The 51,412-nt window shown below is 42.4% G+C and overlaps 1 protein-coding gene across 1 annotated transcript; it reads left to right on the forward strand.

Moving 5' to 3' along the window:
- The first annotated feature begins 24,332 nt into the window (after positions 1-24,332).
- LOC115793528 (zinc finger protein 224-like) lies at positions 24,333-39,498 on the forward strand. The gene is made up of 4 exons (XM_030748568.1): positions 24,333-24,423; positions 28,784-28,870; positions 30,360-30,956; positions 37,521-39,498. The coding sequence occupies exons 2-4, from the start codon at positions 28,853-28,855 to the stop codon at positions 38,214-38,216; spliced, it is 1,311 nt and encodes a 436-aa protein (XP_030604428.1). The 5' UTR covers positions 24,333-24,423; positions 28,784-28,852; the 3' UTR covers positions 38,217-39,498.
- The last annotated feature ends 11,914 nt before the right edge of the window (positions 39,499-51,412 follow it).

Below are 51,412 nucleotides of genomic sequence, written 5' to 3' on the forward strand. Positions count from 1 at the left end.
GGGTCGAGGGACCTGGCAGTGTGTCAAAATCACTTCGCCAATTTGAGATGACGTAGCATCGGGACACTGCTGTGCTGAGGTTTCATTTCAACATGAACTGGAAGTGCGGACTTCAAACTACGTAGAGTTATGTTCGACAATATACACCATGCTTTTTCCTGTATATTGTCCTCACCATGTCCATTTTTTTTTTTTTTTGGTTTTTCAGGAATAAATGGCAAAAATGGGAGTTTTGCTAAGAGGAAGTGCTTGCTTATAAAATAAAATTAAAAATTCCCTTTCCTCAATGCAGGACAGGAAGGCAGAGTGATACTTGTTCTTCACTTTATTGAAACAAACTTAAACTCAGAAAGGCTCGTCAGAAGCCAGCTATACAGGGAAACTTGAAACTAGAAATTTGAAACTCGAAATACCAAAACACACAGCAGGGACATTAACTTAGACTATATAATGATGAGGACCCAACTAAGAACTAAGCAACACTGAGACCTAACACACACACACACACACACACACACACACAAGGAAATCAGGGCAAGTGGAAACAACGGAAAAGTTCAAACTTGGTGTGATCAGATGAGAAAGAGAAACTGGGAGGATCCAGACACTAATGTGGCACATTTATTGTTCCTGAATCTGCTCCATAGTTTAGCTCTGTGCTCACATCTTTGGAAGCAGCTGGATTTGACTGATAAGTTGGGCTTTAACATGATAAACTTACATGACTTAACACAATGTAGAGCTGCAACACAGGAGCTATTATTGCTGCAAATGGACCTCTGTACACACTTGGAGATATTGGAGCTATGAAGCATTTCTATTCTTTTACATTTAGGATTCATTTTGTGTCACTCAACAAAAACAAGAGGTTTCTAATTCACAGCGAGCTTCTGAGATGTAGCGTACATGCAGTTCTACTGTGTGCTTATTGATGCTAGCAGATGATATGGGAGGATCAGGACAGGAGAGACTGCTAAAAACCTCTGAGCTGTCTCGCTGCAGAGAAAGTGGAGTCAGCTGGCAGGACTGAATGATGCTCTGTGTCTGTGCTGAAGTACAGACAGGCTTTAAGCAGCCATGAGCCACCGATCAGCATGACAGATTAGTAAGTACGCAGAAAGTGGACGTGCTAAAGAGCTGTGAGAGAAAAAAGAATGAGCTCACAAAGTGGACGTGTTAGGCAGAGTTTGCCATCAGTTTCGGATCAGTTCAATTCAGTTTGTGCTGAAGGTTCAAAAAGTGACTGTTTGAAACTGGGGACAATATCCTGATCAGATCCAGTCAGATCCAGAGGTGGTAAAAGTACTGACATTCTGTACTTAAGTAGAAGTAGAAGTACCTGTTCAACATCTTTACTTAAGTAAAAGTAAAAAAGTACAGGCTCTGAAATGTACTCAAAGTAAGAAAGTAAAAGTAGCTCTTTGGAGGATGTTTCTACCTGCTATTTTGTGTAAAGCTAACTGAACCTCATTATATATTATTGTAATAATATAAAATAATACATGAGAATAGAAATGTTATTCAAATCTAAACTTTAATCCTAATGAATGCTCTCAGCTTGAATCTGTTCTGTAGGACACAAACTGTCAAAGTGAATTTAAACACATCTGTTCTCTGTGTCCTCCATAGTAGAGGGTGGCTGTGCCTCCACCTAAACACCAACATGAGGATACTCAGGGGTTACAGTGGGATTCAGAAGGTGGAGGAACCCTAAGCTCAGCTGTAGTGGCTCTGCATGGGGAGAAGAATCACAGCTTTCTATTGTAGCTGCAGTAAATGATGTTGGTGTGCAGGCTGTGATCAGCTGACCTGCTGCCGCTGCTCTGAGGTTTACTGCTCTGTGTGGATGAAGTGAACTCACAAAGATGTAACCCAGTATTTCACAGCTCTCTGAGCTGATCTCCATCCCCTACACTGACAGCATACAGGCTGTAAAAATGTTGGATTCAGTGAATGAATCTCAGCATCAGCAGCTTTGATTCAAACTCATCTCTGCTGCACTGATGTAACCTGTAACTCTGACCATGAACACAGCCTCTGTGCACCAACACAGAGCTTTACTGTAAATACAGTACAGCAAACTGACCTGTTTATTACACACTAAACTGCAGTATTTTCATACAATCTTTGAATAACACAAAGTCAGCATACTTCAGTTTGTTTTCCAGTCCTTACCTTTAACTCTAACCTCTCTTCTTCTTCTCCTTCCTCTCCTGTCCTCTTTCTCCATCTCTGAGTGAACTTCTCTCTCTTTGCTCTCCCTGAAATACAGCAGCTCTTCTTTTAGCTAGCAGACACACTGTGTGACAAACTGCACACACTTTGTGTGTTTGCTGATATTTGTTGAGCATTTAGAAACGTTGCATTTACCTGCCACACGTTACTCCCTTTATGCTCGTTCCTCTTCAGTAGTGCTAGCTAAGCTGTTTATGTCCTGCGAGCACAACTTATGGACTCGGTCCGGCCCGCTGTAACCCCTGATTTTAACGCTAGAAATGATACATTAATTATATGGCTTTGAGTATTTAATCCCTTTGCACGCAATAAGCCCGGTGATGGAGGATACGCCAGTTCGATTGTCTCTTACATGTTATCATTCCTCCATTTAGGCTCAGATCGTTTGATGTTTGACGGAAATTCAAACTTTTCTCAGACGTGTTAAACCTAAAGTAATGAGTCTGTTTGAAAATGTAAGAAGAAGAAGAAGAAGAAGAAGAAAGAAGTAGAAGTACAGATACTTGTGTAAAAATGTAGGGAATAAAACTAAAAAGTAGTCAGAAAAATAAATACTCATGTAAAGTACATATACCTGAAAAATGAACTGAAGTACAGTAACGAAGTATTTGTACTTAGTTACTCTAGTCAGATCCACGCAGACAATACACACTACTGCTCAAAGGTTTGGGCTCGGCTAGAAAAGACCCTGATTTGATTAGAAAACTGTTTGCTGTCACAGCTGCACTGGTTTGTGTTTCCTGGCCTCGTAGGGCGAGCTGTCTCTGCTCCCCAGTTGGAGGAGGTTCCCGCTCGTCAGTCTGCTCACCTGGATCTCATCAGCCTCATCAAGCACACTATAAAGGAGCAGCTTCTGCAGCTAGTCTAACAGATTGTCAGCCTCCCTGGAGCTGATTTGGTCACCTTAGTGTTGGTTCTCCGCACGTTTCCGCCTCTAAACTTTTCTTTGTTGTCTCCAGAACTCAGTGGTTTTAGTGACGGGCAAATGAAGCTTTTGTGAAGCACTTTGAGCCAGTTGCTTGGAAAATGGGTTAATTACTGGAAGCTTCAGTTACAGCGCCCTCGCTTGGACAAGTGCAAGGCCTTTAATTACACACACATGCACACACACCTCAATGATTATTTTTACTTTAGTAGAAACACCTTTTTTCTGAAGCATCTTTGCATCGTTTGAGGTGCACACATTATGAGTGAGTATCATATCAGGTTGTATTTCCACACAAAGATGGATGAATGTGTGTGTTGTGGTATTAAGGAGAGAGTGCTGGAAAACTTGGCATAAACTGGGTGTGTTTGTGTAACTCCACTCTTCCTCTGGAAGCTGCTGCTGCCTTCTTGGAAGAGAAACTGGAAGCGTTATGCTGTGACTCCATTGTTGTTGTTTCTTGATATTGATGCTGTGGATATAATGAAGAAATTCTCCACTGACAAAGTCTTCTTTAAATAACAGATTTATTTACAAGAAAGAACAGAGTCATACCAGGCACTCCTAGTCTGTGCTTGGGAGAGACTGCCAATAGTCACCTCTTTGTCTCTCTGGAAGAGAAGCATTTCCTATCTTATATACCACAGAGTGCTACCCCCAACATCTGTTTCCATTACCCCATGCTCCATGGATAGAACCAGTTTCAGCCAGTTTTCAGCAACTCTGAGTCTTGGAATACTTTTTCCTATTTGGTCACAGGAGTCAAGAGGACTTTAAAGTAAAGGGCCAAGGCTAAAAAGTCCTCATGCTATAATACATATCTCTTACAATGACAGATAAAGGCCTATATGGAGTTTCAAACACAGGTATATCAGGTACTACATTTCCCCTCCCAGCTCCTGCCTGCTGTTCACCCTCCCACATAAACTCCCAGTCCAGAGTTACTGAGTGACTCCCAGTTTGTTTATCTCCAAACTTCCAGGTGAAATCTGTAAATAGTTCTTCTCTTGTGTCCTCACTGGTTCTGCTCTTGGCTCCGTTAGTGACTGGTGGCCCATCAGCCTTCTCATCTGTGTGATTCAGCTCTTTCAAATGTGTGTTGTAGAGCAAAGATCCAGAGCTGCTGTGGCTGCATTAAATGATCCCACTGATGACGTCAATGTCCTCAGTGAAGTCAGTGTGCTGAAAATAACATTTAGTGCTGTTTGCACTGAGCTGCTGTTCTGCTTTATGAGCTGCAAATGACAGACAGGCGACTGGAACTAGTTTTTTCAGTCATCCATCCATCCATCCATCCATCCATCCATTTTCTTCCGCTTATCCGGGGCCGGGTCGCGGGGGCAGAAGCCTAAGCAGAGAAGCCCAAGCTTCCCTCTCCCCAGCCACCTCCTCCAGCTCATCCGGAGGGACCCCAAGGCGTTCCCAGGCCAGCCGAGATACATAATCTCTCCAGCGTGTCCTGGGTCTACCACGGGGCCTCTTCCCGGTGGGACATGCCCGGAACACCTCACCCAGGAGGCGGCCAGGAGGCATCCTAATCAGATGCCCGAGCCACCTCAACTGGCTCCTTTCGATGTGGAGGAGCAGCGGCTCTACTCTGAGCCCCTCCCGGATGGCCGCACTCCTTACCTTATCTCTAAGGGAGAGGCCAGCCACCCTTCGAAGGAAACTCATTTCTGCTGCTTGTATTCGCGATCTTATTCTTTCGGTCACTACCCAAAGCTCGTGACCATAGGTGAGGGTAGGAACGTAGATCGACCGGTAAATCGAGAGCTTCGCTTTTACGCTAAGCTCCCTCTTCACCACGACGGACCGGTGCAGCGTCCGCATCACTGCAGAAGCAGCCCCAATCCGCCTGTCGATCTCCCGTTCCCTTCGCCCATCACTCGTGAACAAGACCCCGAGATACTTAAACTCCTCCACTTGAGGCAAGAACTCGTTCCTGAGCCGGAGATGGCACTCCACCCTTTTCCGGCTGAGGACCATGGCCTCAGACTTAGAGGTGCTGATTCTCATGCCAGCCGCTTCACACTCGGCTGCGAACCGTTCCACTGCGAGCTGGAGGCCCCCCCCTGATGAAGCCAACAGAACCGCATCATCTGCAAAAAGCAGAGATGAGACTCTGAGGCCACCAAGGAAGAAGCCTTCCGCCACCTGGCTACGCCTAGAAATTCTGTCCATAAAAATTATGAACAGAATCGGTGACAAAGGGCAGCCCTGACGGAGTCCAACACCCACAGGAAACAAATCCGACTTATTACCGGCTATACGGACCAAGCTCTCACTGTGGTTGTACAAGGACTGAATGGCCCGCAACAATGGGCCAGACACCCCATACTCCCGCAGAACCTCCCAAAGAACACCCCGAGGAACACGGTCGAATGCCTTCTCCAAGTCCACAAAGCACATGTAGACTGGTTGGGCAAACTCCCACGCACACTCGAATATCCTTGAGAGGATAAAGAGCTGGTCCAGCGTTCCACGACCAGGACGAAAACCGCATTGTTCCTCCTGAATCCGAGGTTCGACTAACGGACGCACCCTCCTTTCCAGCACCCTGGCATAGACCTTACCGGGGAGGCTGAGGAGTGTGATCCCCCGAAAGTTGGAGCACACCCTCCGGTCTCCCTTCTTAAAGATGGGGACCACCACCCCGGTCTGCCAATCCAATGGCACTGCCCCAGATCTCCACGCGATGTTGCAGAGGCGTGTCAACCAAGACAGCCCTACAACATCCAGAGCCTTCAGGAACTCAGGGCGAATCTCGTCCACCCCAGGGGCTCTGCCTCCAAGGAGTTGTTTAACTACCTCAGTGACCTCACCCCCAGTGATGGTCAAGTCATCCCCGTCATCCCCAGACTCTGCTTCCACTACAGAAGGCGTGTCAGTGGGATTCAGAAGGTCCTCGAAGTATTCCTTCCACCGTCCGACTATAGCCTCAGTTGAAGTCAGCAGCACCCCCCCGCACTATAAACAGTGTGAGTGAAGCACTGCTTTCCCCTCCTGAGTCGCCTGACGGTTTGCCAGAATCGCTTCGATGCCGTCCGAAAGTCTTTTTCCATAGCCTCACCGAACTCCTCCCACACCCGAGTTTTTGCTTTGGCCACTACCCGAGCTGCATTCCGCTTGGCCTGTCGATACCTGTCAGCTGCCTCCGGAGTCCCACAGGCTAACCAAGCCCGATAGGACTCTTTCTTCAGCTTGATGGCTCCCTTCACCTCCGGTGACCACCATCTGGTTCGGGGGTTACCACCACGACAGGCACCAACCACCTTGCAGCCACAGCTCTGAGCAGCAGCCTCAACAATGGAGGTGCGGAACATGGTCCATTCGGACTCAATGTCCTCAGCCTCCCTCGGAATGCTGTCGAAGTTCTGCCGGAGGTGGGAGTTGAAGATCTCCCGGACTGGGGCTTCTGCCAGGCGTTCCCAGCGCACCCTCACAATACGTTTAGGTGTGCCAGGTCTGTCCAGCATCTTCCCCTGCCACCTGATCCAACTCACCACCAGGTGGTGATCAGTTGACAGCTCAGCTCCTCTCTTCACCCGAGTGTCCAGAACATACGGCCGCAGATCTGATGATACGATTACAAAATCGATCATCGACCTGCGACCTAGGGTGTCCTGGTGCCATATGCACTTATGGACATCCTTGTGTTCGAACACGGTGTTTGTTATGGACAAACTGTGGTTTGCACAGAAGTCCAATAACAAAACACCATTCGGGTTCAGATCGGGCAGGCCGTTCCTCCCAATCACGCCCCTCCAGGTCTCACTGTCATTGCCCACGTGAGCGTTGAAGTCTCCCAGCAAGACTATGGAGTCACCAGATGGAGCACTCTCCAGCACCCCACCCAGCAACTCCAAAAAGGGTGGGTACGCTGAACTGTCATTCGGCGCATAAGCGCAAACAACAGTCAGGACCCGTTCCCCAGCCCGAAGGCGCAGGGAAACTACCCTCTCGTCCACCGGTGAAAACTCCGACGTACAGGCAGCAAGCCGGGGGGATACAAGAATACCCACCCCAGCTCGCCGCCTCTCACCGAGGGCAACTCCAGACTGGAACAGAGTCCAGCCCTTCTCCAGGAGACTGGTTCCAGAGCCCAGGCCATGCGTTGAGGTGAGCCCAACTATGTCTAGCTGGTATCTCTCAACCTCACGCACTAGCTCAGGCTCCTTCCCCACCAGAGAGGTGACATTCCATGTCCCAACAGCCAGTTTCGATAGCCGGGGATCGGTCCGCCAGGGCCTCCGCCCTCGGCCACCGCCCGACACACACTGCACCCGACCCCTACGACACCTCCTGCGGGTGGTGGGCCTGCAGGAGGTCGGGCCCATGTAACCTCTTCGGGCTGCGCCCGGCCAAGCACCACGGGCTAATGCCTGGCCACCAGACGCTCTCCCTCGAGCTCCCTCCCCAGGCCTGGCTCCAGGGTGGGGCCCCGGTAACCCTATCCCGGGCAGGGTAAACTGTTCCCTTGTTTTTTCACTCATAAGGGTCTTCTGAACCGCTCTTTGTCTGGACCCTCACCCAGGACCAGTTTGCCATGGGAGACCCTTTTTTGCTTTTTTCAGTCAAAGCAACATAAACAATCTGTCACAATGCTTCACATATCATGTCCCAGTTTGTAGTGTCTGTGGAAAAGAACTTGTTTGATTGGATAAGCTGCTAGTGTCACCAAACCAGGTCTGAGCAGGACGCCGGACATATAACAGGATAATATTTACTTCCAGTCACTGCTACCTGACATTCTGCACCTTTGCACATTCCTGATGTGTTTCTGGACACTAAAGTTGGATCTAACAGTTTCTTTTTTTCTTTCCTGAACTGATGTTACCCAGAGTCCCTGTTCCTTCCTATCGGTTATGCCACGTTTCCATTAGTACCTGCTCAGTGTGGGTTGACTTGATTCAGCACAACTTGACACGGTTTATTTTTGGTTCCATTAAAACCTAGGACCACCTTAATGTGGGTGGAGTTGATATTGCAATGCGGGCAGAAGTTTTGTGCTGTAATATGTTTGCGACTCAAAGTGTGTTAGCTTTCGCCTACACTTAGGGCTGGGCGATATATCGATTTTTAAAAAATATCGATATAAGACGAGATGATATTGTTTATATCGATATAGTCTAGTTCGCGTTGCAATCTTTCTTGTAACTCCACCAGTTCACCTTCTCTTCTCCCAGTTTGTCTCTGCACAGCTTCACACTGCGCCGCCTCTCTCCGCTTCACCCATTAATCATGCAGGAAGTGACCACATGGCAGTGTTCCCAACAATTTAGTGGCTTTTCAGACCCTGCTGGTGACTTTTTCCCCGAAGCGACTAGCGACAAAAAAAGCGACTTTTGCCGGTGAGGTCGGAGAGTTTTGGAAACGTGAAATCCTCTGCTGTCGCCGTGTTTTGTGTACATACAGACTTTATACTGCATCCGTTCATATGCTTTGGCGTATTGGCGCATTGCCCGGACCCCCAGGAGTCCCTGGCTGCAGGTAAGAGAGTGCTGCCATACGCAGCAGAAGTTGGTTTGTACCGTAAGTCACGTGACCTTAATAGCAGAAGTGGGTCTTTGTTGGAGGTTGTGTATGTCAAAAAACAAATACCTAAAAGCATAATAGCAGACATCCACATCTTGCAAAGCAAATAAAAGGACTGCTTCATGTGCAGTGATAGAGTGTAGACATGTTGTAATCCTTTTTGCGATCTTTTTTAATTTTTTGATTTATAGTAGTAATCAATGTGTATTAGAGAGGAACAAAAAAAAAAGGAAGTTTTGATATACTTGTATCTGGTTTTCTATGAAGTATCTATGTGCATAACCCATTGTTTTAAAGCATGCAAAACTGTTTAGAAGCAGGATAGGGACAGAAATGAGGGGGAGACATAAGTGAGCTGCTACTGCACCTTCTGTGTGTGTGAAGCCAACCGCAAAGTGCACAGGAAGTCAGAGGTAGCAAGAGGCAGAAAGTTGCTGAGTAGGAAAAAGAGAAGAGACTCATACTGTGCCAATGTATTGCTTTATTCTTTTGTTTTATTGTTTTATTTTTCTCTTATTTTTTATCATTGTAATCACTATTTGATCTATATGTAATGTGGGAAAAATATATATATATAATTCTTTTATCTACATCTTATGTACATATATCCCATGTAAACCTTTGCGTAAGTGCTGACGTAAAAGAGGAATGCGCCTCCCTATAAAGAGAACTGATGCTGAAGATATGAGGGAGTTGGGCTTTTTGGAGAAAGGCGGTTTTTGGAGGCTTTGTTGAGTCAGTAAGAAAGGAGTGTATTAATTAGAGCAGAAGTTCCTGTTTTTATTTTTCCTTTTTTGGAACATTGTACCAGCAACTGTCAAGCCTTCTTCATAGTAGGTGCGTTTTATTGTAAGCTTGTTACCTATTTCCTGAATAAATAGGAGAGGAATTAACTCTAAAAGGCTTTTTTTTGTTGTGTTGAGTTATTCCCGCTGGTTTCTTGTGGTCCTGTGATACTTGAGGGTGAGAGCTTGAAAGGGGTAACTTCAGCCCCAGCTCTCGGGAGGAGAAGAGCTGCTCTCTCTGCTCCACTTTGGGAATAATGGGGATAGAGGCTCTGCCCAGGGCTTAAATATTCTATTCCAGTGAGCAGAATCACAGTTCCTGGTGAGCGGGTCACCGCACTCAGCTCACTCAGGAAGGAACATCAGGGGGCTTAATGGTCTGAGAACCCGATAGGGCCCAGGGTCTTGACCAGAAGGTCAGGTGAGCAAGTCGGGGCGCCACCTGATAGCAGTGTGCTGTACCCTTGCATAATTTTTTCTTGTAATCAGCTCCAAACTTAAGATCAAGAATTACCCTGCGGTCTAGAGTCTTTTTACGTGTACTTAAAGACGCTGCATTGAGCAGCTGGGCCTGTTGCTGTGATACCTCAGCTGGCTAAAATCCTGCAGATGGAATTTTGTTCCCTCAGTCTGTCACAGTACTGGATGTACAGGAGTACACACAGGAGGAAGTACTTTCCAGTGAAGCAGACTTCACCAGACTGGCTTTTTAAAGAATCAGTCAGCCTTTTGCTATTTTTGCTCTATATCATTTGTATTTACATTTTAATAGCACAGCTGTGAGTCTTTTTATAGAGGAAAAAAAGCATTAATTTATTTGAGGAGCATTATTATTTAAATATACCAATAGCTGATTTTTGAGTAATTTCTCATGTACATCTACAGCTGAATGTTAATAAAAATGTCTGCGTGACATTTGGGACATGTAGCTTTGACTCAGAAGTGCCTTTTTGTTTATACCTTTTGGGAAGAATATACACCGATATATAAATCATATATCGCCATTCAGCTGAAAAATATTGAGATATTACTTTTGTTCCATATCGCCCAGCCCTACCTACACTGCTGTGTGGTGTGATGGTACCTGTGAGCAGTCATTAGCTCTGAGACCTCATGACAAACTCATTTCTCATCTCATCTCCCACTAAGCACAGAAATGTCTGCACCTCCTTATTCAACCACAGTGTTGGTTTGCGTGCCTCAAGTTTCTTGCTGTGAACCCACCTGCACAGTGATGGGCCCAGGCCCACGTTCAACAGCTTAGAGACCAGCCTGGAGGGAACTATGGTGTTGAATGCTGAGCTGTAATCTACAAACAGCACTCTCACATAGTTCCCCTTACCAGTGTCTGTGTGGAAAGGGTCTTATGGAGGAGGAAGTTTATGGTGTCATCTGTGGATCTGTCTGGCCGGTATGCAAACTGTAGTGGGTCGAGGGTGGTGGGCAGTGAGGAGGTGATGAACATCTTGATGAATCTCTCAAAACATTTCATCACCACAGAGGTGAGCACTATGGGCCTGAAGTCATTGGGGCTGCTGGGGTGTGGTTTCTTTGGGACTATAAAGCAGGTGGGAATCACATGCAGTTTCAGCGAGAGGTTGAATATCACTGTAAACACAGGTGCCAGCTGGTCAGCGCAGGTCTTAAAGGACAAGTCTGCTTTGTAGGCCGTGATGGTGCGTGGTCCCTGCCACAGTCCCCTGGAGTCAGACTGTTGTAGTTATTGTTCTAGTCTGCGGCCGTAGCGATGTTTAGCAGGTAGCGGGGATGGCATCTCAGGGTTGGGGCAGCCATGTCTGCATGAGACAGATGATGTTGCAGTCCCATATGCCCTTCCGGAAGTGTATCTTGGCCCTGAGTTCGTCCAGCTTGTTATCCAGTGACTGGACTTTAGCCAGCAAGATGCTCGTCAGTGGCGTTTGGTGCACTCTATGCTTCAGCCTCTCTCTTATGCCAGCTCTTTTTCCTTGGGGCCTTGTGTGTGACCTGGGGGCCCCATGCCCTCCTTTGCCTGAGCTGACCCACTGGTGTAGGATGTCCCAGGGCCAAGCTGGGTCAGAAAAAAAAGTCTCAGAATAAAGCCAGAGTGCTGCATTCCGATGTTAAAATGAGTCTGTCTGTGATACATGATATGACACAGAGCAGGTAAAATCATAAAGTAAAAAACTAAGGCAAAAACTAATAAATACAAAGTGTCGGAGCAGGTACAACGGCTGCTGACCTCACCAACGCCATCTCACCAGCACCATCTTAGCTGTACATGCTCGTTTCCAGAGCCTGAAGGTTGATGCATTTATAGACAATAAAAAGAAAAGCAAACATACAAAGGTATCTAAGCACAGCTAAGACACAAACATGAGAGCTGCTGAATGTATAGTGACTACTATTGGATATCTTTGTTCTCAGGATTTGGCAGCAAATCAAAGCAAAAAGCATGCAAATGTGCTCTTATTGTGAAAATGTGCTCCTGCTGAGAGCTTCCTTCCTGTCTTGCTTCCAAAAATGAGTCCAACAGTAAGAGCTTGTGGAGAGGTTGGAAAAATGTCATTAAGAAAGAGAAATCAAAGATTTGGATTGATTTGAATGAGCTCAGACTTGTTGAAATTGCAGAGGAGCTGGTTGTGAACTGAGCTTCAGAAGGGCTGAGTCAAAGCTAATGTCCCAAATGTCACACAGACACTTATTAACATTCAGCTGTAGATGTACAGGAGAAATTGCTCAAAAATAAACCACTGGCATATTTAAATAATAATGCTCCTCAAATAAATTAATGCTTTTTTTCCTCCATAACAAAAGACTCACAGCGGTGCTATTAAAATGCTAACAGAAAAGATCCAGAGCAAAAACAGCAAACGGCTGGCCGATTCTAAAAAAACAGTCTGCAGTGAAGCAGACTTCACCAAAGTGCTTCCTCCTGTGTAAGATAACAAACATGTAAACAGACTGAATGAACAAACTTCCATCCTTCAGTCAGCAGGATCTCAGCCAGCTCAGTAATTCCATAGACATATACGCTGACGTATCACAGCAAAGGCCCACCCGCTCAATGCGGCGTCGTATCCACCAGCTGCATCACGAGGACTCGAAAGGACCCACTTCTGCTATTAAGGTCATGTGACTTATGGTACATACCAAAAGCCAGGTACTCTTGGGGGTCCAGGCGATGCCAAAGCATCTGAATGGAAGCAGTACGAAGGCTGTATGTACACAAAACACAGCGATAGTGGAGGTTTTCAGATTAACAAAAAACTCTCCAAAAGTCGCCGACATCACTGGAAAAAACTTGCTAAATTTGTCGCTAGTCGCGTTTTGGAAAAAACTCACTAAGGTGGTCTGAAAATGCACTAAATCTAGCGACAAAGTCGCTAAATTGGCAGCACTGCTTTGACTGATACAGCCTCTGAATTTAGACAGCTTCTTTCTGTGACAGCCCATAGTCCCGCCCCCTTGCTGTTAGCTGCCACTGCTAAGAATATTAGAATAAGAAACTGAGAATGCAGTGCTAACTGTACTGCTGTGGATGATTAGCAGCAAAGCACATTTTAGCCACACTATGAACACAAGGAGATGTTACTGAAGCAGGACATATGTTTTTGGTGTCTATACCAGTAAAAATTGACCAAGAAATGGCAGTTTATAAAGTGCCTCCATTTTGGCTTTTTCTCAGGAGAAAAATTAACACTGCAGTTAATGGCAGATGTGGGTAGCACTCCTGACACTCTCAGGCTTCTAATTTAAATTCTGTAAATCTCTCTTTGTCCACAGATTAATCTCTGTACACAGATTAATCTAATCTGAATCAGGCTCAGAGGGAAAATGAGTTTTCCTAATATCCTGCACTGTTAAATATACTGAGATATCTACAACTTGTTACTGGAGAAGTTCTCCTTGGAGACCACCTACATTAATATCCCTTATTGTTCAGTTCTAAGAGTGTTTTTGTTGTGAGTAAAGGAAAAAAGGTTCCCGCATGTGTGACTGTGGGATTGTGATGGTGGTTAGCACTACTGCCTCACAGCTAGAATGACATCTAGGCCTGGGTTCAATTCCACCTTGGCCCGGACCTCTCGCTGTGTGGCGTTTGCATGTTCTCCCGTGTCTGAGTGGGTTTCCTCCGGGTACTCCGGTTTCTTCCCACAGTCCAAAGACGTGCAGTTACTGGGGTTAGGTTAATTGTTCACTCTAAATTGCCCATAGGTACGAGTGTAAGTGGTTGTCTGTCTCTCTGTGTTAGCCCCATGACAGGCTGGCGACCTGTACAGGGTGTACCCTGCCTCTCGTCCTATGTTAGCTGGGATAGGTTCCAGCCCCCCTGCGACCCTGAACAGGATAAGCGGAAGAGAATGGATGGATGTGTGGTTGTTCATGTCACATGTGCATGAAACAAACACGAAGTGAGTGAAGGACACAGGAAATGCTTCCAGCTTTTCCTCCTCTATCAGACTTCCTCTCCGTACCTGAGAGTGTCCAGTCTCCAGCGTGGATCCTTCAGTGCGGCCGACAGCAGCTTCATTCCTGAGTCTCCTGGATGATTGTAGCTCAGGTCCATCTCTCTCAGATGGGAGGGGTTGGAGCTCAGAGCTGAGGCCAGAGAAGTACAGCCTTCCTCTGTGATCAGACAGCCTGACAGACTGCAGACACAAAACAACAATCCATCTGTGAGCAATCATTTCCTGTTTGTCACATACAATAACATCTATCCATTTCCATCCATTCAATTTAATGGAGCTTTATTTATAAGTGACAATTCCCAACAGACAACAACAGTCATCTCAGGTGTAAGGTAACACCCTACAATATTAGAGAGAAAGCCCCAACCATCAGACAATCCACTGTGAGCAGCACTTGGTGATGGTGGGAAGGAAGAACTCCCTCTGACAGAAAGATGCTTCCAATGAAAACAGGCTCCAGGAGGAGCTCGGACCATGACTGGTTTCAGTGTGAGGGCAAAGAGAAGAGAGCAGAGATGAGCTCAGAGAGACAAGAACCAACCACAAACTAAGGAGAGAGAAGAGCAAAGTTAAGGAGCTGCAGTAGTGGCAGATCAAAGCATCAGGAGGGAAAAGAGGGGAGTGCAGAAGAAATGCTCAGCAGGAGATTAGAACCAAACAGAAACATTTTTACGTTTTTTGTATCACCAACTGAACGCATGGAGCCTAAATTCCAGTGACAATGAGACACATACAGTGTGCATTGCTGTGAATTTACAGCTGGGTGTCATTCTCTGATGTTAATAAGATATATGACTGAATCAATTTCACACTTAAAGCATTCTGTAAATAAAAGAATGTGTGAAAAATCAGGCCCTTCCAGTCAATTGTAAACCCAAATTGTGAACATAACCTGCTCCCGATGCCAAAACATGTAATAGCGACATTTTCTTCATAACGATATATTAAAATAAACTGTAAATGTCTAAAATGACCAGTTTATAGGTCACTTCTTTTAACTAAAAAATACTAAATGTGACTATGAAAAATCTCTAGACAGTAAATCAATGTCTAATAATCCACCCAACAGTAAACAACAGGTCACGGTAAAAGGTAGCTGTTTATGAGGTAATATAATTCAGATTTTAAAATGACATCAGTGAAAAGTCTGAATCCTGACCTGAGAGTTTCCAGTGAACAATGTGGACTCTGCAGTTCTCCAGACAGAATTTGTGCCTGTCCCGCAGGTTGTTGTTACTCAGGTCCAGCTCTCTCAGACTGGAGGACTGGGAGCTGAGAACTGAGGACAAAGCTTTACAGCTTTTCTCTGAGAGCGTACAGCCACTTAGTCTGAAAAGTAAAAAACAACAAATGATGTAATGGGGAGTTATTAGATTTGACAATATTTAACACTTTTTTTTTCAGGAATGCTTAATACCTTAATAAAATACAAAAACAAATACATAAAGCTGACCTTTACTAGATGAAATATTTAATTGGATAACTTGGTCAATTAATGGAAAATATCACTTGATTTTACCGCAGCGTATTCAGTTTACAGTGTGGGCTCTTCAGTCCAGCAGACAGAAGCTTCACTCCTGAGGCCTGCAGGTCATTGTTACTCAGGTCCAGCTCTCTCAGACTAGAGGACTGGGAGCTGAGAACTGAAGACAGAGCTGCACAGCTTCTTTCTGAGAGGTTACAAGATCTCAGTCTAAAAATTAAAACATGAACAATGAAACGTTTAGCATTCAGCAATAATTAATAAATTTTTAAAAAGAAATCCTTGTTCTCTGATTTTACACAGGTTAGAAATATGGCAGTTTACTTGACTTTAGAAACAATTTAAAATACAAGAAATACATAAATAATAAATAAAAAATAAAGTTAACCTTTATTAGCTAAAAATTTTAATTGGTTAATTTTGCCACTTCATTTAAAAGAGAAGAGCTCACTTGACAGTTTCCAGTTTGCAATGTGGACTCCTCACTTCAGCAGACAGACGCATCACTACTGAATCCCACAGGCTGTTGTTACTGAGGTCCAGCTCTCTCAGACTGCAGGACTGGGAGCTGAGAACTGAAGACAGAGCTGCACAGCTTGTTTCTGAGAGGTTACAGTCTCTCAGTCTGAAAATTAAAACACGAAAAATGAAAAAGACACTGTTTTTAAAAATGTAATCATTGTCCAGTGAAAACCTACTACATTTGCTTGATTGATAGATTGATTGATTGATTTAGACTTTATTAATCCTTTGGGAGAGTTCCATCAGGGAAATTTAGAGTTCCAGAGCACCCATCCAAAAAAGAAGACAGACAAGAGAACAAACAGGGAAGACAGGTGTCTGCGGTCATGCAGCCGTTTTGTACAGTGCTACTGTTGATGAAGACAGAAACAATAGCAAAAACATATCGGGATGAGTGAGGAAAAAATAAAATCATTTCATACTTTGTATACATACACATACACAGTATAAGGTTACAAAAAACCTCTGAGATAGTACAGAAACATATAGCATGGGAGCACTAGGTCGGGAGGGTGGGTGGTTGGGTGGGGGGGTGGTCGGGATACTGTGGGACTGACTCAAACTCCCTCCTCAGCTAACAGTTCTGATAAGATGTAGAGTTCATCAGCAGCTAGGTCAGGGAGATCAGTCCAACACAGGTCAGAAGAAGACAGGACAGCGGGGGGGGGGGGGGGGGGGGGGGGGTCGAGCATCTGTTTACAAACATCCAGGAGACAATTTAATAAGCGGCAGTCCAAGGCTGCCAAGGAGCCAAATTCCTGATTCTACGACTTGTTTTGGTTACAGACTGTACTGATTAATTTGTTGAAAGCCTTCAGTCTTTCTGGCACCTCTCTTTGGCAAAAAATCCAATTTATCTGAATCTTCTTGGTTTGTTCCTTCACCGTGCAGAAACAGATACATATCTCTTCTTCCTGCAATCCCGTCATAAGCAGCTTTACCAAGGCCCAGACAGCTGCCCAGACTTCCTGAATTGCAACAACAAGCCAGGTATCTCCAGGTCCAATTCAGAGAAATCCCAGTGTCAAAAGCCAAATGTGTATGTCCTCCATCAACACTACGGCCAGGCATGCCATCTTCCACACCACACAGGAATTCATAACGCAGCCAGCTGGAATGTCAATTAATAAGAGGGAATAGGGTTCTCCTTCCCCCAATCTCCTCATGGTGAAAATTTGATCAAAAACAATGGCACTAATTAATACTGTGTTTTAGTTTTAGTTGTTTGTTTGTTTGTTTTTTAAAGAAAACCTTATTCTTGGATCTTACACAGGTTAGAAATGTGGCAGTTTACTTGAGCTTAGAAATAATGAAAAATACTAAAAATAAATAAACAAATAACGTTAACCTTTATTAGCTAAAATTTTTGACTGGTGAATTTAGTAAAAATAGAAGAGTTGACCTCAAAGTTTCCAGTTTGCAATGTGGACTCTGCAGTTCTCCAGACAGAAATTTCACTCCTGAATCCTGCAGTTTGTTGTTACTCAGGTCCAGCTCTCGCAGACTAAAGGACTGGGAGACGAGGAGAGACAGGGCTTTACAGCTTCTCTCTGTGAGAGTACAGCCACTTAGTCTGAGAAGGAAAAAACAACAAACATTGTAATGAGGAGTTATTAGATATGACAATATTTAATGCATTTTTTTCAAAAACAAATATGTAAAGCTGACCTTTACAAGCTAAACTACTTGGATAACTTGGGCAATTAATGCAGAACAAAATATCACTTGATTTTACCGCAGAGTTTTCAGTTTACAGTGTGATCTCTTCAGTCCAGCAGACAGAAGCTTATTGTGTCCTCTACTACACATGTGGTACACTTTTAGGTTTGTTTGCAGTTCGCAGAGATCACATACAAGTTGCATATGTTTGGAAATGTGAACGACCATGCAAAAATAAAATTTGGATTTTACAAAAAATCAGAATAGAGCATTAAAGACTGCAGCGTGAGCTGGAAGATAACTGGAGCCTGAACTGGATCTGGACCTTATCTGGACTAAATCAGTGATGCTGATATGTTCGGATCCTCCTGCTGAGCAGGTGGACTCAGGCACAGTTTGCTGATCTGTTATAGAGCTGATGATCATTTAGGTGATTTTCAGTGGAAAAAATCTTGAGATTCATACTCTGAATTTCAGAACTTTCAAAATGTTGATTTAAGTCACAGTGAAGAATCGAATGGAAGTACAATGAGATTGGAGGGTCACTCCTGTTTAGTACCATGCAATAGAAAGTCAAACTTTCTAAATAAAAATATAATAATCTAATATAATCTAAAAATATACAGAAAAGAAAGCATAGACTGTGCTGAGCTGTCTATGCTTCCTGAGACACTCTGATCCACTCTGATCCACACTCTGTGCCATCATTACCTTAGGTCAGTCAGAAACAGGAACAAATTCAGCCACTTCACCAGGAACCATCCTTTAAGGCTACAACAAAGTTCATTTAAAATCATCCAAGTTTTTGGCCAAGAGTTTTTTTGTTTGCCTGAATCATCTTTTGGCAATAAAGAGGTGGTGAGTTTTTTCATAAAATACTTTTTGGCAAAAAATGATTTAGGCCATTATTTTAGGAAGGTGACAAAATTTTACTTTGATTTACTCAAAAAGTACAATCAGCTCTTCAGGCTAGGGAAATGTATCTCGGCTGATGTATTAATGAACTCACTGCATGAAAAGGTAGAAAAAAGTTGAATGTACGGTGCAATTGTATATGGTACTGAGTAAACGTTTTAAAATGCTGAAGTTATGGAAACTGGTTGCGTGACTTATTAAAACTGAGTAAGAATAAAAACACGTTGGGACAATTAAACACTCCTTTATATTCCACTTAGCATAACATACCCTTACAGTAAGTCTTTATTCCCTAAAGGACTTAAATTCTTGGTTACTAACTTTAGATAATCCAAATGAACACATTTCCAAAGGCTTGCCTTGATTGTTCATCCTTAAGATGAAGCAACAGTCCATGTATTTTGTGATAACTAGCTGAGGAAATGGATGAATTCAATGGCAGAACTATGGAAAGTTATTTCAAAACCGATGCTTCTTCTTTAGCTGTCTGGGAATTCTAATTGCCCTAACTCATAAGACAAAGGGAATGGCAAGTGTTACATAGCCAGCCCCCACATTCTTGATCCTTGACATTGTACCACATATAGTATTATATGGAGAACCAGGTTTAGCTTGTTCCCTGTATGTATGTAAGGTTGCTCCCGTTTTTGGAGAGAGAGAGACCAACAAGGGGTTACAATCTCTCATGCCATTTTACTGATGGAAACTATATGCTCCTTCTGAGCTATCCTTTTTTGGACAAGGTAAAAGCAGGTCTGAACTCAAGGCCTTCATCCTAAAGGGAAAAACCCATAAATAGATGCAGTTTAACACAGCAGTTTAGACACTACACTGTCGAGGAGGGAACCTGACTTTGGCACATCACGTGACTTTTGAAACAAACCTACCTCAGAACCGGGGACGGTGGTAGCATAGGACAAGGGTGGGCTCAGCCCACCCAAATCTGATTCTTGCCCACCCAATCGAAATCTCCCATACCGCCTGCGGGCAGCGAATGGTACTCCCATCAAGCTACGCCTGCAATAGTTTTTATTTTCCACACTTTGACCTTCTCACACGCTTTCGACACGCGTTCGTGGTTCGAGACCAGCTAGTTCGCGGGGCCGGAATTGAACCCGTTTTTCGGCCGAGCACCGAGTGTTTCGGTGGTGGAAAACCCGCCTCATGGTTCAAATTACGGCACGGGCTCCGGAACCCTGTTGGTGGGAAAGAGGCCTGATTCAGGGCTGCACCCCCTCGTTTCGTGCTTTTCCTTAATCTGGGTCACACTCTAATTTCCATGTTGATATTTTTACTTCTTTTTACCATGAGCATGTATCGCGTCTATCAGTAAATCTAGCACTGGAGTATCCCCAACAGCTCCCGTCCTGCTGCTGCCCGTGCTGAAATATCTCCCCCTGAGCGGGTTACCTGCTCCGTCTCCTCCTCTGTCCGATCAGCAGACAATCTGCTGACTAGTTTCTCTGCATGTAATAACACAAGCACCCCTGATGCTAGTCCTACTCTAGCCACATCCCCAAACCCAAAGCAGGTCCTTCCTCTGGCCGTTTCAATGCCAGGTCCTACCGTTGCAGACCTGAATAGCACTGTGCCCACACCAGGGTTATTATAGTTAACGAAAACGAACGAAATAACGAAAACTAAAATTGAAAAAACATTGTCGTTAACTGAAATAAATAAAGGCTACAATTAAAAGGAAAAAACGATAACTAACTAAAACTGTATTGTGAGTTTAAAAAACTAACTAAAACTAACTGAAACTATTGTGGATTGATCATTTTTCCACTCTCCAAGTTTAAGCTGGGAGCGCCGTCGGGCAGCTGTGTGCGTGCGTGTGCACGAGAAAGCGGCAGAGTCGCTCTGAACCCGGGTTCAGAGCGGGTCCACGCTGCCGCAACGCTGTGATGAACCTGTTCAGTCCTTGTGCGTTTCCGTCTACTTTATCAGTGAGAGAATAACAATCACGAATAATAATCAAAGCATCAGTATAAGGACTCACAACTGTCAGCAAACTCCTGGAGGGAGACTGCTGTCGGAATGGACGTGAGGAAATGAAGGAAGTGGAAAAACAGGGACAAATATGTTTGCAGCCAAAAAACTGAACATAAAGAGCGAGGACCAAAAAAGTCCCAGCTGGCACCGCAGCACACGACCACAAGGTAATTAACACACACAACACACACAGCTACACAAGCATAAATGCGGACATGATCGAGGTCGGACACTTCCGTAGGTTGTGTACAGAGGCCGCAAAGACCCTGCAAGTCTAATTAGCAAGCATCTAACCAAGCTAGCTCCAAAACAGAAGAAGCTTCAGGTGGTGAAAACATCAGGATGCAGCTGGATTTGATCTTTGACTCCTTCAAAGAGTTTGTTTTTGTCAAACACCACATGTAGGTGTTGTTAATCTACTGTGCTGACACTGGAGTTTATTGGGAGTTTATTGTAGAAGTTATTGAGTTTGGGAGTTCATATTTTTCTTTGTTTCTCCCTGTTGATGTTCATGTGTGTCCTAATTATCACACATTTAGCATGTAGTGCTTCTGTCTTGTGAACTGTTGGTTGTTGAATATATTTCTTTATGGTATCTTTGTTGAGTTTTTATTACACAATAGTCACTTTTGTGCATTGAATCTTGCACCTGACAAAGTATGAAAATACTAAAACTAATACTGAAACTAACGAAACTAAACTAAAACTAAGCATTAAACCAAAAATAAAAACTAATAAAAAACAAGCAAAACCACTCTGAAAACAAATTAAAACTAACTGAATTAGAGAAAAAAAAGTAAAAACTAACTAAAACTAAACAATAATGTAAAATCCAAAACTATTATAACCCTGGCCCACACAGCCAGTACTAGCTAACCATCGTGCCTTCACCAATAAATTCCGCTCATTCAACCCGGCGTGGTACCGCACTAGACCTCGGCTGGAATACTGTGGCTCAGGACACATGTTTCTGCTTCCCGAATTAATTTGTCACAAAGTTGCCCAAAAAAACCCAGAAGAATGATTCTGTAGTTTTTCACATTTTGCATTTTTTGCAGTTGCTGTTCTCTTTCTGTTGTACTGTTGTATAATAAAAAAAAAAGAATTAAAAAAAAAAAATTTATATTCCAGCCACAGAAGGTCACAAATCTGTGTACTTTTTGTGATGTCCGAAACCCAGATAAATGGAGAGGGTATATGTATATCTTTGTGCCTAGTAGGGCTGTATTCAATTCCCAAAAAGCAAACAAATATAGCCTAATATTTTGTGTCATATTATATATATACTTGCCCACCTACATTTTCAGTCTGCCCACCCAACTACAGTGGGCTAGAACCGGGCCTGCTCAGAACTGTTTTGCACACGAGGAGAAGCTGTTTTGTATTTGAGGAGAGATCATTTTGTGCTCAAGGACAGTTTGTAAAGTATGTTTTCTTTGTGTGCAACAGGTTTTCTTTGTGTGCAGCATGTGTTCTCTGCATGCGACCTTTTGGCAGGAAATTAACTCTATACAAAGGTCCTTTGTGTCAAATCTATCCAGTAAGACATTTCTGAATACATTTGATCTGCAGTCACAAAGCAGTGACTGCTGTGTGTTCATCTGTGTGTGTTTGTCTCCATCTAGTGCCGCATTAGATTTACTGCAGATGAGTGAACAGCAGCAGACTGAGGAGCCACTGCTGCAGGGGATTCTGGGACATCTGAATCTAAATAAGGTCTCAGGCTCAGCTGCTGAGACAGAGACAGTCTCAGAGGCGTGGACAGCAACAGTGTGTCAGATGTTCCTGCTGATCAGCTCTGAACTGGCCCCTGATCAATAACACTCATTGATTGTAGAGAAACACTCAGAATGACACTGAGAGTGAGAGCAGCTCAAAGCTGAGGGACAAACATGAAACAAAGTCACTGTGAGAACAACTGGAACCAAACTGAGCTCCAGCTAAAGTTTCCATCATCACATCATTCACATATGAACCAACATGACTCTGCATTAAGAATAATAGCTGCTCTCTTCATGTCACAGCTGTGTTTGTAAAAAGCTGCAAATCAAAGTGTTTATGAAAGGCTAAAGATTAAAAATGCTAAAGTTTTGGACGTCTGTCTGTTTGTTTTTCCTTTCTTCATCTTCACTCACAGTTTTCCTGCAGCTTTTTAACTTTTTCCATAAATTTGCTTCTTCTGAGTTTCAATAGGACTTTGGGCCATCCTGATATGACAGCATCACAGAGCTGCTGCAGGTCTGTCAGCTGCACATCCATGGTGTGAACCTCCTGTTCCCCACATCCCAAAGGTGCTCTGTTGGAGCTCTGCTGACTGTGGAGGCTGCTGGAGTACAGTGAACTCACTGTAATTTTGAGGAGAGCAGCATCAGAAGATGGTGCACTGAGCTCCTAAAGGGAAGGATGTGCTCAGTAACAACACTCAAGTAGACTGTGGTGTTTCAGTGATGCTCAGCTGGTACTGAGGGGCCCACAGTGGGCCAAGAAAACCTCCCCACACCATCACAGCAGCATCAGCCTGAACTCTTGATCCAAAGATGGAGCCGTGCTGTCATGTTGTTGATGCAGATTCAGACCATCTGAATGTTGCAGCACAAACTGAGGCTCATCAGACCAGGTGACGTGTTTCCAGGTGTTCTTTATCTTCTGTTGTCCACGTCTGCTGAGCCTGTGTGAACTGTAGCCTCAGTTTGCTGTTCTTAGCTGACAGCAGGGGCACCCGCTGTGGTCTTCTGCTGCTCTAACCCACTTTAAAGGAGCCTGACCTTCACCTCTGACCTCTGTGTTAGAATGCACCTGGACAGGTGTACCTAATAAAGTGTCTAGTGAGCATTAAATAGCTGCTGGTCCAGTGAAAGCTGCTTTGGAAGGTTGCTCAGTGAAGTGTGTGCATGCAGCCACAATGAGAGCTGCTCAGATCCTGTGGATACTGAGCAAAGCTGCTTCAGTTCTTCCTTTATTCCTGCCTTTATCAGAGGACACACTGGAGCTTCCTTCATCCAAGGAAAGAAGGAACTAACGTGCCAGAAGTGAGGAGGGACACAGATGATGGAAATGTTCATTAACAGTGTGTTTTCCATTTGATGCCATAACCTGCTGACATGTTTGAACCTTCAGAGTGAGTTAAAGCCACAGCTGAACTCTGAACATCAACCTGCTGCAGTCACATCACATTTTTAGAGCTTCATTCAAAGACTCGGAGCTTTACTCACAGCATCAGTGTGAGCTGAAGGCTCGCCATCATTCAGGCTGCATTAGTGTGTGTGTTGCTGTGTTGCAGCCTCATCATGAATGAATGTGACTGAGTCACAGAAAGTCTTCATGAAGGAGGAGATACCTGGATCATCTCTGCAACAGGAAGAGGAAATATGAGTGCACAGAGTGAGCAGCGACTCCCAGTTTGACCAACACTGAATGTGACTTTCTGGGCTTCCTGCTCCTTCTTCTGTCCAATGACGGCCTCAGTGATGAAGGCAGATGTTCCTGCTGCTGCTCTGCTTTGATATGAGCTGCATGAAACAACACTGCAACAACACGCTGGACAAACATCTAAGAGTCCATCTGCAGGACTTTGGAGCTCCCACCGAGCAGACTCGTGTCGTCCTCCATCACATTATTAATCAGGGTCAGAGCAGTCTGAGCCTCCTAACTCCTTATCAACTCTCCTTCACTCCTTTCCTTCACCTCATGACGTTTTCCATCCTCATGAAGGTAAAGTGATCAGGAAAAGGAGGAAGGAGGGATTTGGACTCACTTCTTTGGGAGCTCAGACTCGACTCTAGAGCACCCCCTGCTGCGCTCCGGACTCAATCGCAGCCACTTCCGGTTCAGTGGGATTGACCGGAAGTGGGTCTCTGCTCGCTGACCTCTTTGTGTCCTTGGAAAGAGTTGCAGCGTCGTCCCGCAGCTTGTCATCTAAAGGTAAGCAGGAGGTAACTTTAATGTGAGTTCAGTTAATCTGGAGCTGAGCTCCTGACAGTGTTGCCAACTTGGCGACTTTGTCGCTAGATTTAGCGGTTTTTCAGACCCCCCTGACGAGTTTTTTTTTTTCCAAAAAGCGAGTAGCGACAAATTTTGCGAGTTTTCGCGGTGACGTCGGCGACTTTTGGAGAGTTTTTTGTTAACCTTAAATCGTCCGCTATCGCTGTGTTTTATGTACATACAGCCTTCGTACTGTCCGTTCAGATGCTTTGGCATCGGCTGGACCCCCAAGAGTACCTGGCTGTTGGTATGTACCGTGAGTCACGTGACCTTAATAGCTGAAGTGGGTCTGTTCGAGTCCTCGTGATGCAGCTCGTTGATACGACGCTGCATTGAGCGGGTGGGGCCTGTTGCTGTGATGGAGGGAAAAAAAGCATTAATTTATTTGAGGAGCATTATTATTTAAATATGCCAGTGGTTTATTTTTGAGCAATTTCTCCTGCACATCTACAGCAGTTAATAAGTGTTAATGTTAATAAGTGTCTGTGTGACATTTGGGACATGCATTTTAAATAATTCAGTACAAACATTGTAACAATGAAATAGGTTGTATACCAGCTAATCATTATCTCAGCATGCTATATGTGTGTGTGTGCTTTTCATAGTACTGGCAAGAATTTAAAACTACTTCCGCTGTTCGGTTTTATACTTCCGGTTAGCCAAAGTCAGAGCCAGAGTTAATGACAAAATTCAGTTACTTTGTGCTGTAACAGGCGGCTTTATTAGTTGGAACATGAGCTCGGGTTTAACTTGTGCTGTTGTCGGTTGTCACTACATCAGTCTGTACATTTTTTCAAATTATTTTATTCTGTAAATTTGTTCTTTTTCCCCCAAATTATTCTACCCACTTGCACATCCTATTACCGTATATTTTCCTTATGTTTTAAGTTTTCCTTTAATGTACAGCCTCTTACAGTTTTGTGTTATTTTATTTATAGTGTGACACTACAGCATACAGCCTACACAAAGCTTTAACAATGCCTGCCTTCATGTAAACACGTAGCAGTTAGCAGGATGACAGCTGCGTGTCTCCTCGATCACGGCCTTCAGCCAGTCCAGTGTTTCTGTTTCAGTGATCTGAACACTCTGATATCCAGATCAGTGATTTACCTTCCACAGAATAGTGTTGGGAAATTAATCTTACACCATCTTTTCCCCCTCCCGGGTTCGTAATGAAAGAGCAGAGATCGGACTTTCCATTTCATTTTTAACAATTTATTAATCACCAGACATATTCCATGAGGCCAAAAATAATGCAGATTTTAACACAAGCATGCTTGGAGATTGCAGATTAATCTTCCCATACCGCATTCATGCTGTTGTCTCCCCCTAAGCGCCATGCAATCTGACTGTCTGTGTGCACCCCCCGTTCTTTATGGTTCGGGGCCATAAAACCCATATAAGGATATATGTTTACCTCTCAGGCCAGCTCTCCTCTCTCAGTTATGCGACCCCCCACTCTTACTCTCCTGTGTGCACCTCTCCAACTTCTTAAGATAAACACAGTGTGCTCCCCAATAAGCCTTACATTCCTTAAATCTGCAATAATTAATTCCCTCAATAGCTGCAGCATCACTGCATGATTTCCCTAATCAGAGATACAGGAACAGCTGACTGTCTCCACCACTCCACTTTCCCTTAGCATGACCCATGCTAAGCACAATTACTGGCGTCCCCCATCTCCATGACTGATGCCACATTGCAGCACTTCACCTCTGCGAGGCTGAATGAGGGTCATGCTGAAGGGTCATAAACCCTTGCATCTGGGCTTGCCCCAAGGTGGGGAGCATCTGCATGGATGATGGCTCCACATGGCAGTACTGACACATTGCGTGTGTCAGAATACTTCTTTAACACTTCCGGTTCCAGGTCCTGTCCTCTTCTCATGTCCCTGGTTTGTGGTGTACCTTTGATGATTCTTGCTGCCAGGGCTTGGGAACAAGTTTCTCCAGAAACATGGCATGCCTCATAAAATCTGCTGGCTGTGACACGAAGCCGGCGTACCTCGAGCCAAAGCTGTGAGGTAGACTGTTCCCGTGATGCTTTTTCTATCATTGCTGCTTGTGTGGCAGTCACTTTTAGGCTTTCCAGGTGACATTTCTGTTTGTAGTTTGGTGTGAAGTCAAATTTGGATCTGTAATTATCAATGAGCAGTTGTGGGTATTCTGGGGCATCTGGGTGCTTGATTAATTCATTCCTACGTTCAGCTGGGCATTGGCATTGGTGGGCATGCTTTTCAGCTTCTCTGCAAGTTTCAGTATATGAGGGTCAGGAAAGGGACCTTAAAAAAAAAAAAAGCAACAGAGGAGTTAAGTTGCGTTCAAGTATTTATGACGTTCCTGTCTCAGGTGAGTATTATAGCATTGTCACATAAGAGTTTGCATCTTCACACAGTTATTGTGCCCCCCATGAAACCATTGAAATGTGAAATATCTTTAGTATGCTCTTTATAGGAAGTGATAAAAATAATTGATAATAGATTTTTATGAAAAATATTACTAATAACTTACCTGGATATGCTTGATAAAGTGTAGACTTCACACCTGTTCTGCTGATGGGCTTGGGCTTCCGGATTTTCATATCACCCGTTGCTTTTGGCTGTATTCCCTGTGGATAATTATTTGGAATTAATCACAACGTCACATCCTGGTTATGAGCACTATACCAAACATACAATGACACAAACAAAATTATGCTTGATTTTTACCTGAGTCCTTGGCCTGTGCCAAGTTTGCAAAGTGCAGCTTTTGATACTGTTGACCATAACATTTTATTACAGAGATTAGAGCATACTATAGGCATTAAAGGTACTGGACTATTGTAATTCATTATTATCAGGCTGTCCTAAAAGCTCCCTCAAAAGCCTTCAGCTGATTCAAAATGCTGCAGCTGGAGTACTGACAGGGACTAGAAAGAGAGAGCAGATTTCTCCCATAACCAAAAATCCAAAAATAGGCCGGACAAAATTACTGTTACCCTCAACTTAATATTTGGTTGCACACGCTTAGGAAAAAATAATTGAAATCAATCACTTCCTATAACCATCAACAAGCTTCTTACACCTCTCAACTGGAATTTTGGTCCACTCTTCTTCTACAAACTGCTCCAGGTCTCTGATATTTGAAGGCTGCCTTCTCCCAACAGGAATTTTAAGATCTCTCCACAGGTGTTCAATGGGATTTAGATCCCGACTCATTGCTGACCACTTCAGAGCTCTCCAGCACTTTGTTTTCATCCATTTCTTTGTACTTTTTGAAGTATGTTTGGGGTCACTGGCCTGCTGGAAGACCCATGATCTTGGATGCAAACCCAGCTTTCTGACACTGGGCCCTACATTGCGACCCAAAATCCTTTGGTAATCTTCAGAGTTCATGATGCCTTGCACACAGTCAAGGAATTCAGTGCCAGAGGCAGCAAAACATCTTTGAACCCCCACCATATTTGACTGTAGGTACTGAGTTCTTTTCTTTGTAGGCCTCGTTCTGTTTTCGGTAAACACTAGAATGACGTGCTTTACCAAAAAGCTCTATCTTGGTCTCATCTGTCCACAGGACATTGTCCTAGAAGGATTTTGGCTTACTCACACACATTTTGGCAAACTGCAGTCTAGCTTTTTATGTCTCTGTGTCAGCAGTGGGTCCTCCTGGGTCTCCTGCCAGACTCTCTCTGCCAAAATGCAAAGATTGTATCAACTTCTCTCCTTTTTATCTGGTTTCAGGTATGATTTTTATATTGTCCGCACCTGTTACTGCCACCGGTGAGTTTAAATGAGCATCAAATGGTTGAAACAAAGAATCCATAGATTTTGGCTGTGATTGCAATAATTTTCTGGGAGAAATACTTCATTTTCTGGAAAATTTTCAGGGGTGCCAACATTTTTGGCCATGACTGTATCTTAAAGACCTCATAGTACCGTATCACCCCAATGGAGCACTTTGCTCTCAGACTGCTGGCTTACTTGTGGTTTCTAGGATACTTAAGAGTAGAATGGGAGGCAGATTTTCTGCTGTTTTTCACTTTGTGCACCAAATCTCATGAGGTTCAGATGGAGCACCAAACTGCAGTTACACAGTCAGTGGAGATGCAGCAGTGCAGTTTCTCAGCAGTGGTGTTAACTGGAGGCTGACACACTGACTGAAGACATTTAGTCTGAGTAGATCTGAACTTTCCTTCTTGATGGTTTCATCTTGCTTTGACTGCAGCTGTAACAACACTGATTCCAGAAGGATGTGTGAAAAGCATTTTGGCACACAAAGCCGGACAGCTTTTGTACAGCTAATAAAGATCTGTTCTCCTGCAGCTGATCATCAGGAGGAGGAGAGTCTGACGGAGCAGCAGAGGAACATTTTCAGCCTCTACAGAGGAAACAATGAGTTCAACACAACAGGTGAGAAAAATCTCAGTGTTACACTATTATTGAAACTGTGTGACTTCATCAGCTGCTGTTGGTTTGGTTTATTATGGTCCCAGTTAGCACTGAAGATAAAACAAGACCAAATAAAAAGGTCACATTTCAACTGGACACAAACAAATTTGAATTTGAATTTATTTATCTGGTAGGGACAATGCACATTAATAAACAATCTGTAAATGCACCACAATTAGCCAAAAGGCTATTTTTCATCTGTTGTCCCTGGACAAATCGCAATTTGTCTTGCTAAAAACAAAGTTTATACAATAAAGGTTAAAATGACTAAACTACACAGATTTGTCAATGAATAAAAAAGAAAATACAAGCAATACAGTAAATACATAAGGAAACTACACACAATTTTCTTAAAAGGTATAAGTAATTAAACTAAAATCAATTGTTCATATTGATGGCAAAAAAATAAATAAAAATGAAGGAAAATTTAATCCTTTAACCGTCAGTCTCTGAGTTGAGTGCTCAGTTTTTTTCTAGTAACATGTTTCAAAGACATTAATAATCAAGATTCAGCTCAAACCCACAGTTTATCACACATCATTTTCACTGAGCAGCATTTTATCTATAATGTCATTTTCATTGCTGTTATAATTACACATTTCATCTTTTCATAGGACTATTCCACTCTCTCCTCAATAGATAAAATTGTTTTCCAACCAGTTTGATTCCAGTTCTTACTGGTTTGGAAATGCTGTACCAGTAGCTGTTCACATTGCTGTTGTGATGATCCCCAGAGCCTCTCATCCGGTGGTTCAACACAGTCCAGCTCAACTGTGTTGGGCTGCAGCTGGTGGCAGTAGTTCTTGTTCTGCTCTGAAGATCTGCTTCAAGCTTCAGGGTCACTCTGAGCAGAAGCTGCAGAAGGTGGAGAGCTGCTTCATGTGCTGCTACACCAAACTCACAGAGGCTGCAGAGCAGAACAACAACTACCATCACAGCCTGCAGTTCAGCACTGTGGAGTTTGTCAGTGTGATGAGAAACTCCGTGAGAGAGAGCCCATATTTGCTTTATTCGTTAGAAAATATATGCATACAGTACTTGGAAAAGTGTGTGTTTGCTGCCCTTTTATGGGATTCATGTGGCCTGCAGTAGTCATTTTTGTCCGGGATGTATCTGTTAGCTCACAGATAAAACTAGCTTCCAGGATGGCTTTCATCCATTTGAAGTGTTGACCCATTCTTTTGTCATTTTGAAGCTAGACTGTTGTGATTCTTTATAATCAGGATGTCCAATTAATGCTTTGAAATTGTTTTACATAAATTTATGTTTCCTTTTTTTCTGCCTGTACATGGCTGCATATACTGTGCTAATTTCAGCAATAGGTGGTGTAATAGACCTAGTAGATGTTTGGAGGCTACCAAAAACTCTAATATTAATGGAGTTTAAAGGTTCAGTTTGTTTCATGACTGCATTTCTCTCACTGCCTCTGTTTGTATCTCTGTCACTGCAGGACCAACCTGGACCGAGAAGTCAGTGCTCTCAGGAGGCTGATAAACCTCACAGAAGGAAGGGAGAAAAAAAATACACCTGTGATGAGTGTGGGGTGGATTTTTGTAGTAAGGGTTCATTAAAAAACCATCAAGTCATTCACACTGGAGAGAGACCGTTCAACTGTGACTTGTGTGGAAAGTCTTTTACTCGGGGTGGACACTTAAAAACACACCAATTCATCCACAGTGGAGAAAAACCATACAGCTGTGATCAGTGTGGCCGAGCTTTTACTTACAGTAATGGCTTAAAAAGGCATCAAATTACCCACTCTGGAATTAAGGCATACAGCTGTGACTATTGTGGAAAAACTTTCAGCCACGTAGAGAGCAGAAATGTACACCTACGCATTCACACTGGCCATGATGTGTTCAGCTGTGATCAGTGTGGCAAATTGTGTGCAACAGGCACACATTTACAATCCCACATGTTTACCCACACTGAGGAGAGACCTTATCAGTGTGACCTGTGTGATAAGACTTTTAAAGCTCCACAGCACCTGAAAGCACACCAACAGATCCACAGCAGAAAGAGACTCTACAAGTGCAATTACAGTGAGGTATGTATTTTTACAACTCTGCTCATTAAATTGTGTTAGCATGTTAGCAATTCTACTGCATATACAGGCAGCGCTGGGAGAGTCATCGCATTTCATTTTTAGTTATGATTTTTGCTTCCATGATCATGAAACATGAAAACCTACAGTATTCGTTTTTGTAGTTCCAAACATTTATATCATTGTAATATATATATATAGAGAGAGATCTTGCAAACAGAACTGTGATCTGAATGCATTGTTGTGCCAAACATATTTGCTATTTCAAGATGAGCTCTATAGGTTCTCTATAGGCTCCTCTTGTTAGTGTGTGACCCTTTATTTTATTTGAATTATTTTTTAACATGTTATGTGACAAATTGGCCTAGAGCTGACAGGCTTAGGAAAAAGAAAAGAGAAAAGAAAGAGAGAGAGAAAGAGGAAGAAGAAGAAGAAGAAGAAAAAACAGAAAACAGAAAAAAGAAACAGGAAAGAGCACAAGTAAGTAAACCAAATAGTTCATCACTTGTTAAACATAAAAGATACTGACAATATTTGCAAAATTAAAAATTGTGTGGGGGAAAAAAAAATAAGCATGGTTACACAAACCAACCATTTTGTGTTATGATTACCTGGGTGTATGTGTTTGTGTCATGAAATGTACTTACCAATGAAGGCAGAACGCCACAGCTCCACCCCGAACCACCCCACCCCACCGCAGCCCCCACCCCCCACCCCACCCCCCTGCAATGCAGGCACCCCAGGGCCCCCAAAGCGCAGACTAGACATCCCGACGCAGGCCAGGCCAGGCCAACCCACCCCACCCCACCCGGTGGTGCGCCTGGGACAGCAGAGACCCCCCCCCAGCACCAGGGGGGACCCACCAGGAGCTGGTGCAGCCCCAGGGCCTGGGCCTGGGGCCCCAGACCCCAGCCCCCGAGCCACACAGGGAAGACCAGCCAACCGACCGAGGGCCAGCACCCACCCCCCCAAGCACCCCGGCCCACACCCCAGGACCGTAAGGCAGCACCATCCAAGCCCCCACCACCATCAACCAGGACAGGCACACAGACATCACCAGAAGGTGACCTCAGGACTCCAGTCTCAGGAGGCTACCAGCTACACATGCCTGCGGATTGCCCACCCGACCACCTACAAAGCACAACAGGAGCAGAGCCCACAGCCAACCACCCCCACTAAGTAATGGAGCTGATCAGCGGGAACCAAAGAGAGTCAAATTCCTCCAATTGGTTTTAGAAGAAGCAGACATTCTCTCTAAACTAACATGGTCTACTAATAAATTTCTGTACTTAGTAATACAGAGTTTATTTTTTGACTTCCAATTCATGAGGATAATTTTCTTAGCGATACACAAGGCGGTAAGAACAATGTGTAATATATTTGACTCCATAACTAATTCACTGACATCACCTAAGACGCATCGTCTGGGGGAAGTTGGGACACGACAGCTAAACCATGTGGATAGGTCTTCACATATCCTCTGCCAAAATCTCTGAACAGGTACACAAGATCACAGAGCATGTAGATAATTCTCCTCTGAATTGCTTGTACAGTGGTGCATATGTTTGAGTGTGTAAGGCCCATTTGGAACATCCTTTGTCCAGTATAGTGTGTTCTATGGAGAATTTTATATTGTATAAGTTGTATTTGGGGTCTTTTAGTCATTTTGAAGATATTTAAACATATTTCTGTCCATAAATTTTGATCCAGGTTAACAGAAAGATCACGCTTCCATTTTGCAATTGGGAGGGAAACTGAATCATCAGTTTTTAGTAATAATTTATATAATTTTGACAACAATTTTGGGGTACAAAGGTTAAGAAATTCTGTTACCCATGTAGGCATTTCTAAATTCAATTGATTGAGGTTAAACCTTCCCTGTAAGATGGACTTAAGTTGTTGATATTCCAGAAATCTACCGTTGCCAATTTTATATTTTGATACAAGTTCTTGAAATGTAATAAGGTTTCCATTGTGGATAATATGTTCTAAATTATTTACACCCTTATCACGCCATAACAGAAAATTCAGCATTTTCTTTTTCTGACAAATATCTGGATTGTTCCAAAAAGGTGTTAGTTTACAGGGGATAAGTGAAGACTTAGTTATTTTTAAAAATTCCCACCAGGCTGTCAGAGAGGTGTTTATACTAAGGCTTTTATAGCAGTTATGGTGTTTAATGCTGGGACTAATGAAGGTAGAGCCAAGATTTTTATTTTTCCACAAAGTGCCTGTTCTAGATCCAGCCATGGGTTGTCTAATAAATTGAATTTGATCCACTTTGAAATATACTGCAATCTACTGCCTGAGAAATAGTAATAAAAGTTTGGTAATTCTAGACCTCCACTGTGTTTTGGCTTTTGTAAAGTTTTTAAGCTTATTCTTGATGGTTTGTTTTTCCATAAAAATTTGGAGATGTTTGAATCTAGTGACTTAAACCAAGGAAAAGAAGGTTTATTAGGGATCAGTGAAAATAGATAATTAATTTTTGGTAAAACCATCATTTTGATGGCAGCAACTCTCCCCATGAGTGATATAGGTAAACTATTCCAACGTGATAGATCATCCTCTATTGTTTTTAATAAGGGGATATGTTTTAATCGTACCAAGTCTGAGAGCCTGGCGAAAAAATTTATGCCTAAATATCTAATATTTCCTGACTTTAGTGGGGCCCTAGAGGTTCTATGGAAATTACAATTCAGAGGCAAAACTGTTGATTTACTCCAATTGATAGAGTAATCAGATATAGATGAGAACTTATCTATTAGTGTGATAGTCTTCAAAAGGGAAGCTTGTGAATTCCCAAGGAAAATTAATACATCATCAGCATAAAGGCTAATTTTATGGTCCGTATTTTCAGTTTGAATCCCTTTAATATTTGCATTTTGGTGGATTGCTGCTGCTAGTGGCTAAATGAAAATGACAAAAAGAGAGGGAGAGAGTGGGCAGCCCTGCCTGGTGCCCCTCTGCAGACTGAAGCTTTGGGAAATAAGATCATTTGTCCTAACACATGCATTTGTTTTTTGCCATTTTGAAGCTGGACTGTTGTGATTCTTTACAATCAGGATGTCCAATTAATGCTTTGAAATTGTTTTACATAAATTTATGTTTCCTTTTTTCTGCCTGTACATTGCTGCATGTAATGTGCTATTGTCAGCGATAGGTGGTGGTAATAGGCTGCCAAAAACTGTAATATTAATGGAGTTTAAAGGTTCAGTTTGTTTCATGACTGCATTTCTCTCACTGCCTCTGTTTGTATCTCTGTCACTGCAGGACCAACATGGACCGAGAAGTCAGCGCTCTCAGGAGGCTGATAAACCTCACGGAAGGAAGGGAGACAAAAAATACACCTGTGACGAGTGTGGGGTGGATTTTCGTAGTAAGGGTTCATTAAAAAACCATCAAGTCATTCACACTGGAGAGAGACCGTTCAACTGTGACTTGTGTGGAAAGTCTTTTACTCGGGCTGGACACTTAAAAACACACCAATTCATCCACAGTGGAGAAAAATCGTACAGCTGTGATCAGTGTGGCCGAGCTTTTACTTACAGTAATGGCTTAAAAAGGCATCAAATTACCCACTCTGGAATTAAGGCATACAGCTGTGACTATTGTGGAAAAACTTTCAGCCACGTAGAGAGCAGAAATGTACACCTACGCATTCACACTGGCCATGATGTGTTCAGCTGTGATCAGTGTGGCAAATTGTGTGCAACAGGCACACTTTTAAAATCCCACATGTTTACCCACACTGAGGAGAGACCTTATCAGTGTGACCTGTGTGATAAGACTTTTAAAGCTCCACAGCACCTGAAAGCACACCAACAGATCCACAGCAGAAAGAGACTCTACAAGTGCAATTACAGTGAGGTATGTATTTTTATTTTGAGCTTGTAAAAATCTGTGACCCGGCCCCGGAGAAGTGGAAGAAAATGGATGGATGGATGGATCTTGTAATTTTAGCCTGATTGGTTGGAACAACTCTGCTCATTAAATTGTGTTAGCATGTTAGCAATTCTACTGCATATACAGGCAGCGCTGGGAGAGTCATCGCATTTCATTTTTAGTTATGATTTTTGCTTCCATGATCATGAAAACCTCATTGTAATATTTAAGGTTCTGGCAGTTTCTGGTACATTATGGTATTATTATTTCTGTATAAATGGGCTTTCATGTTGGTTTCCAGTGGCTCCTTCTTCAGTCAGGTGTATATAAAATAAAAATAATTTTATTGTCATAAAAAATATATAAAATACAACTATAGAACATATTATCAAAACATTTCTGCTTAATTTCTTGCTTTGAAGCACAAATTCTTCTCTCTCCAGGTTAAACTACCTCACTCACAGTTTGTTCCTGTCTAATATCGTGAGCAGAGTAATTTTGTTAATCGACGATGGTCTATTTTAGAGAATTCAATGAAGCCTTTGAACTGATCCGCCAGACCAGAGGCCATATCGCTGCAGACCGTACAATGGTACAGTGGTGTGGATGCCTTGGGCATTGGCGGTCACACGGCAGTGTTGTTCCTTTTGGACGAAAATTCAAAACCAATTAAGTCCATAGTTTCCAAAAAAATCACTGGGACGAGCAGGTTCCGATGCAGGCTGTTTATTAGACATCTTAGTTATGCAGAACACAGACAAAAACTAAGACACAGACGGTAACATAGTGTTATGACGTGTTTGTTTGTTTGTGAAGGAAGACACCTGAAACACTTTAATTAGAAAAATAGAACAGTTAATATTCAAGCATCAGAAGAAATAATATACATAGAGGGCCATCTGCTCAGGGAGAGAGTCAGGCCTGTGTGGCTCGACTCCTCTCTCAGCAGAGAGCTCAGTGTTCCTCACTAACCAAAACATCTTATAGTGACAGTTTATCAGTTCCAAAAGTGTCAGAGAAAGCTGTGGTTTAGACTTGGCCTTCTCAGATTGCTCACCCTGTACAAAGAGCACAAGTTAATGTCTAATGTATTTATTTATTTATTTGTCTGTGGTTTGCTTTGGCCACTGTTTATTAATTAATTTCCTGGGGTTTACTTTTAACATTTGTCATTTTATTAATTGGGTAGAAAATACAGTCCCACAATAGCTAAGACTAAGATACATACATACACACACACACACACACACACACACACACACACACACACACACACACACACACATAGACAGAGAGAGACAGAAACAGGAAGAGAAGAAGAGGACAGGAAGGAGAAAAGTAAGAGTCCGTGACAAAGAGCAGTCTAACATTTATATCTTAAAGATGGTAACTGCCCAATTGCCTTTGACCTCTCCTAATTTACATAAAGTTGCAACCCATGAAACTTGAACCCCAACCAATCATCTACTGGCTCTGTTCCACTCACTAGTCAATCACATGCTTAAGGCATGTATGTTTTTGGGGTATCTCTTGGTTCATGTCCTGGCAAATATCACAATGATGAACCTTTCTGCAATAAAACCTCTGTTAACAAAGCATCTCTTAATTCCATCCCCACTTAGCCAGCTGTTATCTCTCCATTAAATCATGTTTCAACAACACAGGTGGGTCTGCAGAACTCCACTTTTAGGGCCCACCCATCATAAAACCCCTAAAATCCAACATGAAGTTACAATGATCATGTGAAGTAGAAATGTTCCCACATTCCACCAAGCCTTTAAGCACATGTGAGTATCAGATCTAACAGGCCTTACCTTTACCACAGCAACATTAAAGCCTACAATGTTCACTTATTCAGTGTGTGTGTGACTAATATGTTTCAATACATGATATAGAAATAGTGACAGTAAATCTCAATATAAAGTGATTTAAAAAATTCCCCAACAGCTGCAGTGATCAGATTTCATAGTTCTGACCAACATTTTCTAACTTTTTGAAAAGTGTATGTTGGCTGTTAACCGCCTCCCCACATTGTACGATTTGTACTCTTTGGAAAATGTCGATATTTGGGAATGATCCCTAAAGGTTTTCTGACGTTGTACACAAATAAGGTTTTAACAGCTTCTCTTCTGGTAGTTCTCTTCTGGCTGCAGAAGAAAGTCTATATGAAGTGAGCTGCATGAAAAATGAACAGACACACAAGTGTCCAAAATCACTCACTGCTCACTTATAGTGAGTCCACAGTTTGTTGTGGTGTATGAATGTACTCTATATAGGCTGGTGGTGTTATATAGTATTACATTAGCAGTATTGTAGTATTACTGTAGTATTTTGGTACTATATAAGCATTATAATCTTACAGTGAAATCATTGCATATTTACATTGTGGTAATGCAGTACTACAATTATTATTGTGGTGTGACATTAATATTGTAGCACTACATTGGTTGCAGTTCAGTAGGACAGTAATATTGCAGTATTATGTTGGTATTATTGTAGTAGTATTATTATAATATTATGGTGGTAGTATTGTAGTTATAGTATCCTAGTAAGCTCAGTGTTGTAACGTAAACAGTAAAATGTAATTGGACGTTGGCAGAGATGCTCTTTATTTCAGGTGACGTACAGGATAAAAATGTTGAAGGATTCTCTGACTTACTCTGTCTTTGTGTCTTTGATTAGAAGCAGAGCCACACAGATGGATCCAGTTCTCAGTCCTGTCATCGCTGTGGTGGTGGGAAAGCGTTTCGCTGTGACCTTTGTGGGAAAACTTTCAATCATCAAGTGAACCTAAAAGTACATCAGCGTAGAAACACTGGACACAAACTGAACTACTGCAAAGAATGTGGGAGAAGCTTCCCCACAGCACGTGGATTAAAACAACATGAACCCATCCACAGTGGGGTTAAAAAGCACCTCTGTGACCAGTGTGGGTCATCCTTCACCACTGCAGGTAACCTTAAAGTGCATAAGCGAGTCCACACAGGAGAGAAACCATACAAGTGCAGACACTGTGAGAAAAGCTTCTCACGATCAGATAGTCGTAGCCTTCATGAACGTATGCACATTGAAGGGAACTACAGCTGTGACCAGTGTGACAAGAGCTTCAGGAATCTCGGTTCATACTCCCGACACAAACGATCCCACGCTGAAAAGAAACTGTTTCACTGTTACCAATGTGCAAAAACATTCACTTCATTATCTGCTCTGTCCAAACATCAGCGTGATCATGCAGGGCGGAAATCATTCCCATCATTGGATCACAATGAATCTGCAGACACACAAAGATCCTCTTCTGGTTGCATGGTTAAACTTAAGAACCTTGAGATCCGGCTCCACAGAATTCTGATGGAATCTCCTGTAAAGAGTGTCAGCTAATGTCACACTTGTATCTGATGAAGTAGCTCTGATTTCTGGACTTGCAGAGAATAATCCTGAATCTGACATTTAGGAAGCTGCAAGTATAGATATATACATCAAGGTTTTTATTTTCTTTGAGGAATTGTATTAATCCTTTAAAATGTTATCCCAGATTTCCCAGTTAAATTTGAATCCTTTTAGAAACTGCAGTATTTAGTAGTAGTACTTGTATTATAGAAATGTCTGTTATATCCAACTGATACTGCAGCCAAACTTTATCTTTAATAAGTACTTAAAAGTTGGTCAAGTCACTGCAGCACTGTGTTTAATAAGCAGCAGCCATCGATAACTACAGACATCATGTCTCATTAGAATTTAATTTTTAAACTAAATAATTTCTCACAGGTGACCCTGTCTGTGGTTATGAATATTACAGGGTTGCCGTGGGGTAGTAAAAGGTAGTAAACAGAATTTGACTTGGTAATAAATTTTTCATCACCCCTTCAATATATTTTGACTTTTCCATTGATGCAGACTTTTTGTTTCAAGTTCTTTTAACTATAAGATTTGTATAGAAATATAACTACTCAGCAGGACCTGAGCTGACGTTGATAGACGAGCGGTTCCACTGTCCGATCTGCTGTGCGCATGTGTGGAGTCATTTTGCGCCTCGTCATGGGAAAATGTAGTTTTCACAACTTTGGGTCGATGACTTGGCATTCAAAGACTGGCTTAACCCTCCGGAATACACGGACACGCTGACGCGTCAAAATGCCATCGCCGATTTTAGATGACGTAGCATCGGGACGCTGCTGCCATGAATCGAGAGTGCAGACTTCAAACTGTGTACTAGTTTTTAAATTACGTAAATAGGCCAAGTAAAGCCAGAGTTATGCCCAATAATTTATGCCATGCATTTTCCTGTATATTGTCCTCACCTTCGATGCGCATTCAGAAATAAACGGCGAAAACGTGAGTTTTGCTAACAGGAAGTGCTTGCTAATAAAAACAAAACAAAACAAAATAATTCCCGACAACCCCCTTCCTAATTGTGGAAATAATGTCCCCTATCAACCAATCAGAAAATTATGCGGTAAAACGATGCATTTGGGTGCATTTGGCTGCTGCGGAGCAGGTGAAAAACTGGTAAAAGAGACACATTACTGGCAGGTTTTACCTGTAATGGGCCCCTCAGTCTTGTGGAGGACAGAAACTGTTTTTTGAGGTGGCATAAATGATTTGTCTAGCATCTTAATGTGAGTCCTAATTGCTCTGCAAATAGTTGTACACAAAAACACCTGAGGCCTTTCCTGCATTTTAATGTGAATTAAAATATAGTATAATATAGTAAAATATAGTAAATAATAAAGTCAAGTCAAGTCAAGTTTATTTATAAAGCACATTTAAAACAACGACGTTGACCAAAGTGCTGTACAAGATCTGTAACCCCAAGGACTATACTAAATAAAAATAAAAATATATAAATAAATAAATAAAATAATAAAATAAAAATAAATAAATAAAAACATTAAGAACAATAAATAACGTAAGAAAATTAAAAATTAAAACGTTTAAAACAAGTACCATAAAATACCATAAAATAATCATCTAAAAGGAGGTAGCACTGCAGCCAAATGCCAACGAAAAGAAATGTGTTTTTAATAGAGATTTAAATGTGTGTATCGTCTGAGCTGTGCGGATATGGAGAGGTAGATCGTTCCATAGCTTTGGTGCTGCTGCTGCAAAAGCTCGATCACCTCTCTGTTTTAGTCTAGTTTTAGGCCTCTGTAAGAGCAGCTGGTTCGATGACCTCAGAGCTCTTACAGGGGTGTGACAGTGAAGCAGCTCAGACAGATACAAAGGTGCCAGTCCGTTTAAGGCTTTAAAAGTAAGCAATAAAATCTTAAAATCGATTCTAAAACGGACAGGGAGCCAGTGAAGGGATGACAGGACTGGGGTAATGTGTTCATGCTTTTTTAAACCGGTTAAAAGACGAGCTGCCGCATTCTGGACTACCTGCAGGCGGCGCACAGATGATTGATCTATGCCAAAGTACAGGGAATTACAGTAGTCCAGGCGGGAAGTAATAAAAGCATGAATAACTTTTTCCAGGTCCTGCTGCGGGAGATAAGGTTTTACCTTGGCAATGACTCTGAGTTGGTAAAAACTGATTTTGGTAACAGCACTTACTTGCTTCTCCATTTTAAAACTACTATCTAAAATGACACCCAGATTTTTCACAGCATCACGACAGTGAGGAGCCAAATGACTCAGAGTGCCAGAGGAGTAGCTTGAGGGGTCAAATTTACCAAAGCATATGACCTCGGTTTTGCTTTCATTAAGATTTAGGAAATTGTTTCTCATCCAGGACTTGATGTCACTTAGACAGCTCAGCAGGGGTTCCCATGGATCTCTGCTGTTCAGTTTGATGGGCATATACACCTGGATGTCGTCAGCAAAACAGTGGAAACAAATATTATGTTTCCTAAAAATCGACCCTAGAGGCAACATATACAATGAGAAAAGAATTGGGCCCAGAATGGACCCCTGAGGCACTCCACAAGAAAGCTTTGCTGCGGTAGAAAAACAGTTTCCTAGATGGACAGAGAAACTTCTATCAGTAAGATAAGATCTGAACCAAGTCAGAACCGTGCCTTTAATGCCAATTTCATGTTCTAGGCGGGATAGAAGGATCTCGTGGTCCACAGTGTCAAAGGCAGCTGACAGGTCTAGAAGTACTAAAACTGCAGGACTACCAGAGTCCACAGTTAAAAGCAGATCGTTAAAAACTCTTAAAAGAGCCGTCTCTGTGCTGTGACGCATTCTAAAACCTGACTGAAACTTTCCCCACATTCCATGTTCACTTAAAAATGCTTGAAGTTGCTTAAAAACAACTTTTTCAAGAACCTTGGATAAAAATGGTAATTTAGAAATTGGTCTGTAATTTGAAAGAACATCAGGGTCAAGGTTCTTCTTCTTGATTAGAGGCTGTACAACTGCATGTTTAAAGGCAGCTGGAACACAACCAGATGCAAGCGCACTGTTAATCAGAGCGAGGATAGTTGGTCCCACTGAATCAAAAGCCTCTTTAAAAAGGCGAGACGGAACACAGTCTGTGGGAGAGTTTACAGGTCTCATATTTTGAATCACCTCCTTTAGTGTGGAGAGTGTGACAGGCTCAAACTGCTCAAAGACAGCTCTGCTGGGAGGAGGTGCAGATGAGCCTGTTTCAGCCTGAGGTGATGAAGGCCTGAGGGCAGAAATTTTTTCCACAAAAAATTTCTTAAAGTTTTCGCACAGTGCAGGACAGACCTTGGCTTGGTTTACATTTCAGCGAGGATCAGCGAGTGAATTAAAAACACTAAAAAGAAAATGAGGCCTGTGACTGTTACTTGAAACAATGTTAGAGAAATAAGCAGACTTTGCATATTTTACTGCTTTCTGGTATTTCAATAAACAGTTACGCAGGATCTCTAAGGAGACATGGAGCTTATCCTTTTTCCACCTTCTCTCAGCGCGTCTGCACTCACGTCTGAGAGCGCGGGTTGCCTCATCCAGCCAGGGCTGGGAGGAAGGTTTGGTGCGTTTGGTTGTAAAAGGGGCAATACAGTCCAGTACAGCAGTGCAAGCAGATATAAAAGAGTTAGTGAAGTCCTCGGTATTCAGGCTCAAGCAAAAATCCAAATTGCTTAAGTCAGAGTTTTTAAAAGCAGCTGCAAAATCAGCAGCGCATGAAGAGTTAACCAAGCGCACACGACGTGTAGAGGATACTCTATTTATCCCAGAGCTGGGGAGCGCTGCTGTAAATAAAACAGGAAAGTATTTAACTTTATTATTTACTATATTTTTACACAAGTTTTGAAAATTTTACAACTTATATTTGCATTTTAATTGTAAAAATAAGTTGTTAAGCATGTTTGTGATTTTTACAGTTAAAAAAAAAATTAACTTTTTCTATTCGGATTTTATGTTATGTGATTTTAAATCCAGTGTGTTAATACAGTATGTCAAAAAAGTGGGATAAAGTTTTGTCTTTGAGAGATGGGCGATCATCTTACATGGCTTAGTGCTGTGAATCCACCGCCACCCCAAAAAAGGCTGCTGCTCGATTTCGTGCTGGTAGTAAAAATATTTTAGAAGTAGTAAAAATAGGTAGTAAAAGGTAGTAAATTGAACTCTAGGATTCCTGTATAAACCCTGTATTAGCAGGTCATTAATATCCATTTATACCACTACAATATCCAAGTTCTTATAGTTTGTTTTTAATTACTTTCAGTTTTCTTTTTGTAATTTTAGTGTTTAATCCAGTTTAGTTTGTTCCAAGTGTGGATTTATATTAGCGTAGGTTTTCCTTTGTTTCCTTTTCATTAGTTTGTGTTAGTTTTCTTTGTATTGCAGTAATATGTGGAAGTGTTGTCAGGAAGAGGACAGATTTAGGAAGTACAGAGCAGGTATTACAATTCAAACACAGCATCTTTGTGAATGACTCACAGTGATGTAGAAATCCAAGTCTCAGACATCTGCCCACTGAGTTAGCTTTGAATCTTTTTATAATCCTTTTAATGCTTTTGATTTTAGTCATGGATGTAAACTTAAACATGATCAGCATTTTAACTCTGACCTAAAGAATGTGGAAAAGAGACTCGTGGATCAACAGGATCTGCAGTCATTCACTCAAATATTTCTCCCACCAGCTGAGTCACATATTTCAGTTCCAGGAAGTCTTCACAGACACAGCATGCAGCGAGTGGATGGAAAGATGCTGTGGTAATCCCTGCTCCTAAATCCAGTTCTCCCAGAACTCTAAATGATTTCACACCAGCTGCTCTGAAAACCTTCCAACATGAACTAAAACCATCACCAGGATGTGAAACAGCAGCTGCTGTGTCTTTATGTCCAAAAAAGATGTAAACTGAATTAGGGCTGCAACGATTCATCGATTAACTCGATTAATTCGATTCTAAAAAATTATCGACACAAATTTACTGCTTTAATGCTTCGTTTAAACTCTGTAGCGCTCAGTTGTCTCTGTGTAAGCGGCGCTCCTCACTAGCATTAGTAACATTAGAGTGCTCCATCGTCTTGTAGGTTTATTGGTGGCTGGCAAACCAACATAGAACTGCATTACCGCCACCTACTGGACTGGAGTGTGAATCAGGCACGCACGCACACACACACACACACACACACACACACAGATTCTAAAAAGCTCTCCGTCGCTGCGATGGATTTCCTTTAACGCAGAGTGGATCATCTAGAGTTGCCACCTGTCTCGTAAAATACAGAACCCCGTATGTTACGGGACTCCGTGGAATACGGCTCCGTAACATGTGGGGGTTCCGTACTTTACGGGACCGGGGGCAACTATCGCTGACATGCATTTCCACGCCTCCACTGCTCTCTGTGTGCCTGTGTGTGTTGTGCTCGCTGAGAATTTCAGCTGTTATTTTTGTCTTTACTTCAGCTGTAGCTACCAGAACTGGTTTGCTAGCGAGCGTGGGCCATTAGCACTAGTGATGGTTCGGTACCAGAAGGGCCGTCCCCCTGTGTTAAATGTAACACAGAGTTCAAGAGAACAAATGTATATGTACACATGATTGCACTAATGGTAATAATAATAATCTAGTTCCAAATGAATGTTGTATTTAACAGATATAATGTATGATTGAGAGCTAATTCTGTCCTGATTTTGAAGAACCAACATGTGGAAGAAACTGAAAGGAAGTGCGAGTCAAACAAGAAGATTTAGTCCTCTTTCCTCTGGAGCTTCTTTTGAGTAGATGGAACAACTGGAAGATGGGATTATACTAAGGATTCACAGCCGGATTATAAAGCACAGAGTGCAGGAGGATTAACAATCTTCAAACAGCTGCAATCTGACAGCTGGATTTATCGGACTGTTCTTCTCTGCCGTATGGGATTATGAACACTGAGGGTGTCAGGACTTTGGATGCTACTTTGGCATCTGGTTTCCATCAAATGTGCTAGAAGGAACATTGTGCTGGCCTGGCAACGATTCTCCCTCCTCTCTCTGCAGAATCTGTGGTAGTATTTAGCACCAGCATATGATTATTTTAGTGATTCATACTAAAACTAACTGATTCTTTGATTCTTCTGATTTGTTCCATAATGTGATTGAGCTGTATGTGTTGCTCCTGCTAGTGAAGGGATGATGATACCTCAAGGAGTGCATTGACACACTACACAAACTGTGTCGGCTTGTATTGACACTGTGTTGGTCACTCAATAGTGACCCCTACAGTAGTTATAAAATCATTGCAGGTAAAGAAAATGAAAATAAAATGGAAAAGCTAACATGCTGCAAACCAACGTCAGCCTGTGAAATATTTAATCACCAGTCCTTAAAATATGATCTCATCATTGTGTAATTTCATTTGCTTAATTTGTTTGCTGAGTTAAATTGTTCATGAGGAGAGTTTAAAATTTCCTCAAAACTTTGTTTGTGTAAATGCTACACTGAGTTGGTATGTAAAATAAAGCAAATTTGTGGGTAATAAAATTCAGAGTTAGAATTTTTGTGTATGGAATTTTAACTTAAGTGATAAATTATCCGAAATAAAAGCCTAATTAAAGCTGCAAGCAGCGTCTGTTGGCCCTCGCAGCTCAGCGCCGCTCGGCCTTGTGGCGACCGCAGGATCTCCGGCACCGCCGCCCTGTTGCCATCGTCAACCCTCTCGCGCAGTTCCGTAACCGTCCACTAGGGCTGGTGATGTCATCAATGTGCCACCCCTATGTCTCAAGCAGTGCTCTCTGATGATGCACAAAAAATATGGTGCAGATCGGATGATGTATGAGGGAGATATAGCTGTTGGAATAATGTAGGGGCGCACTGGAGTAAAATTCCAATATAATCCTATTGGGCTCTTTAGAGGTTAACAAAGGTCATTCATATCCAGTTTGGTGCAAATCGGATGATGCATGTGTATTTTAGAGACAACCGTATGCAAACGGGGATTGATATTCGCCATTCTACCACGACCACACGCTCCAGCAAAAACTCTTGGTGTTGGAGGCCAAGTTACCCCAACATGTCTTCTGTCACTGGACACACTGTCATGTTGATGAGGTCACAGGGGTCAGATAGGGACCCTTAAAAGTAAAACATTACACTTCCTGTTCCCAGGGGCGTGGCTTATGTGATGTCATGATTTGACGATTGTGTATTGTAGGGGACCGGATGTGGATTAATCTCAGAAGGTTTGGTGCCTCAGTGAGTTTTCGAGTAGGAGATATAAGAGTTTCGTGTTTCATGGCAGAAGGTCAAAATTTGAGGTCTGGCCACGCCTCTTCAACATACTCGAAAACTCACTGTTTTGATAACTTTGATTCCCCCATGCCTCAAGAGCATACTGACCAAGTTTGAGACCGATCGGTAAAAATCCCAAGGAGGAGATTGATCAAATGCGGAGGCTGGAAATCGCCAAAATGGGGTCAAAATTGGACTTTCAATCCAAGATGGCCGACTTCCTGTTTGGTGTAGACCAGGCCTATTCAATTACTTTTTCTTCTGGGCCAGATTTGAAAATTTTGAGATGCCACTGGGCCGAAGACCCCTACTTACATTATTTCTTGAGACTTAACTCTAAATATGCCTGAACTAAGTCATAAAAATAAATAAAAGAATTCACAATAAAGGCTTTATACTGCATCATTTATTGATGAGCAAAATAATTCAAGTGCATTGCAAATTTGAACATTTGGCCCAAACCTTGACCAGAATATTTTTAACAAGGCAAATTTCACCACACATATGTTTAATAAAAAAAATGTAATAATAACAACCTTTTGCAACAGTAAAGTCTTCTATAACATTTTAGATGTATTTGCGAAAGTGCATTTGTTGAACTAGAACGGCCAACTGAGGCAGTGCATTAAATATTTCAACAAAAGAAATTGCACCAAGTGAACATTTAATAACTAAAATTAAAGCTTCTTTTGCATATTCAAAGTAATGCTGACTTACTGACTTCAGTCTTTGGGGTAAAATAAACACATTTATCAGTCCAAGCAGGGTTAAAACGGCGATTTTCATTGTCAATTTTACGTTTTTGACCTGTCAGTGATATATTTTGTCGTACTTGTAGAGAGTACTGCTGGCGTTGCTACGATACCGGAAGCGGTGCGTTCAAGTACAAGAGGAAGGGCGGGAATTTTTAAAACTCTCACAGCAAATATGATTTAATTGCGTTTTTGCAGCTTACGTTGGGTCAGTCGGGGGGTGGGCCAGTCAAAGGGGGTCCGTGGGCCGGATGTGGCCCCCGGGCCGCTAATTGAATAGCCCTGGTGTACAGCATGGGTGCAAGAGAGTTTTCTGTAGGTCTTGGGGAGTTGTACGAGTGTACCGAATTTCACGCTTGTACGATAAAGTAAGGTCAATGCGGAGGGTATTTTGAAAGTTGTCGGGGGGCACCGTTGAGCCGTTTCTTTTGCGATTTTTGTGACGACTTTAAAATACGTAAATTTCACAGTCTCCCGACGCAGCCGCCAAGTTTGGTGACTTTTCGTATATGTTTAGGCCTCCAAAAAGCCAATTTATATGACGGAATAATAATAATAATAAGAAGAAGAAACAGTAAACAAAAGGCCTTCGCAGCGCTTTCGCTGCTCGGGCCTAAAAATTGATTAGTTTATGCATTTTTATTGAGGAACAAAAGTTTTTGAAGTGTTTTTGCTCCAAGGTGTTTTCTCCTCTTAGAGGCCAGTTCCCCTGCCTTAGAAAAAACTCTTTCACAGGGTACAGATGAAGATGGTGAGCACTGATGAAGTGCTCTTATTGATGTAAGACACTTCACCTACAATAAAACAAAAAGTTAATTTTTCTGAAAACAATTCAAACCTCTTACCAGAGCAGAGTAAAAACATATTTAATTGAAAAACTAAGAGTAAACAATGCCCAAAGGAGAAAAAGATTTACCTTATTTGGCGTCACAAGATCAAAATTATTCCAGACTGGGGAAAACTTCCTGGAACGATCCATGAAGTCAGCGAAAAGGTGAGGGCAAGCAAAAATCCCAAATCCAACAGCAAAACTCCATCCAAGAAATCCGCAAAATGTCGATAGTTTGTTTCCTTAAAAACACACTTTGGGGCGGCACATCCAAACGACACACTTTCTGTATCGTCACGTGATTTTTTTCTTAAAGCGATACACGCACCGATCCAGGGTTTCGCTTTTGTGTGCTCGGCACAGTGCTGACACACCAGTGTTGTTCGTCCCATCACTAGCTCCTGCCTAGCTTATTATCTGCGCTGCAGATTTCTTTGCACATTTACAAATCTGATTACAGACACAGATCTGAACACAGACACACAAATCTCCACACAGATCGCCGTGCACACGTGGAATCCTTTACGGACACACAAATGTTTTGCTACAATAATCACCCCATACACCTGCTTGTCAAAGACAAACACTGTGTTACATAGTGTAGTTTGTCTGTACAATCACAGACACACTGATTAGAGACAGTCCTCAGGGAGAACATGAAGACCAATGCAGACACCCCCCCCCCACCCATTATAGTGTCTGTGGACTCTGATCATCTGATCATTAACGATTACCATGATGCTGAAGTGACTCCATAAATCTGCCATCTCCTGTTTCAATATATGAAAGATTTTGTTACTTGTTGGTAACACACACACAGAAAGCAGCACATGAGCTGATAGTACAGAGGGACCTGCCCGAGGCTTCCTGTCTCTGTGACTGACAATGTGATGATTTTTGATTTCATCTTGCTCAGATTGTGGTTCACTGCAGCAAGATGAAGCACCTTTCTTTAGTATTTAGAGAATTACAGAAGCTCTCATTTAGGCTACAGAACCATCTATATTTCCATGGTTGTATCCAGAGGCATAGCCCCGCAACTGTTTAAGGTTGCTGTTTGATTCCTAGTTTGTGTTTTTGCAGTTTTGAATTTTTGTCTTTTACTGGTCATTCCTGGCCCTCTTCCAGGAAGCAGGTTCAGCTCCAGCTCTGATTTGTAACCCTAAAATGAGGAAACTCAGGTTTTCAGTTCCAGAAAGAGCTAACTCCAACTATGAGTCAGTTACCATGGTAACAAACTCTGTGACCCTAACCTGGCAGCTTTTATCCAACAACCTCTGAGTGTCTCTCTGACTCCGCCCCTCCTGCTGCACCTGAACCACCTGTCTGACACTCCCATTCATTTCCTCCTTCATAAAGTGGCTGTCAGAGCGTCAGAGGAGAGAATTCATCTGCAGACGTTTATGTTTCTACGAGCTCTGAAATCCCAGTTAGACGTTAGTTTGTTATTTTTGTAACATGAAGCTTTTACAGTCGTTCACTCGTCAACAGGCTGTAAGGATTAGGCTTAAAACTTTCCTTTTTGATCAAGCTTATAGTTAGGGCTGGATCAGGTGACCCTGAACCCTCGCTTAGTTATGCTGCTATAGGCCTAGGCTGCTGGGGGGGTTCCCATAATGCACTGTTTCTTTTCATTCATCTTATTTACTCTGTTTATACTCCACTCTGCATTTAATCATTAATTGATATTAATCTCTGGCTCTCTTCCACAGCATGTCTTTTCTCTCCCCTCAGCCCCAGCCGGTCACAGCAGATGACCCCCCCTCCCTGAGCCTGGTTCTGCTGGAGGTTTCTTCCTGTTAAAGGGGAATTTTCCTTCCCAAGTGCAGCTCATAGGGGGTCGTTTTGACTGTTGGGTTTTCTCTGTATTATTGTAGGGTCTTTACCCACAATACAAAGCGCCTTGAGGCGACTGTTTGTTGTGATTTGGTGCTATATAAATAAAATTGAATTGAACTGAATTGAATTGAAGGACAGTGATTATGTCACGTATTTATAATGAGGCAGCTGCAGCTGTCAGTCAGTTCCTCTGAAACATTTACTGTAGTTACTGTAGCATCACTGTTACATCACACTGATCTGGATGAAGCTGCTGACACAGAACACACTGTGGATGGAAAAATGTCTGGATCAGAAGATGATGTGAATGTTTGAGTGAAGATGAGGCTGAAATATTTGAAGACTTGAAAACTGAACTAAGTGGATTTAAAGGGAATAAAATCAACATTTTGAAACTTATGCTATCTGATATTCAGAGTATGAACTTCCACATATTTTCCACTGAAAATCACCTAAATCAGTGATCATTGGCTCTATAGCGGATCAGCAAACCGTGTCCGAGTCCACCCGCGCAGCAGGAGGATCCAAATGGATCAGGATCACAGATTCAGACCGGATAAGATCCACATCCAGTTCAGGCTCCAGTTATTTTCCAGGTCATCCAGAACTGGATCTGTTCATAATGGATTCATTTTTCCTGATACGATCTGCATTCTTTAATTAAAATGTCTCATCCTCCCAAACTGCGCTGAAATATTTAAAACCTATAAAGCTGAGACATTTATTATAACATCTTTGCCTTTATTGATAAAACAATCAATTACAGACTTGGAAAGCTGCTCTGAATGTTTTCAGCTAAATATGAAACTATGACTGAACTCTGACCTTTAATAGTAACTCAGTGAAACATCTCTGCTGTGGCTGTCAGAGAGCCGTCATCTATCCGCTGATCTTAGATCAGATTAAAATGGTTAAACTGGAAACATTATAGCAGTTTTTCTGCAAATCTCATTTTCATCCAGTAATGGCAGAAATAATGAAATCCTCAATTAAAAAAATGAATAAAGTGAGGTTGCTATTCCATCAATAGATTACATTTTTACTGTACAATTATTTAAACAATTAAATTGTCAAACTGAACTGTCATAAACTGCAGCAAAAACAGTTTTTATTAAGTAACAAACTGACCTGAGGTCAGCTGCCCCGGGGTCTGCTGCTGTCTCAGTCTCTAACAGGTCGGTCAGTAAACTCAGTCTGAGATGTTTCTCCACATTTTATCTTCACTTTCTGTCTCCTGCAGTTTGAATAATTAGATTTTATAAATCAAATGTGAAATTAGGATTCAGCTTCATGTGATGGAGACTAAAGTTGTGTGAATGATGACAGCAGACATTATAAAATAAATGATATATTTGATAACAAACTTTTATTCTGTGTGTGATGATGTCAGAGTGGGTCAGGCTGATTAAAGTGACTCGTCATGCTCCACACTGACACGTGCGATCCTCCATCCATCGGAATAAAATGGAGGCTCCGCCCTTTATTTACTCGTTGCCACGGTGAATCTTGGTATCAGCGCTCCATTGATGATCTTCATCTCACTCCGAGCCTCACACTCCTCACTTTCCTCCCACTGAATCCCTCATAGCAGCGAGGCCTCCGTTCTTTCAGTTGCTTTCAGCACTTTAAGCTTCACAGAATGACCCAGGAGGGCAGAGAGGCAGTGTCAAACAGCATTTTAAAGCCATTAAACCTCTGAAATCTGCACGAGTTAAAAACAGCTGGTGGTCTGTGGGGTCATGTGACCGACTTCAGAGCGTGTCAGGGTTAAATGGGGTGAAACTGTCAGCTGTGACTGTGATACTGATGTTACTGGAGCCACCTGGTGGAGCTTTTCTCTCTGTGTCTTTACATCAGTTTTTCTCTGAGCCTGTTCATATAAAAACGATTGAATCTGCTGTAATCAGCTGTGAGTGTAAACAGGAACAGTCTTCACTGCCACTCTGTGTCTCTGAAACTCTGAAGTCACAGATATGTTATGTGATATCTTTGTAAAATCAATTTTCTCCCCTGTAAATCTTAATGGAAAATGACATGACATACTGGACAGAAGCAGCTACAAGTGCTGCATTTTTAAAAAAATGAGTTCAGTCAGTGACCACAAACCATCAACACTTCCATCATATCACACTCAGAGACCCACAAAGGTTTAAATCCATCGCAACAAGGAAAAACAGTTAAACACACATTTAAAACGTGAAGGAAAAAAATCCTAAGCAGGCTCCTTTTTCCTACATTTCCCACAATGCCTGTGTTCACTGTTTCTTTCTTCGGTTCCCTTGAATTATTCATTATACAGACACAAAATTAAACATTTATTCTGGAATTTATGGAATATTAATAATATTAACATTAGCGTTTCACCTGCTTCCCACACACCTGATCATTAACACCGCCTTACTGAGATAATACAGCGTTTTACAGCAGGACACGCTCTGAAAGGTACAGGGCAGTGTTCAGGACTAAGATTAGGAAAGGCTAATCCACCACGTGAGCGGAGCTGTTCCAAAGCTCTTCAGCAGGAAGC

This window comes from Archocentrus centrarchus, chromosome 2 (genome assembly GCF_007364275.1).
Source record: "Archocentrus centrarchus isolate MPI-CPG fArcCen1 chromosome 2, fArcCen1, whole genome shotgun sequence".
NCBI classification, from domain to species: Eukaryota; Metazoa; Chordata; class Actinopteri; order Cichliformes; family Cichlidae; genus Archocentrus; species Archocentrus centrarchus.

Bases quoted from the DNA above. Each gene is read 5' to 3' on its own strand.
- LOC115793528 (XM_030748568.1), top strand. The intron at 30,957-37,520 runs GTATGTATTTTT...GTCTTTGATTAG, and splicing joins ACAAGTGCAATTACAGTGAG to AAGCAGAGCCACACAGATGG.